This window comes from Gymnoscopelus microlampas, assembly GCF_963454915.1.
Source record: "Gymnoscopelus microlampas genome assembly, chromosome: 3".
Classification (NCBI taxonomy): Eukaryota; Metazoa; Chordata; class Actinopteri; order Myctophiformes; family Myctophidae; genus Gymnoscopelus; species Gymnoscopelus microlampas.
Window position 1 is genome coordinate 40,819,855 of NC_139940.1, and position 67,752 is coordinate 40,887,606.

At 41.9% G+C, this 67,752-nt stretch overlaps 2 protein-coding genes across 4 annotated transcripts; one reads left to right on the top strand and one right to left on the bottom strand.

Annotated features, from left to right (window-relative positions):
• Positions 1 to 11,360: 11,360 nt before the first annotated feature.
• Positions 11,361 to 43,811, bottom strand: ibtk (inhibitor of Bruton agammaglobulinemia tyrosine kinase). Of its 3 annotated transcripts, none has more exons than XM_084053334.1 (29): positions 43,630 to 43,811; positions 40,694 to 41,608; positions 40,289 to 40,385; positions 39,331 to 39,455; positions 36,040 to 36,150; positions 35,202 to 35,372; positions 34,692 to 34,809; positions 34,053 to 34,233; positions 33,199 to 33,322; positions 32,892 to 33,069; positions 32,536 to 32,689; positions 29,953 to 30,331; positions 28,894 to 29,156; positions 28,706 to 28,792; positions 28,510 to 28,592; positions 28,207 to 28,244; positions 26,094 to 26,190; positions 25,852 to 25,953; positions 25,515 to 25,632; positions 24,845 to 24,905; positions 22,218 to 22,345; positions 21,705 to 21,817; positions 20,594 to 20,739; positions 20,193 to 20,311; positions 19,661 to 19,759; positions 18,863 to 18,988; positions 18,151 to 18,351; positions 13,260 to 13,392; positions 11,361 to 12,721 (listed from the first exon to the last, which is right to left on the bottom strand). In XM_084053334.1, exons 2-29 carry the CDS (start codon positions 41,015 to 41,017, stop codon positions 12,596 to 12,598), a joined length of 4,002 nt encoding a protein of 1,333 aa, XP_083909460.1. In that variant the 5' UTR covers positions 41,018 to 41,608; positions 43,630 to 43,811; the 3' UTR covers positions 11,361 to 12,595. The 3 variants fall into 3 exon arrangements, with proteins under 3 accessions (XP_083909460.1, XP_083909459.1, XP_083909458.1); XM_084053333.1 differs by having other exon boundaries at positions 18,863 to 18,985; positions 32,536 to 32,695; XM_084053332.1 differs by having other exon boundaries at positions 32,536 to 32,695.
• A 6,934-nt stretch (positions 43,812 to 50,745) lies between these two features.
• On the top strand, positions 50,746 to 54,214 carry tpbg (trophoblast glycoprotein). The gene has a single exon (XM_084052131.1). It carries the CDS (start codon positions 51,245 to 51,247, stop codon positions 52,406 to 52,408), a length of 1,164 nt encoding a protein of 387 aa, XP_083908257.1. The 5' UTR covers positions 50,746 to 51,244; the 3' UTR covers positions 52,409 to 54,214.
• Positions 54,215 to 67,752: the final 13,538 nt, after the last annotated feature.

A 67,752-nucleotide genomic window follows, 5' to 3' on the forward strand; every position in this document is an offset into this window, starting at 1 on the left:
CCAAAAATGACTTATTTTCTATCAATTGCACACCCCATGAAGCCTTGAATTCATTGATCATTTTTTGCTTTTGTCGCATTACTAAGCCAATAATTTGATTACCGCTGGAAAGATGCTCTACTTTGTGTCTCCTACCGGATGGTACCCTACCGGATGGTAGGAGACACAAATATAGACTCTACTACCGGAAACACCCAGTCATCACATTTTTGGCTTAGGAATGTGAAAAAATAATAAATCCATGAATTCAAGGCTTCATGGAGTGTGTAATTGATAGAAAATAAGTCATTTTTTGGGGTGAACTACTTCTTTAAGGTGACCCTGGTCACCTTAAGTGTATATAGGGTTTATTTACTTGCCTCTTCAACAAATACTATGAGTATTTAGGCTGCAGAATACATTCTAACACTTCTAACAATGCAAATATTGACCCATATATATATATATATATATATATATATATATATATATATATATATATATATATATATATATATATATATATATATATATATATATATATATATATATATGTTTGATATATATGATATATGATCATATTATATCATTTAGAACCCCTTCCAACCCCCTGTGGGAGTGTGCTCCCAGCTGAGTGTGAGAAAGCAGACACAAATGCACGCCGTCAGCCTGTGATGACAGCAGTGCAGAGGCAGTGTAATGGATGGGCAAACTGTAATGCCATTCATTCAGCATCTCAGACAGAGAGCCGATGCTCAGACACTTATCTCATTCCTTTGGGCTACACTGTAAAGTCCTGGGCGTTAATGTAACTCTGAGTGTACAAATGGACCCTGGTCTAATTTGGTTCCATTTGTACACTCAAGAGTTACATTCACTCTCAGGATTTTACTGTGGAGTAAAGGGATATAGAAATGACATGACAATGTCATTTTTTTAACACCTCCAGGCAGAGAAACCATCTTTACATTTAATATCCCCAAACATCTTAATTAACATTATCTTTATCCCAGGCTGTCACCAAGGTGGATTGTAATAGAGAAATGAAGAGTGCATGCATGTGTCAATGTTAGAAAGATAACACAACCTACACAGATCTATGGTGGAAAGTAAAATATCTGCCAATTCTCTAGATCAATTCGAGACTAGAACTGTTTCTCAAAGATTCATTTGTGCTGATTAATCTGATTAAGTGAAATGGGGCAATAATCTTATATTAGCATTCATAGCCTACTTCCAACAGCTTGATCAGCACCGAAGATCGAGAGGCTAAAGAGAGGATGTAAAAAGCCAGGGGTCACTTGGAAGCGGAATCTAAGGGGTGGAGGGTCAGTACAGCCAGGTTGGGACAGCTGTCATGGAGGATCCATCAAGCAACGTAAAGCCCTGCGTCACTGCAGCTGCCCCAGCTCTGTAAACCCAGATTATCCCATTTGGTCTGTGGCACAGTCTTATAGCTCTGAGAGAGCCTGTGCTCTCTGCCTGTGCACTGTGCACTCCCTCTACAGGAGAGCCTACAGAAGCATATTCTTTGCCTGTTGTTTCAATATCATCATCACAGTCGGGCGGGAAACTTGTATCTCCCTATTGCGTCGTGATGCGACATGCTGTGCTGTCGCATCACGTGTGCTTTGTAGAGCTGCTATTTTTGAACATTTCTGCCTATAATGACATGCACAGGGACACAAGGTTCAAAGTGGTTAAAGGAGTAGTTCACCTAAAAATCTTATTTTCTATCAATTACACACCCCATGAAGCATTGAATTCATGGAGATTTTTTAGTTTTTGTTGCATTCCTAAGCCAATAATTTCATGACTGGTGGACTCTCTGGTAGGAGATTCCTACCAGATACATTAGCATCGTTCAATGCTTCATGGGGTGTGTAATTCATAGAAAATAAGTATTTGTTTGGGTGAACTACTCCTTGAAGTCTGTCTGTGGTTTTTAGTTTTATCAAATGAAAAGTGTTGCAATAAAACAAAAAACAATGCACTAAACAATGTGACTAAATAATAACTGGGCTGGGCCTAAATTGGATCCATTGGAACACAAGTTCTTTTTTCTATTTCCTGTAAAGTAACGGTTTGGACATACAAGATTTCCGGCCGACAATGACATACTTATAATAAGTATATCTACATCCAAAGTCACATGGAGTACAATTGCACACTATTTGATTTGGTGCCATTTCATTTGAAATGACAACGCTATTCAGTGTGATGCTACAGATGCTACAGTGATGATACAATATGATTCAAGTTAAATTCAAAGCAGTTGCTATGGCCCATCGCTCATAAGTACAATATGAAGTTCTTGTAGATGCCTAAGATGTTACATAATTCCATGTGTAAAACAATACAACAGCAGCATGAACAAGTGGTTCTTATGTTATGTTATGTTATGTTAGGCTGCATTATGGTCATGTAGTAATTTCAGATAATTTCGCTCCGATTACAGCAGTGCTTATCAACCCTTTCACGCCGCCCCCCCCCCCCCCCCCCCCCAAATAAACGTACTTGATCTGGGGACCCCCCCCCCCCATTCTGTTTGACTCCGTTCCACAAGTACATATTGTGAAAATAGCCGATCTACAAGCTCAAAACGCCTCACGTTGAGAGGCTTTGTAAGCTTGTAGATCGGCTATTTTCTACATGATTGCCTCTTTCTTACATTCTTTGACAATGTGGCCCATGTTTTCATAGTATAGTTTGTTGACTACTTTTGTTGCAGAAATGCTCATTTCCTTTACTTTCCTTTTTTTATTGTCTCCGCCAGGCCGAAAGGCATGGCGCAAGACTATGTTTCACCCCCTGTCCGTCCGTCTGTGATAGCTAATCTCTCACATCGTTGACTTGATCGCAGCAAAATAACAGCCCGATGAGTCAGTGAGAGCTGGATAAACGAGGTAAAATGTGTCAAAAGGAGTCTGTACGGCTGTCGATAAATGAACACATGACGTCGGTGGGAGAGGAGATATTGTGTCTTTTGGACAAACAGCAGCGTCGTGCTGATGTTTGTTGTGTGAAGCAGCTTAATGTCAGAGTGTTTGTGTTGGAGCGCCTCAGTGCGGCTGCAGAGTTCATGTGCAACCTCTTCCAGAGAGAGACAGAGACACTAGAAACTCTGCTGGGGAAAAAAAACACTGCTGGGCATTGACTTTCATATGGACATTGATCTACACACTGCAGGTATATCTGCTACACACACAACATCAAACTACACACTGCAGGTATGATGCAGCGTTTGCATTACAGCCAGCATGCCAGCGTAGTTCCCATATGGTTTCAAGGTGGGCTAAACCATATGGACCCCATGTCAGCAATGTCAGCGGCATCCACTTCAGTCCCAACTGCAATGCCCATGCAGGCTATAAGTAGCTTCTACCTGGCCCTTAGGTGGGCCCCAACTACCCATGTTTATGTGGGACCAAGGCGGGTCCTACCTGGGTTTGCCCATGCAGGCTTTAACTGGGTTCTACCTGGGCCCTAGGTGTACCCTAACGAACCACAGTGCAGTGCCCATCGCTCCAATTGTTGTGACGTCAGGGCTCTCAATACTGCACATTGGTGGAGGAGGGGGGGCCGCAGGGCGACCGCACACATCGCTGAACCAATGGTAGCCCACGGATGTTTCCTCTGGGGATTTACAATCTGCCCCTCTATGCCACATATCATCCGCACTACAGGGTCTTCACTGACCGAGCCACGGCCCCACTGACCCTCATGACGCTACGCCACTTATATGAGTTGCCAAGTGGCCGCGGGCGCTACGTGGGCGTGGCCGCGGGCTAGACGCGAGCCCCCGCGTAGCGGGGGCGAGCTTCTAGTTTGAAAACAATTAGTATTTGCTGCCTTTCCAAAAGCTTTAGAGCTGCATTTCCTTGTTCAGGAGGTTGGAGAGCTTAGCTGCATGGGGAAAAGGACGGACTCTTGCCATCACCTACTCATAAACTCATCTTTTACAATCAGGCAGTTTGCTTCTGGGGTTACTGAACACTCTTCTGGACAGTTCAGCCCAATAAATTGAAACAGCAGACCTGTGGGACTTATTATCTTCAGTGCCAGTCAACTAACAGCATGAGATGAATTCATCTGCCATGAAGCGTACACCCCCCCACCCCCACCCCAAGCAGAGAGTCTCTGTCTAGTTTGCAGATACTGTACCTTCAGGTAAGACGATCAAACCTTGGGATGCCCCGGAGGCTCAGCGAGCAAGAATGCATACCACATTCCTCTTGCAGCTGACCTAGGTTTGAATCCGACCGAGGCCTGTAGTATGTTATCCCTTCTCTCTCCTCACCTTCTGTCTCTCTGTTCACTGTCATAACCCCCACCTGTCATAAAGGCAGTGGTGGAAAAAGTACTATTTTTTTTTTACTTAAGTAAAAGTATCACTACTGCAATGTAGAAGTACTCTGTTATAAGTAAAAGTCCGGAATTCCAAACGTACTTGAGTAAAAGTACAACACTATTGGTATCAAAATGTACTTAAATACCAAAAGTAGAAAGTACTCATTATGCAGAATGTCACATTTCTCAAGTTATCAAATGTCTAAAATGTCTAAAAATCTTTTGAAAATAGTAGATCTACAAGCTCACAATGTGTCGCATCGTGTGAACTTGTAGATTGGCTATTTTCAAATGGCCGAAATATACTGAGGACTGAAGTGGTTAATGCATGTTTTGTAATAATAATCAAAATCTACAAAGTAACTAGTAACTAAAGCTTTCAAATCATTGTAGTGGAGAAAAAGTACAAAAAAGTACAAGTAAAATTGGAAATACTCCAGTAAAGTAAAAGTTCCTCAAAATTGTACTTAAGTACAGTACTTAAGTAAATGTACATAGTTACTTTACACCAGTGCATAAAGGACAGTCAAATCATGACTCATTTACTCGTCTGAATGTGCATTGACCAGTAACAACAATCACGCTGATTGAAATCACTTTTGATTTTGGCTCAACATTAGAGCCAATTTCTCCCATGGCAATGACACATTTTATGCCGGCCAGCTAATGACGTGACGGGGACAAGAATCTGAAAGCAGCATTGGACCACTCAATCTCCCTCTCTGCTTTCTAATTACAACTGTGTTAATGTCTGGGATGAGATGCATGGGCTTTTGTCTCTCTCCCTGCCCTGAATGGCATTACCCACGGGAGATGTCGGGGTCCAGGGTGCTCCAGAGCCATGATTAGAATTACTATTTCATTAGGAGCAATCCAGCGAGCCTGACCTTTCTCTTGTGACCTCACTTAAACAGGAGAGCATGACGTCATTCAGTCATTATTATGCTCCAAAACAAGAGGATGAGTTATTGTCATGAGCTGGGTAGAGTAAAGCGGAGCAAGTGGGGGAAAAAAACAACAAAATACTGCTGTTAATAAATATAATGTAGGCAAAACTGTAGTATAATTGTGATGGGAGAAGACTTCAAGGCAGTAGCCAGTTGATGACAAACAACTGACAATCCTCAGCTTAGTGTGAAGCAACACTGAATCAGACGAGCAGACGTGATTGTCAAACTCCTAAGCTCATCCTTTTCTTTTGGCTGAGTGATCTCAAGAAGTAAATAAGATGAACTATCTAGACGACACATTGAGTATTGGGCTGGGACACTAAAATGTGGGCTGTAACAATAATGGTGCCTGTATCCAAACGACCTCAGAGATCCATCACCGCTCGCCCTGGTAATGACCTTGAATGTACTGTTTTTAATGGGTTAAATAATGTCTCTCAAGGTGATATTGCTCCTGCAACTTTGATCGATGACAAAACCTGAATATAAAGAACATATCACCCCCTCCATTCCTCTCCTTCACTGTCCAACTCTTCCATCGGGCTTTTTCTCCCCACCGCCCTCCTCCTCCTCCTCTCTTCACTGAGATAACTGGATTTCCAGGTGGGTTGGATTAGTTTGTCCTGTCGGAGTGATATTCCCAGTGCTGACGGCATAGTTAGTTTTGGTGGTGGATCAGAAGCTCCAGGAAAAGAATGGGATTTCCAGTCATTTTCAGTCAATTGGTTCTGACCCCCAGTCACAAAAATATGTGGAATCGCTCTAGCATGAAGGAAATGTAAAGTGGGGCTATATAGGGTCACTGCTGGAGAGGAAAGAAGCAGAAGGAGAAGCGACTTGAATGCGGACGGTTGTTTTCTCAACTTTTATATTACAATGACTGCAGTTGTGTGCTTGCATGTTTGAGGTGACTTGGTCCAAAGCCGTTGTTGCTGGTTAACGCTCAGGGCTACAGTGGGGGTTCTGTTTCACTGGGAGATAGAGAAGCCCCATCTCATGCCCTGTAATCCCTCATCTTCCTTTATTATGGGGTGTTTGTGATCTGCCTGACAGCCCGTGGGCCCGGTGACACCAAAGGAGGAAAGTGCTGCTGAAACACTTTGGGTAGTAATAGGTGCAGCAGACCTTCTCGGCAGCACCGTATGTGCTGTTCCAGAGATAATTGCCACACCCTGAATCCAACCTAATAGAATCATAGTCTCTCATCCACATGGACCTCTGCCCTATTAAGGTCACTATGGCAAACATCCATAGGTGTGGCATTCAAACAGATTCATCCCCAGTGGCTCCAAAGTAACTGTATTTGAGCTCCTACGTAATTCTATTCAGAGATTTATTGCGTTCAAAGTATGAGTGGAGTCATGGGAAAACTAGAGATTTGTTATATCTTATCTGAACTGGCTTGAAGGAGATGAAAATATGAAAAATATGAAAAATATGAAATGAAATTGTGTGTTGTGTGCTTGCAGGAAGTTGCAGTCCGCTGATTGCCTTCCTGCAAATGAATATTACAGATAAGCAGAACGTGGGAGTCATGGTCTCGCATTACATTAAGTATTGAAAGAATACTTTATTTCTTACTTCAGAAATGCAAATCACAACCCGCACAAATGTCCAAAGCTGTCATCACACCCTTGGGTTTGGCACCTGCTCAGACAGAGACACAAAGCTCTATTCTCAATAATATGGTTCCTTGCCAAGAGCCCAAAGGGCCAGATCCTTGCAGAGAAACACATGGCCCTTAGCCTGTCAGATCAACAGCACAGCACAGAGAAGACAAGAAGACTTCAGCAGACATCTGCAAAGACAACAGGCGGGCACGTTCCGGGCACACTCGTAGAGTAAAGCCTTTTCTTGTGGACCTAATGGTCTTTGTACAGTAGCCAACTGAGTGACGGTTGTGGAGCAGTCAGGTAATCCTTGGCTAACTGGCTCCATGTCTACTAAGTGGGATTGAGAGGGCTAGTCTGTACTCTACACCTCTCTGACTATGGCTACGAAGAGAAACTAAGCTGCCGGAAGGGGCTTTGAGCCACAGGAGAGGGTTCAGGGCTAGGAAGTGTATGAATAACTCTTAAGTATGGACTTATGAGTGCTGCTCTTTGGGTCAATCTGTGATGCTCTCTAGTGAGTAAAAGTGAGGGGTTAGTCAAACCGTAGTCTCGTGTAGCCAGACATCTATTCCACAATCTCCGAAAGCTATATAGTCTGGAACTACACCTCCCGAAATCCGAGTCATCTGCTTGTCATTTCCGTTCACGAAAATATATTTTAAACTGTGGACTGATTTGCTTGATTTGTGGACAGAATCTGTAGGAGTAATATAAACAAATGTGTTTTACACAAATCAGCCTCCTAGTGGTGCTCCAAAAGGCAGATGTGAAAAATGCAGGGCAAAGGTTTTTCCTTGCCCTCTAGGGAGTGTGCGTGCAAAGTTTCACGCAGATCGGTGCAGTTATAGGTAAAAACACAAAATAGCCTGTTATAGCGCCACCATGAGGCTGATTTGAAAATTTGGTTTGGACAAATAAAGAAAAACATCACATGGATTCTGGCGTGATGGTTCCTTGGGTCGATACCACTAGATTGGGCCGTCTAATGGTATTAGCTCCACTTGCGGTTAGCTGGAATGGCCCTCCTAAAGGCCTCACCGTGGGTTTGTTGGGCTTCTTCCTCACGGAAGACACAGCCTGGGGCGCTAACCCATACTGCTCCCGGGATGCCGTCTACATTCCGGCTGTCACCAGTCTCTCCTGTGGTCACCAAACTATTCCTGGTTGTCACATAGTCTATTCCTATGAGCCACTATAAATAGAATAACTAATAAAGAAAAACATCACATGGATGCAACTGGGACGTATCATCAGTGTTGTAGCCTGGGGTCATCGGGTGTTTCGTGTCTCGCAACATACAACATACACCCTCGCCCAGGTGACCCAGCCAGGGTTGATCAAGCCCCGACTTACGTCCCAGTAGCTACCCACGGTCAGTCCTATAGGGCAAGACAGGGCAGTCCGCTTCTCCGGAAGTACTCTGCCGGGACTCGGGGAGGCTCTGGCACGTGGAGGGACTAGGCTCTGTGGGTTGTCTCCTGGCCGGGCTCCTCCTTCGTCTCACCAGGTCCAGGACCTGAGCGCTGCGCCAGATCAGGTGCACCGCCCCGATCCAAACATTTCCTTCTGGCGTGATGGTTCCTTCTGTAGGAGTGATATCCAAAAATGTGTTTTGCACAAATTGGCGCTATTCAAGAACCCCAACGGAAACAAGTCTGCAGGGACTTTTTTGGTCGGACCTTTTAGACAAAAGTATTATAAATGTAACTGTGTTGTTTTACATTCTTTTGCCAAATAAAAATGTCAATCAATCAATCAATCACAAGCCAATCTGAAACATTTGGGGCAGAGGTTTGACTTTGGCCAGGGAGTGTGTGTGCACAGTTTCACAGCGGCCGGAACAACGGTGCCGGAGATTAGCTGTTCACAGACAGACACACGGACGGACAGACGGACGGACGGACGGACGGGGTGCAAAACATACTCTCTCGACATGCCTTTCGGCCTGGCGGAGACAAATATCTTTACATTTAATTTTTTTAATTTCCATTTCTGCTCAGCAGCAAGCTGTATATGCTTAGATGATTTTGATTTATATTAGGATACATTTGCACGACTGTAAAGACGAAACGTAAGCGGGGAGAAGGCTTCACATCCGCTTTCCCCTTTAATCATCAAAAAAGCTTCCGTGCTCCAGACTGTATGACCCGAAGCATTTGAAAATTGTGGGAGGCAACAGTCTGGCCACGCGAGACTAGTTAAACAGTGAAAACATTTGTTGCCTCAGGAAGTTATTCAAACTCAAATGTGGCAAATGTTTCTTTCCTATTAAGGAACCAAATTGTTTCCATCACAAAAATGTACAGTCATTCTGTGTATGCCATGTATTGCCATTGGTAAGACATGACATATTCATCATCATTATGGCTTGTGTTCCACTATCATTGACTTCTTCTAATTTGCAACTTAATTTGGATAACAAATTAGAACTAGAAAAAGTGCTCCTCGGAGCACAAGTCTCCGCCAGCAGACTTGTGTTGTGTCCTATCCGTCCTGTCTGTATAAGTGTCCTATCTATGTAAGTGTCCTATCCGTCCTGTCTGTGTAAGTGTCCTATCTGTCCTGTCTGTGTAAGTGTCCTATCCAATTGTTACAGTATCCGCCATTTCTCAGCCATTTCGTGATTATTCCTGTCTTACCTCACTTTGAAAGAGGCTAAGACTCTTTCAAAGTACACATTTATTTATAGGCCGCTATACGTCACTAGCCAATCAGATCACACTATTTCACCGTATTGTCACGTGTCACGTGAGGCTTGACCAATGTTAGCTTGACATGTGGAAAGTGAAAACAATGTCTCCTGGCGGAGACAATGACTAAGAAGTTAATTGAATGAAGGTTGTGATAAGCATGGCCAAGCATGATAAAAACAAACACATAGATGTTAATTACTAGCCAAGCTGTGAAGCGTGACATTTTCATGTACAATATTTAATAACAATCCTAAGACTTAAGAGGTGTTGCCTGTCCTTCTCCCTCTCTCTGTCCTCAGTTTCCTGTCAATCTACTATGAGGAAAAAGAAAACTAAGACTTAATGTTGGTTAGATATGCTGTAATCTAATTAAAAGTTTCCCCATTTTAGCTTTTCCCCACACACACACTTTTTCATAGTTCTTTGGTCAAGTTAAACTGCTCAAAACTGATATCGCTATAATGACTGTGGGATAAGTACTGGCATAATAAAAAACATGGCAAAGGCATAGCGTTCTGAAACTGAACAGAGAAAGAGCATCACATTTCCATTCTGAAGGAGGTTCTCCCCTGGTGAGCATGCCTGATCTGACCTCAGCCATAACATTTTATGACAGAAGGATTACTGATTTAAAATACATTTATTTCCTAGATGACAGTGAATGATATTGTCAAGTGAACCTGCTGAGTGAGTGAACAACTAAGCCTGTCTTCTGCTTTGAAAGGCTGGACAAATGCCGATTTAGACTGGCATGTCTTGGTTTTGCCTGGCAAGGCTGCTTCCAGTCAAAGCAGGTTGGGAAAGAGGTATTCCATAGAGTGCCTAACGTGTCCTTTTTCTCCATAAACAAATTAATCCTGAGGTATCTTCACTGTCTGGACAACAGCCCTATGACTTTCCCATCTGCCTGGCAGTAAGGCAGGGGGCCAGGCATCTATCTTCCACTCTCTCCACAGGAAGAGTGTACCTTCCTTAAATGTGCCTCTGCTCCATCACGTCCATTACTGGCTACGGTGTGCCTCAGTGAAAGCACACTGCAGCCATTCAAAATTGCCATTGTTCCTCCTTATGCAGCAAGTATCCCAAAAATAATTTGCCTACAGTATGCTGTAATACTCAAAGTAGCATCGAATGAAATTAAGTGCAACATTCTGTTTGCCTCTTCACATTGATTGACTGATTGAATACTTCATTAGCAAGTTTGGGAAATAGTACGGCAAGATGGCATTAAACTACTGTACATTTACACAATATTGTGAAGTTACATTTATAGAGATGCAGGAGAATACATGGGCCTGTTGTAGTTTTCTGCTATTGTTTTTTGCCGGTGTGCTTCATTACCATTAGATGTAAAGCAGCAAACGCGTGGTGACTCTCTCCTCACTGGTTAATGGAGCCTAATGGCTTACTAATATTTCCCCCATGGCCTGCTTCTCTCTGACTCTTGATGTGATGCTCTACCTGTAATTACAGCCAATAAAAAGCCTAAATCACTACGCTCTCTCTTCAGAGCAGGGTCATTGTAGTTAATCAGAGGTTAAGACTCGATAATGGCTGCTTGCTCATGCAAGGCAGATAAAGTGAGAAGGGGAGATGAAGTTATGTTAAGTAGATGCAACAAGACTCTCTTTTTTCAAAGTGACACTGAGCTACAGACACGAGATATTAGTACAATAACTAAAAAAAAGTTTTTTTAAATTTGCCTTTCCTTCTTCCCCCTAATTCCATCCATTGTTGTAATCTAGAACAGACTAATAAAATAGAAATGAGCCAGGTTCATTGCACAGGTCAGTTCTTTTTATTGCATGCCATTCTGTCTTTGCTACCCAAAGTTCAACGCATTCACACAGCAAAAACAGAATTTAATGGACTGTGTAAAATGTGATCCACAAGGATCGATTTTTACACTCTTGACTTAAGCCAACACTTGCCGTGTGCATGAAGGGCACTGGAGAGAGAAAATGTTAATTTACATGGTCCAGAACTGAGGTACCAAAATAATACATCTGCTAGAATAAGAGAACCTAAATAACAGTAAAATAATGAAAATGATGCGATAAGAGCTCATTTAAATATGTAGCAACATGATGTAGGGGTTTCTTGTTGGATAAAAGGCACATAACCTTTTCAATCGCTTTCAACATTTTGACAGCAGATAGAAAACCATCAATCATTGGGTATTGGTTTGTGCTACTGTTACTACAGCTTGTGTCAAATAATTCATTTTTTTTTAATCTAAACTGCATTTCATAGAAAGCTTTGTGAAGTCTCTGGCTTTCTACCTGAAATACTGTCCCCAGACTCCCCATACAAATGAGCTTAAGTGAAGTGATCAGTCAAAAAATAATTCAGCCAATTGGTTATTTATCAAGTGCAGATGGCCATATTTATCACGCAGCAGAAGTAATACTCTGTAACGGTTTGAAAATTGGCACAAATCTTACCTCAATAGCTAACAATCCTGCACCCGACTCAACTGCTTTCTAGATGTGGAAGTTTGGACCCAATTCATGGTTTGGACCTCTTCCTCTTTGGCAACTTGATATCACTAAACTTGGGTCACAGAGTTTATATAATTTTTTGGGACAATGTATTCTTTTCATGTCATTCTTGTTATCCAAAGCAGACACTTAAAAAAAAAAGAAAATAAATGATAAATCATCATAATCATCATGCACACATAAATCAATTTCCAACATTGTAGGTCGAGTCAATAGCTTTCCACCAATGGCAGCACAATCATTCATTTGATTAACACAATAAAGAAAATAAACAAACCTCAATCATTAAAATATGATGAAGCAGCGATGAAGTCAAAATCTAACTTTACACTGGGGCAGGATAAGCATCAGACCGGCATCAGACTGGGCCAAGTCTGAGGTGCACCTTAACACTCGCTGAAGTAACACGATAATGATGACGACTATTCAGTTGCAGTGGGGATACGTCAGGTATGGAGTTGCCTAGAACCCTGACAGCATGCGGCGTGGCGGTGTGTTGATGAATTGTGTTAGTGTTTGTTCCAGGTGGGCGTGGCGATGGGGCCCTGCGAAGACCTCTCGACCACAATGAGCTCTTCAGGGTTGTTGCACGCATTATAGTGGAGCAAGAGGTCCTGGATGGCCCTCTCCTCGATCTAGAAAGACAAAGAGGCAGAGAAAGAGCGAGAGAAGACAGAACGGGAAGAGAGGACAGAGGGGGAAGGAAAAGTCAGTCAGCCGGGAACCCTGGCAGAATTATGATCGATTAAAATACCATAATTCATTGGTGGGCAAAATAAAAAGGCTGACATTGAAGGCATAATGATAATCAGAGCCTTTATTTTTATATAATGGTATATAATAATATAATGGTAACCAGAAACCCACAGTAAATCACAGCTGAGTGTTTTATGAAGGCTCTGACAGTGGCCTGGCATAAGCTGGAATAGGGCTGACTTTTCAAAGCAAACTGACAGCTGTAAAACGACAAATTTGGAGGGAAATCATTTATAGCTGTCATGATATATTATGTGATATGCTACACAAAGAAAAGAGAATGCAGACAGTGCAGACAAAGCTCGTCTTTTCAGTTGAGTACACGACACCCAGGGTCATGGCAGGGGCATCCAAGTTTACACACACACACACACACACACACACACACACACACACACACACACACACACACGTTACCTGGATGAGTGCCAATGGTTTATCTCGGCTGCGGATCAACGCAGCCTCTTGCTGTTTTTCTTCCTCCACGATGGAGGCAAAGGGTACCATGGAGACCTTAGGAGGACTGCCCACAGCTCCCAGCACCCAGGGCCTGGGGGGAGGGGAGGAGGTGAGTGGTTGCACGTGCACAGTGATAACCAGGGGTGATAAGAGTCTACGTCAGAAGATAAAGGGTTGAGAGGTAGAAGTACTACTGTGTTTCTGTCCATGTGTCTTGAGACAAACAAAAGGAGCCTTGGACATTTGAATAAAACTAACTTACTATTATCAACACGATAATGGCTTAATTCACAGTTCCTATGAATTAAGCTGCTGCTGTACATTGGAATAATAAAAACATCAGGTATATTTGACAAGGGCACTTCACACTAATTATTTGTCTGTAAAGCACTTGTGCTTTTTTCTTATAATTAGACGGGTGCAAAATCTTTAAATCAATTTGAAAGACGTATATTTGATTAAAGTTTCTATTTGCTGTAAGAAAATTTCACTTTATTTTATTTAACCACTTAAGCTCTTCTTAAAATCAATAGAAGCTCACAACGCGTGACGGATGACGCAGGGATCTTCAACAGCGGATCCGGGACCCCTAGGGGGTCCTCAGATTTACTACAGGGGGGCTGCCAAGTGTAGGAACCTTTTCTTTTCTTTATCCAACTATTTTGGTCTACATGTCTGAAAATGTACATAACTCCAACATATTATTAGCAAAGATAATTTGTAAACAAACAAACACATTTTTAATTTACACAACACAGATGATAGTGCTGTCAAACACATCTAGTCATCAAAGCTGCAGCATCACTTGCAGGCAATCAGTCACTTAAAATAATATGTGGAATATTTCCAAGCTAGTCTCAAATCTCTCAACGGTCAACAGACATTAAAGGCCCGTTCAAAGTCCCTAGATGGGTCTTTAACGTGCGTCAGGCGGTGAGGGATTCCGTCCGTTCTTTACGGACACATGCATGGTCGTTCAGGAGAGAGAGATTGCGCGTACCCAATGTTGCCATGTCTGCTTATTATAAGCGACTTTGGGCTTATTTTCTGTATAGTTGCTTGTAAACAAACAAGCAATTCTTTATTGGTGGTTGCGGTTTTATTTGGGCTTGTTTCTAAAGTGTAGTTGCTTATTTGGGCCAATTATTATTTAAACCAGTGATTCTCTAATATATATTGTAGATCTGCTATTTTCATATGCAGTGGTGTAAAGTAACTAAGTACATTTACTTAAGTACTGTACTTAAGTAAATGTTGAGGTAATTGTACTTTACTTGAGTATTTCCAATTTCCAATACTTTTACTTTTACTCCACTACATCTCAGAGGCAAATATTGTACTTTTACTCCACTACAATTATTTGAAAACTTTAGTTACTAGTTACTTTTTCAGATATAAATGATGATATTATGAAACATACATTAACCACTTTAGCCCTATTTTATACATAGGCTATTTGAAAATAGCCGATCTACAAGCTCGTAGCTTGTAGATCTGCTATTTTCAAACATTTTTGTACTTTTACTTTTGATACTTTAAATCAAATCAAATCAAATCAAATAAAATCAAGCTTTATTTATATAGCACATTTACAAACAGGCAAGCTGAACCAAAGTGCTGTACAGGGAAATTCAATACATTCTGATACCAATACTTTTGTACTTTTACTCAAGTACATTTTTAATTCCAAACTTTTACTTGTAACAGAGTACTTCTGCATTGGAGTAGTGATACTTTTACTTAAGTAAAACATTTGAGTACTTTTTTCCATCACTGTTCATATGTGGCCAAGTCAATTCTTTTGGGCTTGTTTTCATAGACCTGGTTACTTATTTCTCTCACAAAGTCTGGCAACAGGCTACAATGCTATGAAACTAGCATTGTAGCCCAGTGGTACAACAGGCAAAACGCAGTGAACGTGCGTCGGCCTGACGGTGAATGTCGACTGAACGGACGAAAAAACGGGACCCGTAAGTGACGGAGGGGGAGTAAAAAACGACAACGCAAGGAGCGCTGGCGCTCGTTACGTATCCTTACGTCCGACTATGAATGATACTTAACCCTTTAAGACCAGGAATGCATCTGTGTCATTTTAAGAATTCTTTGGCTATTAAAAAATAGCAGCTCTACAAGCTCATAGCGTGGCACCGAGTGCACGCTATGAGCGCGGCATGAGTGCCGCGCTACTCGGCTAGCAATTACTACAATTATTTGAAAAATGTAGTTACAAGTTACTTTACAGATTTAGATTATTATTACCAAACATGCATGAACCACTTCAGCCCTATAAACATTTCGGCCATTTGAAAATAGACGATCTACAAGCTCACAATGCGTCGCGATTCGACGCAACGCATTGTGAGCTTGTAGATCGACTATTTTCAAAAGATCTTTATACATGTTGAACATGTGAAATGGGACATTCTACATTACTTTTGGTACTTTAAGTATATTTTAATGCCAATACTTTTGTACTTTTACTCAAGTAAATGTTGATTTTGATACTTGTAACAGAGTATTTCTACACTGCAGAATTGATACTTTTACTTAAGAATGTGAGTATTTTTTCCACCACTGCTTGTTCGGAATATTTATGTAGACTGACTTATATTGTGATTCAAAGATTCACAGTTGACTAGTTGCCGATACCGTTATCTGTGTGCCAACTTACTATGTCAATTCCATTGACCGATTTGTTCTGTCTGCCAGTGAGAAGTCCCTATCTGATCCATCTGGGCTCTGCATTTGGGTCCCCTTTTTTCCAGATCCATATCAACGCGTTGCAATAGCTATTTATAAGGTGGTTTTCCACCTTATAAACATTATACTAGGTGGAAAACCTTCGTCTATAATGACATGCTTAAAATAGGCATGCCAGGTTGAAAGTACTTAAAATTTGGGACACATTGGCTGCATATTTGCCGATACTGATGTCGTCAAAAAAGTCAAATAATGGCCAATATATCAGTCTGGCTCTACTTTCTGAGCCTTGACTTCTTTCTCCACAAACGGAAGGAGAGTATTCTGGAACCGGCTACCTGTCCTGAATGATCCCTTTTGACGTGAGGGTCTGCCCTTATCAACTCTGATTAACATCAAAAGCTGCGACCTCTAATCAATTCACACAGCTGGCTGATATTCGGCAGGCTATTCTAAAGAACGTAGCACACAGTGCGGGAATGTCCAGCAGATGGACAATGGAAGAAGTGCACCGTTTCAAATCAGATAAAAGTTCTGCGCTGACAAGAGCCCAGAAACACTGAAGGCTCAAGACCTCAAATGCCCCTGAAGGAGGAAGCAGATGCACATTTCTGCAAAAATGTAAGATGACCTAGCAAAATTAGAAATCCTCTAGGGCACACACACACCTCTGAGAGGCATGTCAAGCATCACAGCACTTCTTATTCCATTACATTATGTATGACCTTGTACTTATTCCATTACATATGACTTATTCCATTATGCATGTTGTTCTTTAGGGGTGTAACAGCTATGACACCTTTGAGCGACTAAGTATAAAATACCACTCAAGTGGTTAATCGTTTTTTAAATATTTAAAAAACACTTTTAATGCTTTTTTCTATTAATCGAAAAAGTAATCGATAGCATAATCGCTAAGAAAATAATTGATAGTTACAGACCTATATCACACCTGCAATCAAATAAAAATAAGCTTCCATTATAGGGCTGTCACGGTTACGCATTTAAGTGGACGATTAATAGTCACTCAAATAATTACGATTGACGATTTAATTGTGTGTTTGGCATTGAACATTGGAACATATGAATACATTTTATTTATTTATTTTTGCCATTTAGGCTTCGTAATAAAAAAATCCACAGGGCAGATATGGGCAGAAATTACTTAAATATACAAAGAAATTATTGACATATTTAATGATTTTATACATGTAAAAATAGCAGAAATAGCTGATCTACAAGCTTACAACGCGTCACAAAGCTTTTTGTATATTTGAAAATGTGTGAACATTTTTCAACATGGAGACAATTATGACGATTATGCAAAAAATATTGCGATTATCTCAAATGTTTGCGATTAGACGATTATGTAATAATTGTGACAGGCCTAGCTTCCATGCAATAAGTCAAAGGGTATGTGAGATTAGAGGAAAAACAACAAAATAGGAGCTGTGTTTTTCTCCACCCACACGGACAACTGTCATTTCCAGTTCAACGGAGGGATAACCATTCCGGGACTTGAGCTCAATCTCAGTTGTATGTGCCTGTTAGTCAAGCTGACTGGTGCTTTGTAAAAGGTCAGGGTGACTGGGAGCTTCAGTGGGCATCTCGACCCCGCTGCGGGTCATTGACCCTGCGGAAGAGCACACACTAAACTTGGCCTCAGTCTACTCTAACCAGATACTGTAACACTGAAAGCCTCTCTCTGCACCTGTCTGGGTCCTGAGACCCTGTGTCTGATGAGGGGGGGTTGGGGTCCTTAAGAAACCACTGGGTTTCTACCTTATCATTGCCAGTTGAATTGAACTTTTTATTTTTTATTATTATTATTTTAATCTACACTACCGTATTATTCCTAACAATCAAAAACCACCAACAGTGCTGGGGACCATCTCAATATTTCATGAGGTTAAGCTTGTCTTTTATATTAGGGGTTACATTTGTGCCATGGTTATGAGTTAACAGTTTCCTCTTTAAGTGTGTGCTTAGTCCTGAGTCCTGATGGTCCATGAGCACTGACCTGACGCTTCAACAGTGCCATCAAGTGGAGACAAGTTGAACTGAACATAAAAAACAGCAGGTGTATGTATACATGTGCCCATAAACGTGTTTGAGTGTGTGTAACGCAAGTTTGGATGTGTACACTTACCCGGCTTGTCTCTCTGGCTCTCTGGGTTCAGCACTCTTAAAGGAGACCCTCCTAGGAGGAGTGGCCGCAGGGACTGGGGAGCTGTGAGTAGCCGGGGTAAATGGAGCTCCTGTCAGCCCTGCTTTCACCATCCGACTCTCTTCCTCAGCCAGGAGTTCCCGAAATGATACAGAGGAGGGTGGTGACTGCACCGCTGTGGCCCTGGGCGAAGAGGACGAAGAAATGGAAGACAGTGATGATATATGACAAACGAGAGGGCAGGAACGAGAACTTGGACAACAGTTCTCTACTAACTCTACGAACACAACGTTAACAGGTGCAAAAATTTCACAAACGTGACATCAATGACGTAGTGCTGGAGACCACTTGAAAGTAGATTTTGAAAATCTACGTTTGACAGCCTGGACATTTTACATTTAATTTGGTAAAAATATCATATTTGATTATGTCCATATTGCCCAGCCCTAGCTTTCAGTTATAACTGCCTACTTCTGGAAAAGGCAGCGGCGGGGATAAAACAGTGCATGACAAAAAAAACAGGGATATGAACTTCAGTAGTAGTTGCTTAACCACTTATGTAGTACTTTATTGGACATTAAATAACCAATTTACAAGCTCACCATCTGCTATTTTCGCCAAATGTTTATCTATTATGACATACCAAGAATAAGGATGCTAGAGTTCATGTAGTTAATGGCTAAGGCCCACTCACCAGGCCCTTCCGCTGCTTTTGGGTGGGGTGACAATAGGGATGGATTTGGACACTGGGGACTCCACGCTGGCCATCGCCTTCCTCTGCTTCTGGGCCGTCCTGCTGGGGAAGACCGAGTGTTTGCTGCTGAAATGACAGAGAGGAGGTAGTGACATGTACACATCTTGCATTTAGATTAAGTCAACAACTGTAAAGAGTCATTACATGTCATAACTGACCACACAGTACTCCTTCAGAGGAGCAAGCAGTGGTTCTCATGCCAAGAACCCCTAAATTGATATGTATTTGGCTGCGGACTCCCATCTGAAATGAGTTTGTGCCATGACTGAAGATTTGTCAAGATGTCTGGAAAATAGCTGATCTACAAGCTCAGCTCACAAGGTATTGCGTTGCGATGTGTTGTCAGCTTGTAGATTAGCAATTTTCTAATCGGCCAAAAAAAAAGGGCTTCAACTCTTGTTTAAACTGTTCCTCATTTTGCTGGGTACCCCTTAGAACCTCCCAATGACACCTGGGGGTCCCCACAGACCCCACTTTGAGATACCAGTGCAATAAAGCATTACATTAAAATGAGTTTCAGGATTACACAATTATTAAGGGGATTGCATTATAAACGAGAAAAATAAATAATATCATAATAAATAATAAATCATTAATGGAGCTCAACTCAGTTTTGGTATTTTTTTAAATGTATTATGCATTCATGTTTCAGTCTACCAAATGTGTGCCCGTAGTGGTAACAAGAATAGAGAGTTGACCACCCCAGTTTAAGAGATAAAAATGAAAGCGTTCTCCCACCTGCCAGGGCTTTTAGAGATGGCTCCGCGGCTCTGAAGGGAGTTGGCTTCCATGTCCATGATGGCCCTCAGGTCCAGGACAGGGGGCGGTGCAGCGGGACTAGAATACAATGGCACAAAAATCACACAAACTGCAAAGGAAAAAGAGCTCAACTTTTACCTTCGTCCGTGTCAATTTGAAGCATATGGAACAATAAAGAAAATCATTTTGCTTTCATTTCTGAGTGCAACCCTCCTCTTTTTGAATTGTTTAACAGTTTTGGGGGACAATGCACCAGAGTGGTCAGAGTGCGGTGGTAATAGAAACAAGTTTATCCTCTACATTCGACTCATCCCAACAACTTAAGAGCAGTGAGCAGCCAGCATGCAGGTAAAACTGTCGAGGGAACTGGCAGGAGTATGTACCTAAAATGCAGGAGTATGTACCTAAAATGCATGTCTTGGTGTGGAAGGAAACCAGAGGGAGAACATGCAAACTCAGCTCTTTCAAAAGTAAGGAGAATAAGGGTTGTTCAAGATGCCATTTACCATACCTGCCAGGGACATTGGGGATGGGCTGCGGAGCAGAGCTCCATGGAGGGGTGGGGAGGCCGTTCCTCTGAGAGGTTGGAGTGCTGGGTGGTGTCTTAAGCTTCTGGCTCACATTCTCATCCTACAGAGGATCAACACAATTGTGTGAGAAAACCTTAAGAAATAGTTCTATCCAAGATTACGTCCAGCTCACGTTTAAAATGTCTACTGCAACAGCAGGTCAAGACCTAAATCACATACTAAATATTCAAGAAGAATTAACATCTACTATTTGTTATTTGCAATGATGTGCTGCTCTAGAGGTGTCCAGTGTCCACCAGCGCAATATGACTGCAGTGTAATAATCACACTACACTAATAATAGTGTAGTGTTGTGTGAATGCCTGCTGTGGTTACTTCTTACCTCAGCCTTGTCATGGCAGACAGGTGACTGCAGGTCTCTGGGGCTGCCCACACCCACGTGACTGCCCTCTGAGTCTGATGTCATCAGCTCCTGCAGGGACTCAAAGGAGTTGTTCTTCCCCGACTTCACCAGTGATGGAGAAACCACTGAGAGATAAAGAGGAACATTGGTGAAATGATCACAACATTTCGATGGGAATGCTTGGCACGACAAGCTGAAAGGGGACATAGACCTTGTTCCCCCTATATTCGGCACAGACATGGGGAAAAATGCATTCTACTATACTGCCACCAACATGTGTGGACAGACACCACGAAACTGCTCCATTCCCCATCCACATTTAAAACTGACCTAAAACATGGCTGTCCTCAAATTATAAATGGACTTAGAATTCTATCCCCTACTAGCTTGTCCCCAGAGAGTCCACCAACACACTCCCTCAGCGAGCTCCACGGAAGGAGCCCCGTGGGAGTGTATTCTCTGCCCCCACCCCTCTTTTTTTTGTAAAAATATCTTTTGCTGCTATTGGTGATTGATGATGAATTGAGTAATGGACCACAATGGAAACCTTTTTTGCATTATCCTTTTAGCATAGATTTTCTTTACTGTACTGCCGTACAGTTATCAAACATGTTAATAAAGTATTCAATCGATCAGAAAACAGAATGATTATGTGGCTTTAGATGTAGTGAAACTGAACTAAATATACTTGCCAAGGACAATGACACAGGTCACTTTTACTTTTTTCATATACGCACACAGACACAGACATACATGTAAATAGATGTTTATTATCTACGAGTAAGAACCTGCACACAGCACCTTCACTCTAGGACCAATGGATATACTGTACTGTTCTTTTTTCTAAAAACAAACCGTGTATATTATTTAATATTCTGTCTATTCCTTTTTATTATTTCCTTGTTTTTGTTGTTGTATATTATTATATTATTGCTGCTACAATGTCTGTAGAACCAGAACAAAATAAATGTATTCTTATGTACTGTACACAAGATGTGACAAAGAGACCTTGAAGCTTGACTTGTAATGATCATATTTAGAAAAGGTACATCATAATTAGATTAGCGTGTGTGTGTGCGTGTGTGCGTACCTGCAGGAGGGGGGCTCTGAATGATCTCAGACAGTTTGTATCCTCCTGAACTGTCGGAGCGCCGCCGGGGTTTCTTTTTAGCTTTGATCTTAGCCCTCTTCCACAGAGTTTCTCTGGATCCGCAAAATGAATAGGAAGAAACAACAACATGATTTTCTGATTATTAATCTGGAGTTGTGTGTGTGAGAACATTAACATGTCCATTTTCAGATTCAATTAACACCCAGGACTATGCAATATTAAGGTCACTTTCATTGCGGGCTAAGACACAGTGGTGTATGGAGTTAGCTCTGGATTTGACAACAGCAGTATAATGTTTTAATCAGCCCGAGTCTCAGTTTGGAGGACTAAATGTCTCTGTGCCTGAAGCCGAAAACGATATTAGTTCATTCATCACAAGTATATGAAAAAAGTTAAGATTGCATTTCACATAAAAGCCCAGTCAATACGAACATGATGTGAATCATCATTGAAAAAAAGAAGTAATTGACAGTGTAAATCCCATTGGTGTACCTGGCAGAGTTTTCCAATTCCGTTTCAGTTTTAGGGCTGAAGACAGAGTCCAAATCTTCCTCCTTGTAGATGCTAAGGTCTGGGGCATCAGGATACGGGGTAATCATTCTCTTCTGCATGGCTGGGATCTGATAAACAGAACAACAAACAGCATTGATATGCATTCCTTTAAGCCTGAATTATGTGGAGCCAATGTGCATGTTTAACATAAATATTTGTTTCTGTATTCAAGTGCATACACTATCATTCATTCTTTTGTAAAGTGTGTAAGTGATATTCTTTTGTTAAAATAAGTGTTAAATAGCTCTATATTCCCCATAGTAATCATTCCTACAGTATAGTGTTTGTTCAGTAAGCAGGGTCTCCCCATCTCTCCAGCTCTTTAGTAAACAGAAAATAAATGTTCATGTAGGGATACCAATTTCATCCAATCAGAGAGAGAGAACTCAAACAGATTACAGCATGAACGTGTGAAAATGGAAGTGATTAAACAAAGAAATTAGCAGACACAATTGGAATTGGAACAATATAAATTTTAAACTGATAAATGGGTTCTCTTTTCTGATTGGGTGAAATTGGCAACCCACCTGAAAATGTATCTTTCATTTATTAAAGGTCTTGAGAGATGGGGAGACCTGTATTACTGAACAAACATTAGAGAAACAAATACTATTAGAGCTTTAACTTTAAACTAAAATCTTTGTTCTACCCAAAACGTATTATTTCTGTTCTTATAATGAAGCACTAACCACAAGAGCTCAACAGGGTTCAAATCTGGTGATTGTGCAGGCCAGTCCATCAAAGACCGGCTTCCAGTTTCTTTACCAAATAGGGTTTTACATCAGATTTTTTATAGGGGGTCTTTTTCAATTACACGTGTTGCCTCTAGGCCAATGATTACAGATGACACTGGTATCTGGCATGTATTGTTTAAGGAAGCCGAGGACCTGTAAGGTGCCCGTTTCTCAAACTACAGACTCTGATATACTTTGAGCAGTTGATGCACTTTGAGCATCTGGGCCTTCAGCTTCCTTTTCCTGCATTTTATAAATGACTTGACTGAAATTAACCTCCTGCACAGTTACAGTACATCGGCTAACCACAAGACATTCTGTCCCTCCCTTCCCTATGCCGCCATGGCCAACACTCCAAGAGTTCTAGAATCGTCTCCCTCTTGGCTCGCAAGCTGTGGAATGACCTCCCCACCTCAGTCAGGACTGCAGACTCACTCCCCATTATCCACCACAATCTGCCTCATCACCTCTTCATAATATACCTCACCCCCTAGCACTTCTCATTGTATCAGCTGCGGTGCCAAGATTTTAATTTTGGATGGGCCAAATTCATTTTAGCTGGGCCAGAACTGTTTGCACACCTAATACCTTTTATGTCTCTGTTGTGCCAAATATTACGTTTTCCATTCAATATTGTGGAGGGATGTGCATATTTTTTTATGAGCTGCTGCTTTTTACAGCTTTATAACACTTATGATGTACAGTTTTTGTAAGGGAAAAACAAATCTGCGATTTTTTATGTATGTAACAACTGCAGTGCAGTGTTATATTTAATCATCAAATAAATTCATTCATTCATTCACAAGGAGGACCTGAAAGTGTTTATCATTAGGGCACTTAACTCAATGGCTGCTGAAAATGGGGCTTTGCAGTTTTTTGTGACTAATTCATTATAAAATCAGTCCTTTCGAGCAGTAAGAGCCATTTGCAACATCATTATTGTTGTGGCTATAAATACACTTAATGCTACCATAAAACTATACATTTCTGTCAAATACATGAACATTTCTGGGTGATCCCAAAAATGTCTATGCTATTATATAAGACCGTTCTTTAACGCTTTAACAACGTTCACCATATGATTGGTGAAAAACATCAATTGATTAATTGAACAGTGTTATAGGTGGATATATCAGCTATAAGATAAACAACATGTTTGTTTGTTTAGTTTTCTCTTGCTCACTTCCGACAAATGGGATTCTTTCAGTTCATAGCGGAGTCGGGTGCCGGCAGATGATGACACCGGAAATTGGCCACTATGCATGATTCTTACTTTTTTCCGCACATCGTATCCAAAAAGTAAAGGTCAGCCCCCCTGCTCTCAGATGTTTTAACTTTTAGCGGCAAAGGAAGTTTTACCGATGGGTTGAAACAAGCGTTTAAACCGCCTTTTTAGTCAGCCTGTGGCCAGTCAGCCTGTGGCCAGTCAACCCCCGTCCGCAACTCCGCATGCGCTGTACTGCTCCTGTAAGATTGCATTGGGAAAACATGGCACAGGCTGACTAAAAAAGCGATTTAAACGCTTGCTTCAACCCGTCGGTGAAATCTTCTTGGCCAGTGGCCACTAAAATTTTAAACATCTGAGAGCAGGGGGAATACATTTACATTTTGGATACGGTGAGCGGAAAAAGGTAAGAATCATGCATAGTGGCCAATTTTCACCATCATCACCTGCCGGCACCCGACGCTGTGGGACCTCATCTCGGAGCTATACAGCGGGGGGAGAGGTTAGCTAGGTTAGCTAGGCTGGGCTTTGGGGTGGTGCGTCTCTGAAGTGAAGATAAGCAACGGTAACTTGGCTGCATGCTTTTCCTGTGTGAGAAAATGACTCACCATTCTCCTGTAGGCTGCAGAGAGCTCCAGCAGCACCTCATCACTGAGAATACTCAACGCTCTGAGGGCACAGGCACACACAGACACATACAGAATTGAAATCTAAAGCAGAAAAGAAAATAGCAAAGGCTAGACCTACTTTATTCCTTGTGTGCGTCTCCATATGCATATGTATGCATGTACTGTATATGTGTGCACGCATGGTTATTGGTATACTGTATGTGATAAGCAAATTATCTGCCGACACTTGTCGTTGCAGTTTATCTACCCAACGGTACGACATTACCATTGCCTTCTATTCTATTCATTCAATAAAGGTATTCATCAAATGCTATTTTCTCATTCTCTTTGGAACTGTGCAAGGTTCAAACATCGTATTTGGTAAGCTGTTGCACCATGCTTTCATCTCCTCCTCACCATTACACAAGAGTTGTAGAACAGTGTACAAAGTTTCCCCATCTATCAGTCTCACAAAAGCACAATAACATCACAAAGATATGCCATCTATCAAAAAATAAAATAATAATAATACTGAGAATATATTATATAATATATAATAATTATTTATTTTACTACAAAAAACACATTTTTAATAATCGTGATTATATTATTACGCGAAACAGTGGAAAATAAATCTTTATGACTCAACTAAACATCCGAGTCCACTCACTTTGACTCCAAAAGAGCGGCCATGTTGAGCACAATGAACTGAAGACAGGAGAGTTTGAGCTGCTCAGCATTATACATAGCAGAAAACTCCAGCAGCTCTGCAGCATTCTTCAGAGTCACTGAGGAAGCGAAAGCAGTTTGAATGTAATATCGGGGTAAATGCATTACTTTATAGTTGTTACCGAATAATATGTTGCTCTTCAATCTGTCATTTTGAGATAATTTCATGAACATAATAATAATAATAATCAGACTTATATAGCGCTTCTCTTAGTACCCAAAGTCGCTTTACAAAACAGCTTAAAAACAATTTTAACATGGAGAACATGGAGACTTACAGTTCTCAGTAATGGCAACCTCGCACATCTCCTTAAGTCGTGTGATGAGCAGCTGGTCAGCCACTACCAGGACGTTGCAAATAAATTCCACATTCAGCGACCCTGGGAGAAAGCGAGGCAGAGCGACAGTCTTAACAAAAGCATAGTATTATCAGATAGACATCAATGTTACTATGATACATTGACAATGTATCATAGCATTTGGCTTTCAAAGTTTCAGTAAACCTAAAGCTTGAATTTACCTTTGATAGTGGGTGACTCATCAGTGTAAATATACTCAAGAATGACCTGTAAGATCTCTGAGCTGGTGGGCAGCTCAAGTGCAGCACATGATGTGGCCTATGGGGGAACCAAGATAATATTGTTAAAGCCCCAAGGAACCTTTACAGGTTTCCCACACATTTTTAACAATGAATTTTCAAAACTTTTCAAACTTATTTTACCCAATTTCCAGCCCTAGAGCAATCATATGGTGCAATAATGAGGCTCTTACACCAGTGTGCTATCAATGCCCCAAGACTGACTCGAGCGAAGGTGTCACGTGTCAAAAATAACAGATCTACAAGCTAACAATGTATCACGGTGCACCATGTTAGCAAGTAGATCTATTATTTTTGTCAAGTGACATACATTAGGCCGCACTCACACAGCTCGTGCAGCAAAGCACTGCATTTTAACATGTTACATATTTCACGTAGTGTTATGTTTTGGGACATGTTTTTTTATGAACAAAATCAATAGCCAAAAGCCATGTATATCCAATCATTTCCCCAAAACATTTGATTAATTCCCAACCTTTTCCAGGCCTGGAAAACAGTTTGTCTAACTTGAAAATATTTCCAGGAATTTCATGACCTTGAGAACCCTGCCTTTATGTGTGATTTCCTTCTAATTCAATTATTAGTCTTGTGGACATACAACATGCATGCACAAAGTATAAGATGTTAGTTACTTTTCAGTGTCCAGAACTCCAGATCCACGAATACTACTTTTTTTTTGATTAATTGAATACTTTATTAGTCAGAAATGTAAACAGTATGTGGTACAGTAAGACATTAAAGTTTAAAGGATAACAAAAAACAAGTACTTTGTGGTCCTACAGTATGTAGCTGACTACCAATCACATGGCTTACGTCACTGGTTTGTGGCATTATTTGGGATTCTGCACACAGAGAAAAAACTTTTAATATTGTCCAAAAGCTTTCTAGAGACCCCACATCTAAATTCGGCAGGTGGATTATGTCAGCAGATTAATGCTGGTATTTTAGAGCACTGTACCGGAATAGCCTACGGTTTGCCAAATTCTGTGTGCATGTGCAGGAAGTACAACCCTGATTCTCCCCATTTGTGCCCAAGTACCGTATGCTCATTAGCAATATTCAGTCAGTCTTCAGAAATAGTCTAATCTGACACTTCAGCTGTTTTTGGGCGGTGTAACCGCCCCTATATGTGAGGTTTAGACATCGACATTCGCTGCACTGTGATTGGCCACCATTGTACCCCACTAACCCTGCACCGTGATTGGCCACCATTGTACACGCCTAACCCCTACACATTCAATGCAAATCTATAATTTTCTTTAAGTGAGCTTCCATCACTGTGATGACCACTAGCTGTAATATGATTGGCTGACTCTATTGGCTGACTCTATTCAGCACTGTGATTGGCTAGCGAGACACATGACACATGTGCATAGTCCTATAAATAGGACTATGCACTTAAAAAAAAGCATTTACCGGTATGTTTTTTTTGGGGCGGTGTAGCCGCCCCCTATAAGTGAGTTTTGGACACCGACCAAAAAATGTGTGTACCCCCCAACCCTTCCATTGTTAATGCAAATCGATACTTTTTTCATATCAGCCAATCACATTACAGCTAGTGTCATCACCACTAACTGCAATGTGATTGGCTGACTTTGCAAATTCAGGACTGTGATTGGCTAGCGAAACACATGACACATGTGCAGCCCTATGAATAGCAGTATGGACTTTAAAAAAAGTCATTTATCCTTTTTTTAAAGTGAGTCATGTTGTGATGACCACACACCGCCCACTTCACACTGGGTGTGATTTTTTAAGTGAGTCATGGGTCTGTGATGACCACTGTGACCACACCGCCCACTTCACACTGGGTGTGATTTTTTTTAGTTTGTTGCGGTTTTACCATATATATAAACCAGGTATATAAACATGTATCATCATACATGATGACACAAGTACAGTATGACCCTGCTCTGTAAGGTGCAACACAGCCTCAACGCAGGCAAAAATACCAACACGTGCCATTCCAACACACAATACACAAACAATACATCCTTTGTTGAAGAGTATTTCAACATAGAGAAACATATCGTACCTCAATCCAGGGGTTCCCAAGCATACTGTGGAAGTATTCTGTGGATACATACAACAGGTTCAAAGATTCAAATGCAGCCACTCACACCTCAACTACACAGACCTTCGCAGCCACTACAGCAGTTGTTAGTGTTGCCCATTATGAAGTTATTCCAAATGGATATGCAATACGTTCACACCCTTGCGGACATGTGTTGTTGAGATACCACAGTCTAATTTGCTGGTCCTACATGAATAATGTAAATCCTGAGTGGATCAGTACTTTCGTAGTTGTGGAGATGGAGAAAAAAAAAGTGGTCCTTACCGAGTCTGGCACACAGCACACTTTTGTGGCAGGGAAATTCCTTCCCATCGTCAGACTTTAGAGTAACATCACAAAGGTAGGAGCTGTGGAGAAACACAAATAGATCCACAGCAGAGAGGAAATAGAGAGATTATGTACAGTTATTCATATATATATATATATTTTTTTTAAAGCTAAAGGACGTATTAACACTAACCACTTTTTCTCGTTGAATTTAGGTTTGTTGCCGTTTTTCTTGTGTATAACGTTGACCTTTCCCTTTTCATACTTGACTCCATCCAGACTGTCAAAGAAGAGAAAGTAAATGATGATGATCTAAATAATCTCAAATTGCATGCTTCCTCCAGGTTAAAGTATCGAATAAAAGCCGCTTTGCCTCCTCACCGTGCAGACAGACTGCCCAGGCCAAGCTTCTTTGCGATGCCCTGTAAAGTCTTAATGGGGTCAGCTCCTCCCTCACTGGCTCCGGTCTTGTCACCTTTGCCTCCCTTTCCCTTCTTCCCAGGCTTGGTGCCCTTGTTCTTTACCTTATCCCCATCGCCCTTGGCTGTGGGTGGCAGGGAGCGATAGACGTCAAAGGCAGATCGGTCTCTCAGGTCGAGGTCCTGCAGGCTGCTAATGAGTTTTCCCTGTATGGGATCCTGGGCCTGGGAAAATACAACGACACAGTGTGAGGGAATATTTGGATGCCAATACTGGCATCCTGAATAGCATTGCTTGAGCCCTTTGGCTACGGCAGTGGTTCTCAATACTTTTTCATGTCAAGGACGCCCAAATTAATGTATTTGGCCACGGATCCCCATCTGAAAAAATGTTGTGCTAGGGATCCCCCATGCAATGATTTGTTGTTAAAATATTCCAAAGATATTCTAACTGTTTCATAATGTTTTCAGATATTTTGAAAATAGCCACTCACTCTATATAGGTTTATGGTTTGATGCTATATTAACTAATTTCACTGGAGACCCCCTGGAACACTCAATGACCCCTGGGGTCCTTGAGAACCACTGGGCAAAGGTATTGCTTGTCCTTATACCCCTAACATTATTGAGGGAGTGTTTTATAAACATTTGCATGTCCAGCCCAGGCCGTAGGTTTTACTACCATTTAATGAGATTTGATTTCTGTGCAAAGATTGTTATCATGGTAGCTGTGGATGGGCATTCGTTCTGTCATATCAAGCAATGCCACAAGATCTGAAGCTCACAGCTGGAGGCCTGGCTGTCCGTGGGTGTGGTATGATAAAGGAGAAAGAGTGAGGGAGAAGTGCTTCTTTGGGGAGGCAGTGAGTGGTCGAACACAGAATTGACCATCCTGTATTCATTGTGTATTTCTTCTATAAATAAAGCTAATTTTTTCACCTTGTGCAAAAAATATACATTTTCTACAAGAATACATTATGAAAAAAAGCTTCTCTCAACAACATGGATAAATGTTCTTCACCTGGTTCTGACTCTGTGGGGTCCCAGGTAATTTGGGCCGGACCCCGTCCACCAGCAGCTCACAGGAGTCAGTGTAAATGAAGTACAGAGCATACTCCAGCATCTCTGGGGGTATTTTTTCCAAGATGAGCAGGTCACAGCCCACCGCGTCCTCACTCCGTCTCACCTCGCCATCCACTTCCTGCTCACTATTCTCGAGTGCAAACTGTTTCCGGAAGAACTCGGACCTCATGGAAAGGATGTACTTGTGGGCGGGGAAGGTGCGGTTTCCTGCCTGTAGCGTCACGTCGTGGATGTTGTCCGTCTCGTCCACCTCCTCCAGGAGGCTTCGGAAGTGTTGAAAGAAGGCGGACGGGGAGGTGATGGGGATCTCAAACAAGCTGAGTGACAGAAAAGTGGTGTCAAAACAATAATGATTTTTAAGCTTTTGTCTTGTTCTGCAGGACTATGCGATGCAATAATATACAATAAGTACATTGTTGGTAGTATTGTGTGAATAATTCTGTGTTGGGATGTCATTGTATGAAATGCCAAGGTAAATTTCCCGTATGAACCTCCTGTTCTGTAATAAACTACTTTGAAATGTTGAGTTTTTGTTGAAGCCCCATATGAAGAGTGAAATCATTTCTCTCAAAATCACATAAATGTCATTTCACACAGCTCCATTACTTTTTATTACAACAGCTTATAAAAATAAATGAAGTGAGTTAACGGCTTGCAAGTGATGTCGAGGCGAATGGCGTCATTCCTCATTGACTTTCACTACCATTGCTAACGAATGCCCATGGCAGGCTGGTGGCAGCCTTTCCGAAACAAAATGGAAGTTGGGATGATTTTTGAATAGCCAGTATGGCGCTTGATGGGTTTCAGGGTTTTCTAAGCGTGAGGCACGGCACGTCCTCCCTGGTGAGGTGCCAGAGCATTTCAGAGGTGGCACGGAGAGATGTGAGGTGAAAGGGATAAACAACCTACAAGTTACTGTAGTTATTATGCCTGCAGATTCACACACGGTTGCAACGTTTTGTATCATCTACAGCAGTGGTTTTAAACCTTTTTCATATCAAGGTCCATTATTTATTTGCCATTTGAGCTACAAACCACCATTTGATGAGATTAAGCCTCTCAGACCCAAGACTTTAGAATGTTTTGTTATCGTTGGATATACGGTTTTGACCACAATTCCATGCTGTATTGATGTTGGTACCATAGGAGAGATAACAGGCAAACGTTGATCAAAATAACAATTCTTTAATTAAGTAATGCAGATGTTTAACAATAATTGAACTCTTGAGAGTGTAAAATGAAACGTAAGGGTTCATTTGGTTTCATTTTACACTCTCAACCAGGTGGTCCCCATCATTTAGCTGGGGACCACCTGGAACCTCCTCAAGGACCACTGGTGGTCCCCGGACTACTGGTTGAGAACCACTGATCTACAGTAACTGTAAAATCAATGAAAACAAGGAGCACTTCTTACTTTTGATTTCTATTTACCGCCCTCCTACTCCATGCTCTCGTGCTCATTCATTTGTAATGTCATGCGTGCGTGCGTGTGTAAACTTAAGCTTGGCAGTGGCACAACTAGCGGCGTGCTTCAATTAGGGAGTTGAAAGTGATGCATTGTCTGTTCACAAGGAAGAGCCTCAGTGGACCTGACTCTTTCTTTTGTCTCTCTTTCTCTCATAAATTGGCTGGTGCAGATAGTAGGCCTTTCAAGCGTGAAGGGGGACTCAGGAAATGGGTGGCATTAATTGTTGTCTGCATTTCAGTGTGATAATTAATCATTTTGATAACGGATGTTGAGTCAATGCTGAATTGTAGCATTTTAGTAGTTACATTTATAACATTTTGCAAGGTAGAAATTATTTTGGCATGTAGCCCATTTAAACACATTTACTCTTCATAAATTAGTAAACAGAGTCATTACTAGCCTAGGGGAGCCACTATTCCGAGGCCCTTGTATGAAGGGAGGCTACTGTCTCAGACTTTGAAAACCTCTGCTTTAAATTATATCGCCCAAATTCTTTTCAATTCTCTGTTGTGAAACGTGCCATAGAGGGAAGTTACAGGTGTGGAAAAACAAATACATGGAGTTGATACTGAAGCATGTCTACTTTAATGCAGTGCCATTTTTGTCTTTTGAGCCATTATAAAGTGGTGTTTTTAACCCATTTTGGGCGGGAACCCCTATTTGTAACTATACCTTTCAGAACGGGAAACCCTTTTGGGGTTCTTGTTGCTATGTACAGTATATAGTAACATACATTTGTTGTAATTTTTTAATAAATATTTGAAGTTTTTCAGAAAACTTAGGTCAGGATTTAGAAGACGTTTTTAGAATCGGCCTCAGGTCTAAATGGGTTAATGTAACCACATTTTCACATACATGTGGAACCAAATGTGAAAAAATCCAACAACAAAAAAAAATAACTACAACGTATCCATTAACCATATACGGTACTTTCTTGACCAGGATCCCCAAGGGGTCTACTGTTTTCCTTTTTTTCCTCTTTGATTGTAATTATTATGACATGCCCACAATAGGGACGCTAGGATTCATGTGGTCAAGGGGGACAGTACCTACCTGGTTTTAGGGTCAGACTGAAGGACTCCGAAATTGCGACCCTTGGAGTCCACGGTGATGCTGACTGCTCGGTGGACATTGGTGAGCTTTTCCAGGCGAATACGCTCATACCCCTTTCCAGCATCTGAGTGGCCACACACCTCCACACCACCATCTGTAACTTCAAGAGAGGCGAGCATTCAAATCGAGCAGTAGTATTACGCAATATGTAACACTTTGAGATTTGGTTCAAATATAAAGTGTGTTAGAAATACAATTTATTATTATTATTAATTCATCCACAACTATAAATTCCACGACATCTTGTAACAGTTTGATTACTTAAAGATTAGGTGATATACTGTCTATTCCCTCACCTTTCTTCTCCTCATACTTCTTGTACTCCCCAGCCCACACGCCGCTGAAGCCCTCGCCTTCCTGGGTCACAAACATCATGTTGTTCTTGCTGAGAGCGATGTCCGACATGAACACCTGTCGCCTGTATGCCCACCTGCACTGTCTCACTGAGCTGCCCGAGGAACGCCAGCAGAACACCTTCACGACAGGGAAGGTGAGAGACAGAGAAACAAGGGCAGTGAGTCAAAAGAGAGATGATTATAATACATTTATTTCAGTGCACATCAAAAGCTGTTTTCTCCTCTTATGCCAAGTGTCAATACTCACTCTGCCAGCTTCATCCAGGGCCAAGAGGGACACCTTTTCTCCTCCTCCCTCGTTCAAAAGCTGGGGGTCCACACGGTGATCCAGGGTTCCTCCAGTTACTAGGACCTTCTTGATGTTCAGTTGTCTGCCAATTACAAGACAAAAAAAGAAAGTTTAAAGCTGAAATAAGCAATCTTTTGGTAATAACAAATGAAATGACCCCATGTAATATTCAGGCATGCAAACAGCCCCGAGGTGAAAAAGGTGACAACATGTTGTTTTCTTTCGGGTCAGGTGTCACACAATTGCCCTATTTGGGTTCAAAAAGGTGACTGTAGCTGAAAAGTGACACTTTTGCATGCCTGAATATTGATGTATTGAGATTGACATTCCCAACAAGTTTCAGCACCCTCATTCTACTGCTGTATCCAGCTTACTGTTGACGGTCAGCAGGTATAGTGGCTGGCTAGTTGATAATCTATGCTCTTTGATCAAATAAAATTGTATGTCATAGTTGCATTTATTATTATAGGTATAGCATTTTTTGAAGATCGCCATTTCCATTTGATCAAAGGAGATACACTGTCTCCACAGTAGTCGACACAACCTCGACCTAGTTTGTTAATGTGGTTACGATGCCATCCAGATTTTCCCTGTATAGAGGGCCTTTGCCACTGAGAACGGAATACTTATTTATGCAGCTTTAGTTCACAAACTGCGCAACTAATTAACATAATTAAGAAATGCTGCTAGTCATAAGCAGAACAATATTTAACTATAGTATATAAAATAAATCCTGATTTCAACACAATTATATACAGCACTAACCGAAATGTCATACCAACAACGTATAACAGTCCTATAGTCCGTTTCACCTTGAGGCCAGCTTCTTGCATTGGTAGTCAGTCAGCAGGTAGACGTCACCCTTCTCTGTCACAACCACTGTTGCCCCATTACTGGCAGCTGCCATGGCGATTGTGACATCCTTGTGGTGCAGGGCTGACACCTGCCGGGGGGCTGTCACACATTTCTCCCCGTTGGGGTCCAGCAGGTACCCTGGTGGTGGGGAATGGGATAACAGATGACAGAGGGTACGGATCACCCAAGTAAAACTGGAACAATGTCATAACATGGATTAATAGTACATCTACAGAAAGAAACGTGCAACCTGTGCTGCTGCTTCTACCATGAACGTAGACCAGAAAACGGTATTATTATTAAGTGAGTCTGACCTACGTGTAGCTTAAATGAAATGAATGAAGATAAAATGCATTCAAATAAGAATGAAACGCTAGGCCCAGACCGGGGCACCTAGGCTCTAAGTAGCCTGACGGCGCATCGCGGGTTTCAGTCCCGATCCCGACGGCCTTTGCTGAATGTCACTCCACATCTCTCTGCCCGTTTCCTGTCAAACTACTATGCTATCAATAAAGGCATGAAAAAGCCCAAAAAGAAATTGAAAACAAGGAAAAAAGAAACGCTAAATGTGTTGCCGTTTTAAAGCTGCAGCTTACCCAGCTGTCCTCCATTGAGTCCCATGGTGTAGACTGCCTCCCTGGTCCACAGCACTGTGTGGAACCTCCCAGCTGCCACTCCAATCACGGTCCTCCCCTTCAGGGTCTTACAGGACACCTGCACATCGTTTTATACAGTTAATACAATAATATATATGTCTTTGTTATGTCAAAAAAGCTGAATTCACCAAAAAGACAGTTGTTTGCACTTAATGTCCGTGAAGACATAACAACTGAAACATATCTCCAGGCTACGTTTCCCAGGGGAATGGCCTCTCAAATGCAAAGCATATGATTTTCCTTTTCTTTGTAAAATACACCTCGACTCGGATACACAGTAAAATCCTCCGTGGAAATGTATCAATTTGTAACTCTGAGAGTATACAAATGTGACCAAATCAACTCTTACAGGTCCATTTTGGATACATTTGTTTACTCTGAGTGAAATTAACTGAGGATTTTACTGTGTAGTCTAGCTCCAGCACAGGTTATTCTTCCTTCTTGCCTTACCTGTCGAGGGACGTGTGCAGAGGCGGGTGGAGGAGATAGGCCGAGCTGATGAAACGTGTTGAGGCCAAAGGTGTAGACGTAGCCCCCCTCTGTTAGCACAACTGTGTGGTCCTTGGCTGCAGCTATCTGAGAACAGAGGTGGGACTGCAGGCCCTCCAACATACGAGGAACCTGTGCAGGAGAACACATAAGGAGATTAGGCGTGCAACAGTTAATTAAACTAATCATTCTAATCGATTGTAAAAAAACAAAATGAAAATGAAAATAGCGTAAATAGTATAGATAAACAAGCTCACGACTTTTTTCACTATATTTTGCTGACACTTGTATGACAAAGTCTAATAGGGGGGGCAGTAGCTTAGGGGTAGAGTGGCCGGGTAGAGTGAACTGGAAACCACAAGGTTCCCAGTTCGATCCCGGGCTGGGGCGCTCCCCCAGAGTTAGTGTCGAAGTGTCCTTGAGCAAGACGCTGAACCCTAATTGCTCCCGATGAGCAGGTTGGTGCCTTGCATGGTTTCCTTCCGCCATCGGTGTATGAATGTGTGTGTGAATGGGTTAATGGCACAATCAATGTAAAGCGCGTTTGGATAAAAGCGCTATATAAATGCACCATTTACCATTTTACCATTTAATAGGGCTTAAGTAGTCTCAAACTAATCGATCGTTGATATATAAACAATAAATGTAAAAATCAATAGCTGCAGCCCTAATGGAGACGGGAATGAAAAGGAGAACAATACATTTGGAAGAAAGCAATAGTGAATACTGATAGATCAAAAGCTCATTTTACTTCTAAAATAATCATCTCGTAATCATTTACATCCAACAGATAACTTACCAGGTAAGTCTGTTCATCCCCATGGCCGAGTCGCCCTCCCAGTCCATGTCCACAGGTAAACACCTGGCCCTTCTGAGATAGGAACACAGAGTGGAACTTACACAGGACCACCTAAAAGGAGAAGACAAAATAAAACATTGGTATTATATGATATTTACAAACCTTTTTTGGTCGGGGCGTGATCTTTTTAGTTGAACCTCTTTCAACCTGGTATCCCAATTTTGGGCATGTCATAATTATAGGCGAAAATGTACAAACATTTTATTTTTGCCATGTGACACCATCGTATAACAAAATATAAAATTGGGCTAATGTGGTTAAATCCATATTGTTCTATGTACTGTAGGCTATGTGGTTAGCTAGTTTTGTTGGGATTGGTAAATAATCATAGAAGACATATTCGGCTATTTTCTTGTCATACTTTCTTGTGCTGAATAAGTGGCCCGACATCATAATCCGGTCCTCAAATTGGAGGCAGTGATGCATGTCTTTCCATTTTCCTGGCCAAGCCCTCATGTAGTAATAGTAAAACAGTGTGCACCAATAAAGGCCGTGGTACAAGTGGAAAAGCAAACATCATTACTAATACATTGATCCCTTCAAGGCCACAAAAGACCACAGGGATGCATCCTGGAGTATCACATTGATGGAGACACACACACACACAAATGTGGTTCATTTAATTAAAACATGCCATTCTGGGATTAATATTTAACCCCCCAGCACCTGCAGGACTGAGTAGGCAAGACAAAGGCTGCAAAGGCTGTGCCCATGTGTGTACAGCCCCACCGGGGTCGTACTCTGGTCGTGAAAGGGGATCTATCTGCCCCCCACTTTGCATTATGAAATTACTCTGCATCATAAGCCCCCAGGTCAGCAGAGGGACCAAAGCATTGGGTTTCTTACTTCAATAGCCAGACTACGGTAAAACACTATTTTGGTAAATTGTTCCCAACAACAACAAAAAAATAAACCTGGTTGTGAAAAACCTGTATGCAAAACCAGAAGAAATCTTTCATAGTAAATACCTTCAATAAATTCATTTCGTTTTAGATCACCTGGCTGGTACACATAGCATCTGGTGCATGTCTAGCACTGGGGGCAGTGGCATTGGTGCCAACAGCCATAATAATCACATTAAGAGCAGCACCAAAATGTGGCATGAAATGAAACTATAGCCTGGCTGGCTCACAGAGCCAGTGTGTGTTTAACCATGCAGAGCCACAAATGACCCTATGCAAGGATACAGTCCAAGCACAGTCCAAGCGTTTAACACCTGTTGCCCTGTACTCCCATGTGCTCAATTGAATTGAGATTAACAACACCTTACAGAACCAATCTACTGTATAGCACAATGAGGATGACTAAACCTACAGTGGTCTCGCTCTCACATTACTGTGGCCGAGTCACCAATAAATGCCTCATTTGTTTGGACTCGGTGTATCTCTCAGGTAAAATATGACTCATTAATCAAAGCAATGGCGCTGTTTGTAGAATAAAATTATTATTACTTTTTCATAAGCTGATTTACTTTAGAGAAGTGTTCTCAACACTGTTCTCTTTTGGGGTCCAGCACTCCCATATCCATTACGTAGGTAGGTCCCTTACTGTCTTCCCTGAATATTAATATAGTTGTTATTCTGTGTTATATCATACAAATACTAATAAAACATGTTACTGAATGCCAAATAACTGTGGTTGCTGCCGGACAGTTGGAATATCATTTCCCAGGAAGCTAAAAGGTCGTGTGAATAGAAAATATATTTATGAGTGTTAGCAACAGTTACAAATATGACATTCAAGCTTTTATTAGGTCACAAACAGCAGCCAATCGAAAATATGAAACAATAAGCATTCTAATTAATTGCAGCCTACCAAGGAAAAGTCTACAAAAGGCCACTGGAAAAATAACTTACGGATATGTAGGTTATATATGCCTATTTATTTCAACTTTCAAAAGGATATAAGCTCATTTGCTTTGACATTTTGTAGTTCTTTGACAATTTCTTCTCTTCACTGCAGGTTGCAGAGAAGTTAGTTTCAGACTTATTGCACCTGAGGCCATCAAGTCCAAGTGATTGCGGGACTTGGATTGAATGTGGATGACCAGGCTAAATTCCTGCTAAATGAGATATGTTGTTGGGAAAGCAAGAAACAGCTCCCAGAAGACTGTCAATACATGAGTCTTAGCAATAGGTTTGTGAATGTGAATTTGTTCCTTGTTGATGATGTCAGTAAGGGTCACTATTATTTTGATTAAGAAGCATGGAATTCCCATCTCTGTGTTTTTACTGTATCTTCATCTTTGAGCTAGTATGTGTCTTGAGGCATTGTTGGCAAACACTATTTTGCAAACAACAGTTCTGTTAGTGAAGAGTATATTCAGAGTAGGTGCACTGAATGATTATTTAGCAGGAGGCAGGCAGAAACCAGCTATCTTCATTTTACAACTTTTCTTTTTTTAATAAATCAGTTGTATTGCGGGTTTTACAAATATTGAAAGTATTAAAAAGTGCTTCCTCCCAACTCCATTGGATCCTCAAGCTGTCAGTCAAACCACCTAACTCAAACTTTGGAGATGTTCTTTCCATCATTGATTAGAATGACAGAGTCAGACGGAAAAAAACCCTACCTCCACATTAATGGTCAAAAACCTCCTAACTCCACTTGAGCTGTATTTGGGTAAAGTAATGATAATGTAAGGACACATTCAAGTATCTGACAATGTATAAAGTCACCATACCAACTTTGATGAGGCAGTATTGTGTTGTTCTAAAAACATGTTGGACATAATATTTTGGACATAGCTGGTTTCTGCCCGACAGCAGAGATGCTACATCTTAATGGTATGAATGTTTATCAGTTCTAATGGCAATGTATTCTTATTTCTCAGTTTTAACTAACTCCAACTGGCTTCAGTAAAGACAGAGTGAACATGAAACATCTTGTGGTATTTTGGGTTAATCTAACTATGGACTACAGCAAGGCGCTGGAGGTAGAGGACAGGACACCTTTCAACCTTCACCTTTCACAAATATTTCTTCCAGCACCCACAACGTTCTCTGAACAACCCCCTAAGGCGCGTTAGCGCCCCGCTGAGAAACACCACCCTAGAGAGGTTCAGACTCGGGGAGGTCTTTGGGGAGGCAATGTTTTGCAGGGTGACCCAGGTAACATGCTGGATCAAGAACAAGATGTTTTTTTTTAATGCAACACTTCCGTACATAACAGTGACAAACACCTACTTGCCCTCATGAGAGCTGAGACAAAAACAAATTATTATTGGCTTACTTGCTTGATGTAGACTCCCGTCCTGGCAAAGACGTCGACAAGCTCAGGGTGCTGTCTGCTCTCCTGGTTCCCATGCCCAAGAGTGAAATTTGTATTGTTGCCCCAAGTGTACACCTCAGTTGGGTCTGGGAATATAACAAAACAAAAAAACAAGAGAACACCATTTACAACAATAACAGCAGAGACAACATCTCCGCTAGTAACTTGAGAAAAGTGTTTTGGGACAGGAATGTTCCTATTCAGTGTGAGTCTGCAGCCCAGCCTTTTTCCCCCATTAAGTAGTAGCTCCGGGGTGAAGTTGCCTTTAGATATCAACTGGAGGCTGGCCAGCCTGCTAGGCTGTGCAATTTTGAAACTGATTCGCCAAAAGTCTGATTCAAACTCAGCCTCCACGTCTCTCCCAAGGCAACTTGACCCTACAATGAAGAAGCCCAGGATAGACTTCTGCTGCTGAGGTCACTGAGGTCAACTGCAGAGGTACTTTTTGTGGAGGTCCGCCTTCTTGTGTGCAGCCAGGTCATGTTGGCCTATTTAGATAGATGCTAGTTATGTTATTTAGACAGACATTGGTATGCGTTTACTTTTTCACAGATGCTATGTATGTTATTTAGATAGCATCTGTGAATAAGTCAACAACATACATCTAACTCTAAGTACGTTATTTAGATCGATGCTAGGTTCTATATCCACCTGCTATACTTTGTATTGTAGCACATACTTGTTTTCTTAGCACTGTAATTACTCAACCACTTAGCCTGCTGTTGGTTGACTAGGGTTCGTGAATCCTATGTGACCCTGTTGTGCTTTCTAAGTCACTCTGGATGAGAGTGTCTGCTAAATGGCTAAATTGCACATTGTCATGCCAGTACAACCAGTCTAGTAAAAGCCAGAATAACTGAGGCACAACAATGTAAATCTAGTTCCAGAGAATGTCTTTTCATAGCTTTTCTTTTCTTACCAGTGTGTTTAAATGCAACATGTGCTGGCCTGTCCTTCATTGTCAAGTCCAGGACAGAGTGACCCTCCTTGTCCTGGGTAGAGAGTAGTCCACCATGCTAAAATAAGAGAAAAAAAAGAGGATGAAACTACAGGACACACTCCCTATATTGCCTTACTGTGTAGTTGTGGAGGCCATTCTAGCCGCCATTATTCAAGTTTCAAATTACAAATAATAATTACATTGTAGAATCTATATCTATAGTATAACTTAACTGATAATGTATCAATATGCCTTACTTCAGTTGAAACATTGCATCTACAAGCATACTAATTGGAGTGTGTGGATAGCATTGCTTTCTAATGATCTATAATCTAAATCTCTAACACCTCTAACTCTCTAACACCCAATCCACCAGCCACCCACCTTAACCAGTGCCATGAGGCAGTGGATATGTCCATAGAAGGCGCTGCGGTGCTGAGCAGTCCAGCCAGACTCCTTGTCTTTCACCGTCAGGTCAGCATTCTTGCACTCAAGGAGCCACTCGAGCAGGGCCTTCTTGCCCAGCGAGGCAGCCAGGTGCAGGGCGGTGCGACCAAAGGCATCCCTCAAAGTGGCTGCATTGTGGCAGTGTGCAGTGAGGAACGCTCGCAGCTGCCCCTCAGAACCACCTGTTATTGCCGCAACCACCTCGTCTGCATGGCGAGGTGAGCTGCATTTTGGTGTGCAGTCAGGTGTAGCTAGGCCCATCCTCTGTCCAGTCCTAACCCTAACCCTGTTCTCCTAAAGACCCACCACCTACAACCAATAGCTAAATAACTACATAAAACAACACAAACAAATACAAAACAAACAAAGAAACAAAAAATCCAGAGAATACCCCTCCAGGCAAGCACAGCTTACCAAATGAATAGTTCCCAAAAAAGAGCTGCACTCAAAGTAAGTGATATATTTATATATGATGATATGGTCGAGATAGTTGGGGTGCTAGAATTGTGCTTGTGTTGAGGTTCCACTGCACCCTAGCAACCCCAGAGCCTTACTTTGACTCGTTTCAATCTACCATTTCGACCGGCAGTACAATACAATCTAAGGTGCTTTCAGTATACAATGGCATCAAGACAATAACAATTAACAACAACAGTTCTATATCTTTTATACAAAATTGTACAAATATTCCAAAAATAGTTTCTCACTTTTAAATAATTTACAAAAAGGCAACCATATTAACAACCCTCTGACATTATCCAGCAGTCCAACCAGCCAACTTGAGGGGAAAGGTTCCCTTTCCCCCCAAAACACTCCGCTGTGCTTTCAAAACTCCATAATTGTATGATGCACCTGGAGAAAGAAAAAGTGAATACATTTACTCAAAATATTAAACCACATGATCCTACATTAAAAACATTAAACATAAGTGAAATCCGTTTTCTTGATTTAGGCATGTGTTAAAGAGCTAAATGAACAAAAAAGATTGTCAGGTCTCCGTGTTGACCTGCAAAACACAGTTGAAAGCTATGAAGACCTGAAAATGCAAAGGTCACACGTTTTGCCTCCTCTGTGATTGATCTGCATTGGTAGCTGAGCTGACTAATGCAGAATATTGCTGACATTACAATTCAGAATCAATGTAATCATAACGCTCTCTCTCCCTCAACTCAATTTCACCTTAGCACCCTGAGCTTGTCGACGTCTTTGCCAGGACGAGAGTCTACATCAAGCAAGTAAGCCATTCCATTTAATATCTTTCTCGGCATGGGAAACATACGTTTACAATTGCCAAAGCAAGGAAAATGCAACAGTCACACTTGCAGTCTTGCACTGCACGCCAGTTTTGCCTCTATGGTCGATCTGCATTGATAGCAGACCAATGCAAATGATTGTTGACATTACTGTGCTTCTTGACAGTTAGCAGCACTATTTCGCTGAACTAGACAAATAGCATGTGACATATTTTGTGGAATCGGGTGCAAATTTGCACAAGGTACTTTAGTTTAGAAGTTTAGTTACTTTAGTTTAGAAGTTAACAACCGTCCTTGAGGCGCTCAGGTAGCGCAGTGGTAAAGTCCCTGCCCACCACCACAGACAGAGGTTGTGGGTTAGAATCCACCGTGGTGCATCCGGCTTTGTCAGGCGTCTATACGAACACAATTGGCTCGTGTTCGGGGGAGGGAAGCCGGGCGGGGAGGGTGATATTGGTCATTGCATCGATTGGATGTGTATTGCACTCTGATATATTACAAAAAAGAAAAAAAGAAAATGGCCACCGATCGGATTAAAATGCTTTTTATTGAACAATATGGAAGATACAGGTACTTAGAGCGGTGCGCCTCAACTTGTTACATCCGTGGCTTGGGGGTAAGCACTTTATATTAGAAATCTGAACGTTCATGTAGATGTGACAGTTGTAAATGTAAAATAAAATCGCAAACCAGGAACAAGTGGTTCCATGACTGTCATGGTATGACAGTCATGTTTCAGGGCTAGGGCGGCACCTGTCAGCAGGGAGTGTTGGGCGGGAGGAGTAGGACGAAGGCCCTACGTCCTCCCGGTGGGGGCTCCTCACTGGCAGTCGAGTCAGTAGGATATGACAGCAGTGATAATAACACAGAAATGTGTGTAGGGAGTAATTAATTGGCATAATGACTAAATTGGGGAGAAAAGGGGGTAAAAACGTTATTACTTTTTTAAAAAGAAGTTAACAACCTTTATCTGGGTTGTATAGGCTTTTAGGCTCTCAGCAATGAGTTGCTGGTTGCAAGGCAAGCATTATTATGCAACAAGGGTGCAGAGCTAGCTTGGCTGGTAAGCCAAACCCTGCCCACTGGACTGCTATAATAACAATGCAATGCATTATTATTTCCTTGCAAGAGCATCAGATTTTAAGGTCCACTTTGACTCTCTAAATAAAACCTTACCAAATGATATAGATACACGTTAATAACATTATGTAATAGCGCAACTAGAGACACCAGAGACACCCAAAAAGCCATATACTCGATTAGATTATCTAACTAGCCTTTAGTTGCAATATTAGCATCGATTAAAGACACTGCAGAAAACAGGGGAACTATTACGTGTCACAACTGCTATTATAACTGCTTAATAAGCCACGTTATTTAACATGCTAACGTCAACAAGCAGCTAACGTTCACACTGACACATCAGCGCTAGGCTACAGTAGCTCCTTGGCTAGGTGCCGGCGCGCGCCGCCGAAAAGAGCGGATCTACAAGCTCACAACGCGTCACGGATGTGACGCCTTGTGAGCTTGTAGATCGGCTATTTTCAGGCTACGGCTGCAGCAGCGAAAGCTAGCAGCGACGTTATTACAGCGGCCGTTTGCGTCGCTTGTTGTTCTCACCTTCCGCTAGATGAAGAGAACAGACGTCATGGAGCGTGCATCAACAACAGTACACATCCACTGTGTCATTATACTGTGAATAAATACAAAACAGCTATGATTGTGCTTTAACACTACAGTCAATAGGGAAACCCTGGTGCTGCAGAACCAGATGCTGTTGATGAGTGCTGCTGCTGCTGACAGACGGGAGGCGTCGACAGTGTTGCCAGACTTTCTGAGAGAAATAAGCAACCACATATGTCTAGGAAACAAGCCCAAAAGAACTATAGGGCGGGGTTCTCAATATGTAGGTCGGGACCCCCAGGGGGGTCCCCACATGAGAGGGGGCGGGGGGGGGGGGGGGGGGGGGGGTCCCCAGATGATAGTGAAGTGACAATTTTAATACTTAAAAAGAAAGAAAAGAAATAGACCATTAGGCTACTCCATCAAAAGTAATCAACAAACTGTACTATAAAGACTGGTCAAACATTGGCCAATTTGTCAAATAATATAGAGGCAACATTTTTGAAAATAGCCAATCTACAAGCTCACAACAATGCCTCGCTATTTTCAATATTTATATGTGGAACCGAGTCAAATTAAATTGAATGCCTCATCTCCTACAATTCCAAGTGCTTGTCAGAGTGGGGGGTCCCCAGTTCAAATATGATCATTTTAGGGGGGTCCCCAGTTCAAATATGACTGTTTTGGGGGGTCACGGCCTGAAAAGGTTGACACTAGGCCATTATGAGCACTTTAAACCTGATATATATTGAAAATAGCAGATCTACAAGCTCATGCGACGCGGTGTGAGCTTGTAGATCTGCTATTTTCAAAAAATCTTGAAATAAAATGTGGAATATTTGGAAAAAATAATTAAAGTTATAACAACACAAATCTGGTGTCAAAAAACCTTTTCAGAAATAACACTTTAGAAACAGGCCTAAATAAGAACTACACTTTAGAAAGAAGCACAAATAAGCAACTACACTTTAGAAACAAGCACAAATAAGCAACTACACTTTAGAAACAAGCACAAATAAGCAACTAACACTTTAGAAACAAGCCCAAATAAACAACTACACTTTAGAAACAAGCCCAAATAAACAACTACAGTTTAGCAACAAGCACAAATAAGAAACTAACACTTTAGAAACAAGCCCAACTAAACAAAGCAAGCCCAAAATAAGCAACTACACTTTTGATTGAATACTTTATAAGCAGTTCGCAAAAAAAGGTACAGGAAAGTACAGTTCAATACACTAAGAGGATTTAAAACCCAAGAAAGACTATGGCTTGTTTCCATTGGGGTCCTTTGTACTCAATTCATAGACATTTTAATGACAGACAGACATACACTTTAGAAACAAGCCCAAATAAACAACTACACTTTAGAAAAAAGCCCTTGTGCTATCCAGACCTTATGTGCTGGTTAAGCACATAAGGTCTTCACTAGACTGCACGCTGTCTGTCTTCTGCCTAATCAATGCTGCACTTGGCCCCAGATCCACCCAGCTCTTTCATTTCTTTCTCCACAGATCTTCTCTATGTCTCTTATTTGAGTCTGCCTCGTTTTCTTTTTCCTGGTGGTGTCCATCTCATGGCTAGCCTTGGGATGGCACTTGGGTCCATTCGGCAAACAGTCAAATCCACATCCACCTTCTGAACATCCACTGTCACATTTGACAGTGGGGTCAGGCCTGTTCTCCTGTAAAATATTCACTCTTGATTGAATACTTTATTAGCAGCTTGCAAGAAAAGGTACAGGAAAGTACAGTTCAATACAAGGTCTGCTAAGAGGATTTAAAACCCAAGAAAGCCTATGGCTTGTTTCCATTGGGGTCCTTTGTATTCAATTCATAGAGACATTTAATGACAGACAGATATACACTTTAGAAACAAGCCCAAATAAACAACTAGGCCTGCACTTTAGAAACAAGCCCAAATAAACAACTAAAATTTAGAAACAAGCCCAAATAAACAACTACACTTTAGAAACGAGCCCAAATAAGCAACTACACTTTAGAAACAATTAAGCCCAAATAAACAACTACACTTTAGAAACAATTAAGCCCAAATAAACAACTAAACTTTAGAAACAAGCCCATAGCAACTACACTTTAGAAACAAGCCCAAATAAGCAACTACACCTTAGAAACAAGCACCAAATAAGCAACTGCACTTTAGAAATAACCAACTGCCCTTTAGAAACAAGCCCAAATAAGCAACTGCACTTTAGAAACAAGCCCAAATAAGCAACTGCACTTTAGAAACAAGCCCCCAAAACCGCAACCCGTCACAACTACCAATATGTAGCCTACAAACTTTACAAAAAAGAACAAGCCCAAAGTCGCTTATAATAAGCAGACCTGGCAACACTGAGCAGCAGCAGAGGCTTTGGTAATACTGTGACTTCTGATTGGCTCAGAGCGGTAAAACATTCCGGTTCCCTATTGGCTGCTACGGTCACGCCGGTCCCCCGCCCCGCCCCCCCAGGCCCCGCCCATTAATGTAACGCTAGACCTAGACGTCATTGGAATGTCAGAATGTGCGTAATCATTAAAGATGCTCAACAACAGTGGTGGAAAAAGTACTCTTTTTTTTATAACTTAAGTTAAAGTATCAATACTGCAGTGTAGAAATAGTCTGTTACAAGTAAAAGTCCGGTAATCAAAATTTACTTGAGTAAAAGTACAAAAGTATTGGCATCAAAATGTACTTAAAGTAGGCTACCAAAAATAAAAGCATTGTGCAGAATGTCCCATTTCACAAGTTCAAAATGTATACCGGTACAAATCTTTTGAAAATAGCAGATCTACAATGCATCGCATTGCGAGACATTGTGAGCTTGTACGCTAGTTCGATGTGTGTGTGTGTGTGTGTGTGTGTGTGTGTGTGTGTGTGTGTGTGTGCGTGTGTGTCTGTCTGTCTGTCTGTCTGTCTGTCTGTCTGTCTGTCTGTCTGTCTGTCTGTCTGTCTGTCTGTCTGTCTGTCTCTCTCTCTCTCTCTCTCTCTCTCTCTCTCTCTCTCCCTTCAGTTCAATTCAGTTCTGTTCAATAATATTCAATTCAATTCAAAGGGACAAACATACATAATTACATTGCCAAAGCAATTGTGAAATAAATGTAGCCTAATATGTGAGTAAAAAATGTGAATAGCCAACAGAAAATGAGTGTAAACAGTCACATTGCAAAATTGCAATGCAAAACAAACACAAATTGTGCTTGTGCTTTAGAAAACATACAGGCCTTTACAGAAGAGTAAAGATAACTTAAAAAATAGCAACACTTTACCAAATCATTTAAATCACTGCTGTGGTCATTTTAATGCCAGGGTTAGTGTGCACCCCAGACAGTTTTTAAGTTGCTTGACTCAATATTTACTTATTTACTTACTTAATCCTCTTGGTGCTGAATAGCACATAAGGTCTTCACTAACAAACTCCAATGCTGTCTGTCTTCTGCCCAATGCTGCACTTGGCCCCAGATCCACCCAAGCTCTTTCATATATTTCTCCACAGATCTTCTCCATGTCTCTTTGAGTCTGCCTCGTTTTCTTTTTCCAGGTGGTGTCCATCTCATGGCTACCCTTGGGATGGCACTTGGGTCCATTCTGCAAACAGTCCAATCCACATCCACATTCTGTACACATTTGACAGTGGGGTCAGGCCTGTTCTCCTGTAAAATATTTAGATATTTTATATTCATTTGATCAGACACACCCCCTTCCTAACCCATTGTAACTTCAAACTCCATTTTTAGAAAACACACATCCTTGGTTATGATATTGTCCTATGCATGCAGGTTTTTTATTTAAGTTAAACAAAAAAAATCATGGCTCCCATATTCATTAGAAGGACAAAAGCAGTCAAGGACAGGGGTATAGGGTAAAGTATATAAGTACTGGAGTTGAGTAGGCTACTTTGTCCACCACTGCACATGATTGACAGTCTTAATGGTGTTATGATTCCATTGGATGTCATTTTCCTGTCACCACCAGTGCCACTCACAAATCTTGCTGCTGTTTGCACATTGCTGTATGCATACTTCACCCAGAAGACATGGAAGTTTTTTTGTTCTCAAACTCTTTTTGGATGTTTAATCTGTGGGTTGTGTCTCGGGTGTAGTTGCCACTTGGCAGGTAGTTATATATATGCAGCTCGGTGCACAGTCTGTCTGCTCTTTGGAGCCAGGTCTGCCTGTGGCAGCCTCTCCCAGTGATCAGGCTGTGCTCACTAAGTCTGTACATATAAAGGATTAGTTTAGTATCAGTCACAGACTAGTGTGTTCTGCCAATGTGTATTCACTATTTAGGGCCAAATAACATTCCAATCGACTCTGTGCATAACTGTGTCTCCCTCTTTTCAGAGGGTCTCGCCTCGGATGGGTGTGGTTTTGAGGTTAGGTTTAGGCAGGGTTGCATTGCTCATGGGACGGCCTTGCACGCCGTGCAGGAACCTATTTGACCAGGAGCACGCGCAGGCACACGCATAGATTTAAAACTACTTTAAATTCACACCTCAACAAAGTTTACAAAGGCTCCCGACTCACACCAGGTGGTGGATTAACATAGGCATGAGCCTAGATGCATATCAATTGTCCATTGTGTGCCCTGTAGTGTAGGTGTTAAGCGATGTGCGCGTCACATCATTAAAATAGAGTGCAACCACGTTCCAATGCAGCATTGCAACACTGGGTTTTTAGGCATAGTTTCTGTGAGGTTAAGGTTAGGTTTAGGCATAGTTTCTGTAAGGTTAAGTTTAGGTTTAGGCATAGTCTATCTCTCTCTCTCTCTCTCTCTCTCTCTCACACGCACACACACACACACACACACACACACACACACACACACACACACACACACACACACACACACACACACACACACACACCCTCTCTCCCCTGCATGCAGTGGTGTAAGTAACTAAGTAGGCTATATTTACTCAAGTACTGTACTTAAGTACAATTTGTATGTACAATCCAATTTGCAGTAGCCTACTTTTACTTTCTCAGAGGCAAATATTGTACTTTTATTCCACTACAATTATTTGACAACTTTAGTTAGGCCTACTAATTACTTTAACAATTTTGATTATTACAACAAAACATAGGCTACATTAACCACTTCAGCTCTGTATACATTTTGGCCATTTGAAAATAGCCGATCTACATTGTGAGCTTGTAGATCCGCTATTTTCCAAATATTTGTATACATTTGAAAACCTGTGAAATGGAACATTCTGCATAATGAGTACTTTCTACTTTTGGTACTTTAAATACTTTTAATACCAATACTTTTGTCGCATGGCAATGCATTGTGAGCTTGTATCAGCTATTTTCAAAAGAGTACTTTTGATACCAATACTTTTGTACTTGTACTCAAGTACATTATGATTACCTGACTTTTACTTGTAACAGAATATGTCTACGTTGCCGTATTGATACTTTTACCTAAGTAAAAAAATATGAGTACTTTTTCCACCACTGCACGTCCATGTGTCGTGCATGTGCACCAGCAGCAGCGAAGGGGGGGCTTGGGTGAACTGACACCATCACAGACAGCAGATAAGCACAAGTCAACATGGGTTAAATTTCCCATTTTGGTGGTGTCTGTGCACTGGGGTGACCTAGAAGAGTCTTCTGTCTTGTTTCTGGCCATGTAAATGGAAGCATTTTTTGTTGTTGTTCATAAAACAATTGTGCTTTTTTTCAGCTATGATGAAATATGGCAGCACCTTTTCAGGCCTTGATCCCCAAAATGATCATATTTGAAATGGGTACCCGGGACCCACCCTGACAAGCACTTGGAATGTGGAGTTGAGGCATTCAATTTTATTTGGTTCCACAGATAAATATTGTGAACATAGCTTTTTTTTGTGCCTCTTTCTTATATTATTTTACAATTTCATCAATGTTTGACCAGTTTTTATAGTTTGTTGATTACTTTTGATGCAGTATAATGGTCTTTTTCTTTTCTTTCTTTTTTGTTTTGTTAAAAAAAAGTATTTAAAGCTTGCATTGTCACTTCGCTGTCATCTGGGACCCCCCCCCCCCCCCCCAAAAAAAAATCATGTGAGGACCCCCGACCCACAGGTTGAGAACCACTGAAATATGGCACATATGGAGTATAGGCTGTATCTCCCACCACTATCAGATAGAAACGTATCAAATGCCATGTGTGTGCACACTATGTAGATTAAAGGATCCGATGTGTAATATCACAATAGAGCTATTAGATCTGTTTAAACCGAATGACCAATAGTCTTATATTAAATCCCAAGTAGTGAAATTAGTGCGTACCAAAATAGTTCCATAGTATAAACTGCAAGTTTCTAATTGTATGGGTGTTTTTTTAAAGAATCATGATCATAATATGAATTAAATAGAGACAAATAACACAAAGATTGAACCTTCAAATTTGCGGACCAATTGCAATCTACGAAAAGTTTCATCGTTCGCCCCTTTTACAGAAGAAGTGGTATGTTCCCGTTCCCCGAGACTCCGGTGGTCTGCACCGTGGCACTAGTATAAGTGTTGCCATGTCTGCTTATTATAAGCGACTTTGGGCTTGTTTTTCTGTAAAGTTGCTAATTGATTGCGGGTTGCAGTTTTTTGGGTCTTGTTTCTAAAGTGTAGTTGCTTATTTGGGCTTGTTTCTAAAGTGTAGTTGCTTATTTGGGGCTTGTTTCTAAAGTGTAGTTGCTTATCTTGGGGCTTGTTTCTAAAGTGTAGTTGCTTATTTAGGCTTGCTTCCAAATGTTTTAATTATTTAAACCAGTGGTTCTCAAATATTTTCATGTCAAGGACCCCCAAATTAAAATGTCTTTGTCCATACCCCCCATCTGAATATGTTTTGTGCCAGGGAGCCCCGATATCGTACCAGATTTGTGTTGGTTAGAATGTTCCACAAAAAAAAAACTTCCACATTTTATTTCAAGATAGCAGAGAGTGAGTCATGTGATTTCAAGATAGCTTGTGAGCTTGTAGATTGGCATTTTCAAATAGCCAATAAAGAGCTCATGTGGCTTCTTTTGTGCTTGTTTTCATAGACCTGGTTCCTTGATTCTTTCGCAAAATCTGGCAACACTGACTAGTATTTTGGAGCGTTCATCTCTTCTCCTGACTTGGAGATCGGCGAGGTTAGTGCGCGTGTCGGATGGATGTCGCCACCTTGGGAGAGACACAGATTAGTTGTCTGTTTCAGAGACACTAAATAAGTTGTTTAGCCGTCTTTAAGAAGGCCATTCGAACCGACAGCCAGGAGGACAAGAGGGAATTACTACTACTCATCATAGCTCTGCTCTGGATGTGAAAAAAACAAATATGATCACGAAGAGGATATAATAACTTAGCGAGCGTGTCTGGCGCACGGCAAAACCGACCCCCCTGAACCCTCATGGACATGTAAGCCCCCACAAACATCACCAGAACGGTTTGTGGGGTTATGATGATTTGGGTCGTTTCCAACAGACTTGCGTCGGAGGTGGGACTACTAGATCCAAGGGGATAAAGTGGGGGAGAAACGTCTGAAAAGTTTCCATTTCCCACCCAGAGGAAACAACAAAGTCGTGACGAGGTAGTATTTATCTTTTCCACGGGTATTCTAAGTTCGACGAAAACCCCAATTGAGTTAAAAAATGTGCGTGGCGAGTTTGTTGTCTGGGCGTTTACGCGGAGGAGAAATCCTCCCAAACAGGACAAAGAAGTTGGGTGGACTTGCACGTGTATTATTTTTCTTCTTAGCTTTCGTTTTGTTGTCATGTTGTGAATGCTGCCCGGAGAAATGCCTGTGCTCCACGCAAACTGTGAAATGCCAAAACCAGGATTTAAAGGATATCCCGCATCCATTGCCGGCCAACACGAGACAACTGTTCGTGACGGGGAACAACATACCCCGCATCAGCGTTGAGTCCTTCCAGAGCCGTCTGGACCTCTTGACGGAGCTGTATCTCAACGGGAACGAGCTGGAGTACGTGGATTCAGGGGTGTTCCACAACCTGCCCAACCTGGAGCGCCTGGACTTGAGCAACAACAAGATTCTGAACATCAGTGCAGACTCTTTCCCTGATGACAATAGAGTACAGGTCTTGAACCTCAGCAGGGCTTTCCACAAGTACTCCTCCATGGACGTGGTCCTGAGTGTGCTGCAGAAAGGGAATTTCGTCCAGCTTACAAACTTGGACATGTCGAACAATCACCTTGTGGTTTTGCCAGATGGAATGTTCACGGACCTCCCCAAGCTCACCAACCTCAGCCTGCAGAACAGCTCCATCATCTCTCTTCAGAACGGAACGCTGCGGGTTCCTCCGCTGCAGGAACTGGACCTGAGGGACAACAGCCTGAGGGAGCTGCCCAACGCCACCCTGGCAGACTTAAGCCTCAAGGATGATCTCCAGGTGCGCCTGGCAGGGAACCCCTGGCGCTGTGACTGCTTAATCGAGGACCTCGTGGTCTGGCTGAAAAGCTCGGATCAGGTCACCGACGCACAGAACCTGACCTGTGCGGACCCAGATGGCCTGAGAAACCTGTCTCTGTTGGAGCTGGAGCCGTCTCAGTTGGAGTGCAACTATTCCGGCGACATGAAAGGAGTGCTGGAGACCTCGTATGTCTTCCTTGGGATGGTGTTGGCCCTGATCGGTGTCATATTCCTGCTGGTGCTTTACCTGAACAGGAAGGGGATCAAGCGTTGGATATACAACATCCGTGATGCGTGCAGGGACCACATGGAGGGGTACCATTATAGGTATGAGATTAACACTGACCCGCGGATGGCCAACCTCAGCATCAACTCGGATGTTTGAGTGAGGACAGGACACTGTTGGTCCTGCCAGGAGACATTACGTGACTTTATTACAATATCGATATGCATGAGCGTCTTCCTCTGCCACTTCTTCCTAGAGATGGTACTCTTCAGATAATACATTGATCTTGACTTAGTCCCTTTCGTGATGTCACGACCTCCATTCAGCCACTTGTGCATGCTCCTGTCCACATAACAGCCCTTGTGATAACGATGTCAAATTCTCTTTGTTTCATGCACTCAATCGTTGCATGGACAATGAATCATGGCACAGGGTTTTATGGACAGTGTTGTGATTTTTGTCCTGTGTTTATTTTTTCTCTAAAGGATAAACGAAATGGAGTTCATTTGACTTTTAAATAAGAAGGCAAAATTATCCGGCAAGTCTGCTACTGACTTCCAGCATTCTCACCATGCCTCTACTGCACATTGTTATGCTGCTTAAACAGTCTATTCTTTTTAACATGTGATTTAGTGATGTAGGACTTTGAATATTTATAGTGCTCACTTTATAGTTTTTGCATCTAGTAGGTGGATGTTATTTCTAGTTGTTTTTCCATGAAGATCGTCAGCTAAATAAAATGCCTTGAATTGCTGACTTCTCTTGACTGAGGTCCTTTCATCTTGAGTCTGAGGAATGTAAAGCAATGGCTTGCAGAAGAATTTAGGGCCACACACATGCACACACTTTAAGCACACACTCACTTCTACTTTCACACAGCACTAACGCCTGAGGTAATGCCACTACCACAGAGGTAGCACTTATAGCTCACATTACTCACATCAAAACAATGCAATATCGTTGTAGTTTTCAAAGCGCCACTTTCAGCTTTTCAGCTTCATATTAGAATGTTTAGTAGGGAAGGTGGAAAAGAAGATGTGGGCTTGGGTGCAGGATACAGAGAGTGAGTCAAGTTGAAGAGAGGACACTAGAATCCAAATTTGAAGTAGCTTCCGGCAGCGGATCTATAGGTGAAGAGACTGCCTCGCCGTTATCTTCCATTCAATTTACTTACTGCGTGAATCTGGTTGAAAAACAAATCATTTGTTTCATAGTGAAATCAAAACGACATTTGAGGAGCAAATGAAAGCTGTTGCATTGCAAATACAAATCAGAGCAAATTGAACAGAAGATTATCATGGGACACACTGAGGTATTATGGAAATAAGCTTAGACGGCTGTGCTTTTCATGTGACCCTGTTTGAACTCCTCCCGTCCTTATACATGGGTCATTTTTTCACCATGCTGTGGTAATAAGTAGGGTATTCCTTTGAAGAATGTGCCATGCTTAAATACTGTAGCATGGCTCTTTAGTGTGTTTTTGGTTGTTCCTATGCAGAAAGGACTGAACTGTGTCAGCATTTTGAAGACCACCTAGGGATAACATACTGTACTTCCTTCTGCTGCTCTCTCTCTCTCTCTCTCTCTCACACACACACACACACACACACACACACACACACACACACACACACACACACACACACACACACACACACACACACACACACACACACACACACACACACACACACACACACACACACACACACACACAGCATCTCTAACAACTGACTGCCTGCAGCTATATGTATGTACCATAACAAAAACAATCCTCAGCCACACATTTCCTTCAGTTTGTCAGGCCTGTATTTAGCAGTGAAATGGTATATGTTTTATTATGTTATGTCTTATTTTTTATTTATACTTTTTGAAAGAACAATGGATTCATTTTGTGGGGAAATATGTTTGTCTTCCCTCAGCATATTTTAATTATGTAAAAATAAAGAATTGTATTCATCCATGCCACCGTTAGCCCTGGCTGTAATCTTGATAATTTCTCGACGCTCTTATTTTATTTTTTTGGAACACTATCTGTCTGATCTGGTGCTCTGGGTGGTGTTAATGCCCTGTGCATCTCCTGCCAACAGCCGCCAGCAGAGAAGACTGTCTCTGTGGACCGAAGATGTGCCGTCACGGCTGTAGTTTCACAAGTCAGTGCTTCCCGGAGCGCGCATCCCTGGAGTCATGTGCCTGGAAACAGACCGAGATATTGTAAGGAGGGTGTCCCATTTGCCCGTAATCCACCAGATGTTATTTGAGTGAAATGAAATTGTCTTGACATGTTGCTGTGGACATGTTGCTGTTTTCTGATGATGGAAGCTTTATTTAGCAGGTGATCGGTCTAGTAAACCAGCTCAAACCAGAAGCTATTAATGAGCACGTGTTTCCATAATGGACAGCCCTTAGTGTATTGAGGGTCACTGTACAATCTGCAGTGTTTGTCTTTTTTGTAATAACGTTTTTGGTGTTTTCTGATGATGAAAGCTTTATTTCTGATCACTTTGCAGGTGATTGGTCCGGTAAACCAGCTCAAGCCAGAGGCAGTTAATGAGTTTCCATAATGGACATTCATTAGTGTATTGCGGGTCACAGTCAATCCCCTGTGTTCATTTAACTCATTGTTTTACACTCTCTGAGTTAAAACAACACTGAGGAGTTTACCAAGTAATGTAAAAGAATAATCCCCTAGAAGATGTATTGTGCGTATGCTCATAGAGAGACACACACACACTTCCTCAAATGTGAGGTCTTTTTTGACTTTTCTGTCCCAGGAGAGGTGCTGTGCTTACACACTCATGTTTCCACGGAGACCATGGGAGACAGTCCTCCTCACACACTTGGCATGCTGTGAACCGACTCTGCAGATTTATATTAACGAGTACTGTAAGTTCCACACACCTCCAGTCACGCTTGGGAGAGCAGGTGTAATTAAAGGGGAGAAAATGCAATGTGAAGTAGCAAATGGTAGAGGGGGAGGAGAGCGCTCTGTGTTCTAACCCCAGCACCCTGTCTGATCCACACAGTGGGCCCTTTGTGCTTGTTAAAACCAGTCTCCTAACAGCTCTGACATCTAAAGAGCTTTCGGTTGACTTGTGGTTTGGTTTCAACTTTAGGCCTAGAAGACAGACGTCTGTCTCGGGACAGGTTCCTAGGCTGTGTGGAGCTGTCTGTCTGGGCATGCTGGGAAAGGGCCATTTATAATTCAGAGAAAGAAAGGCTGATATTTCTTCTTGCTGTGTTGTCCCTAACCGTCCCTCATACCAATATTGCCGCTGATCCTACTCCGTTGTCGTTTTGGGCTGATGGCGACCCCCCCCACTCATGATCATTGATTATGTATGTATGCACAGCAGTAGTTCTCAACCGGTGGGTCAAACTAAATGTAATGCCTCAACTCCTACAATTCCAAGTGCTTGTCAGGGTGGGGGGTCCCTAGTTCAAATATGATTATTTTGGGGCCCCAGTTCAAATATCATTATTTTGGGGGGTCCCCAGTTCAAATATTATGACTATAGTTCGAAAAGCCTGTTCAAACCCCGACGTCAGAAGGAGTATGTATTGCGCTTTACTGCTGTTGATGTTTCACCGCCGATAGCTTGTATAGTGCTCACTATATTCATTGTAGATTGATTACATATTGATCCATATGACTGTTGATACACTGCACATTGGGGGCAGGAATAGCTGAAGGAGCAGAGAGGCCGCCTGGGAGACGGAAGGTCCCAGGTTCGATTCCTTTCCCAGTTGCCCTGCCTATGTCTAGGTGTCCATGTGGGCGAGACATTTATCCCCTATTGCTCCCCCCGAGCACTCAATATGAACTCAATATGCTACTGTTTGCCCATTTTACTGGTGATACATGATACTTATCCCTATATTCATATCTTTTGGGTCATACATTATGCAAACCTGGTCAGACCAAGTGCCAGATGGCCAGGTCAGACTAAGTCTTTTAATATTTTTATCTTATTAAAAAGAAAATAGCTAGTTATTCTGTATCTCTACTCTTAACCTGTATCTGTGTTTCATCCTTTCTGCAGTGCTGCTTTGACAACTGACAACAATTCCCTCAGGATCTATCTATCTGTCTGTCTGTATCTATCTATCATTCGTTCGTTTGTTGCAGACAACCATAATTTTACTTGTTTTCGTAACCCACATCAGAGCAGTCCCCTGCCTCCTCAAACCGGGAAAGTGTAATTTTAGATTTTAACCACTTTAACCATTTTTTTTTAATACTTTGGCTATTCAAAAATAGCAGATATACAAGCTCATAGCGCTATGAGCTTTTAGATCTGCTATTTTTGAAAAATCATATATATTTTTTCTTTGAATATAATATGTTTTTTAAAGCGAACATTTTTAACTTAAATCTTTGCTTCTGGGGGTCTCTGGAACAAAATATCTTGAGATGGGGGGGGTCCACGGCCAAATACATATAATTTGGGGGTCCTTGACATGAAAAAGTTTGAGCCTAATATAGCAACATAAGTTTTTCAGAAAACTGTTAGGATTTAGAAGACATTTGTAGAATCTGCCTCAGGTCTTAATGGGTTAACTCACCCTGCGTGCGCTCACTGTGCTCTGCTGATGGCCATGTTTGTTGAGCCTGCATTTAATATGCCAGTCCTATTTGCCAGCGTTGAGAGACGGACTGGCAGGTTATCATATTGCCAGAGTGCCATAATTACATTCCCTGCACTGGTCTGCTCTGCTGCTGCTCCACAGACACCTGGCCAGCCACCGGCCGCTGACCTTTCACTGGAAAAACTGGCTCTGAAAATGGTGATCATGTGAATGCCCTTTGCAAGCTTGAATAATGGTAAAAATGTCCTCACTGGATGTAATAAGGAAGGTTATACAAATAACACTGAATCTCCCTGGTACAAGATACAATTCACACCGATGGAGGGATTATAATCAATGTCTGCTTTTGCCTGTTCTGCAAGCCATGTTCGTTAAAAGCCTCATTTATACTTGGTGGTCGCACAACCGTGACACTCAGCAAAAAAATATCCAATTTGTGGGTCACGTATCGGCGACGCAGCGGCCAAGTATAAATTGGCACGAGTGGCCTCACGTTCAGTTCAGTATCTCCCCTCTCTCCTCCCCTCTTAACACGAGATGCCTCCTCTTCTCTAATGTTGATTTATGATGCCGCACACATTAGTGTTCTGTGGCATGCCGCCTCCTGTTGAGCCATGTTGGCCTTTATGAACGAGCATCCTGCTAAACGAAGACAGATCTGGGCTGACAGCACCACGGCCTCTGTGTGCGCGCTGCTGCGTCTACCGCGCTGCTGCATCTGATCGGACACATGCAGAAACGCCGGACAGACACATGGAAACAAAACACGTGAGTGATGGAGTTATTACGGGCCAGTGCTAAGGGCAACGCAGGATATCTGGTGCCATTCACAAATATGAATACACTATACTGAACTTGGAATAAGTTACATATAAGCCTACATATATATATAATTTAAAAAAAAAAGTTAAACATGCTGACCATGCAAGATGACAAAAAACTGAGAATGACCTTTATGAGTCAGAGAGGGAGGGAAAAGGTGACAAGCACACAGTGAAATCCTCAGTGCAAATCTAACTCTGAGAGTGTACGAATGTAACCAAATGGACCTGTGAGGGTCTATTTGGTAACATTTGTACTCTCAAGAGTTAGAAATGGATAAATGAACACTGAAGATTTCATTGTGTAAGGTAGCTGGTGGCTTTTTACAAAATGTTGAATAAGTGCATGGTAGTTGAAGATGCAAAATGTTAATAACATACCAACCTTTAAGGCTTGACCTTTAGATCGCAGACGATAGCTTTGTCCACGCTTAAAACACGTACTGATTTTGCACACTTTAATAAGCCTCCCTGAAACTGATCCAAGGGCTGCTTCTTTAGAGAATGTTTACATAACATAATAGGGTACAAAATACCATGGGGCTAGAAGATGTAGTGCGATGTGTGAATCCTGGCAGATAAAACTACACATGTTCCATCCGATGCTCAAGTCATTAATCAAGTTATCACTCACTTGCAGCCTCCAACAGAGGATGCAGTGTTTTGACACCCAACTTGTTCCTTAAGCGAGTATATCATTGCAGCATTGCCAAGGAGATCATTGTCTAACTGTTGGCCCTCACCCTTGGCATTCGCTCTCGTCCACAGCATCACCCAAAACAGTTTTGTAATCCAAGTGGTCATGGGTTGTAATCAAAGCGGTCACTTCAGGAGCTGTTAAGAGTATTGGAAACAACAGAATCGATGGTTGCCAACTTGCCAGACATTCACACTGTCATTGAAGACTAAATGATCTCCTGTCGCTACAACTGGTATCATCACATGAGACTAAATAGTCTGGAAAGCATTATGATACCTATGATACCCATGAGCTCATGGAAACATCATCTTGCAGACTGTCTCCCGACTAGCCTGATACACCATCTGTCTGTCTGCTCCACCTTCTTAGAGATTCAGCACAGCTCTGGGTCATTAGACATCGCCATTTTGTTTCTGGTTACAATGCCAGGACACACAGCCTGTATTCATTCAAATGTAAACTAAACACAATTTAAATCTGTGTAATTATAAAGACTTCATAATTTCAATAAAATATGGATGAGTAATGCAATGCAGTTGCTATGGAAGAGGTATCTTCTGCCATAGCAACACATTCATTGTCATTGTAATAGAAGACTATTTTACATATAAGGATATAGTAGTAGTTCTGAACAACACCTCAACACATCCAGCCCTGAATGTTAACACAACACAACACAACACGATCTCTCTCTCTCTCTCTCTCTGTGTGTGTGTGTGTGTGTGTGTGTGTGTGTGTGTGTGTGTGTGTGTGTGTGTGTGTGTGTGTGTGTGTGTGTGTGTGTGTGTGTGTGTGTGTGTGTGTGTGTGTGTGTGTGTGTGTGTGTGTGTGTGTGTGTGTGTGTGTGTGTGTGTGTGTGCGCGCGCGCGCGTGCGTGCGTGCGTGCGTACACGTACATGCACGAGCATGTGCACACCCACACACACGCACGCACGCGCACATGCACACGCACACGGACACGCACACCAAGGTATATGACTACCTTTCTCAAACAATCCATTCAACAAGAGGCCAACAGCAAGGACAAAAGCAATCAGTATCCACATTTTTCTTACTTGTCCAAAAATGCCCTGACAGGTTTACCGTTTTAGAACTAGGTTACCAGATTCATACAAACTGAGGTGCAGAGGAAAGAGAAGAGAGACTGGAAGAGCTTTAGTGTGGAAAAAAATTGCCTGCTTTGTGAAAATAAAGATTATTTATTTTTGCTTTCTGTGCAGTTTTTGTACTTTTCAAAAATTGTTTTCCATCTGTTATAAAACAAGGACATAAGCCACAGGGAGTTAAAGTAGTGCCTTAACCAGGACTATTATGACGTGCTAGAGGGGATGAAAAGCACATTCAGCCACGGACTCATTGTCCCCGGGCACACAACAAAGTGACTTGGACAGTCCTTTGTGCCAGTAGCCATCAAGCTCCACAGCCAAGGCTGACCCCCATATGTTCTGTTCTGTTCTTGGATTACTGACTCCTGCTTGACTCTGGCACATTCACACGTGGACGAATGGGATGTACCCTAACAAAACCACGCCTGTTGAGGATAATGTTTCATTGTTGATAGACTAGATTTGGCAATTATATTCTCTGTTGATAGACTGCACATATATTATCCAAGATACCCACTGCTGTAGGCCAGCTGGCATTGCACATAATATCAGTCTCATACAGTATCAATTCATAATCAATATATGTATATTTATGTATGTATTCACTTGTGATAGATTGTAGCCTACATTATACTGTACTTATATTCATTAAAATAATATGCATTATGTTAACTCAGTGCAGAGTGCAGACCAAGTGCAGATGGCTAGGGTCTGTCTGTCTGTCTGTCTGTCTGTCTATCTAGAAGTAGAATTTATGCCGCACACAGAATAGTAACACATACCTGTAAATTGTTTACTGTAATATTGTCAAGTGAATTGAATTATAATTAAAGTGATTTGAATTATTAAAGTAAACTACTCCTCATTTGGTTGGGAGCCCTTGGAACCCCCTCGAGGAGCCACGAGAAAGAAAATAAAATAAAAAAAGAAGCAGGCTGGATTTCAACTAAATAATTAGCAAAACTGTACTTCAGAGAATGATCTATTAAAGTAATACTAGGTAACTTTTTCAATAAAACTAAAGTTAAATTGTATATCTTTTGAGAGTGGCAAATGTTTCACAACACCCACTCCATGAATTTCACCCCCGAAAGCCTTTTATTTATATATTTTCTATTGAACGCTGTCGGGGTTGACTTTCCCGCGAAAATGACGTCATCTGGCCAGAAAATGGAAGCGGAAATGCACCGGTTTCCTGTTTGGCCAGGAACTACCGTGCTATTAACAAAAAGGAAACTCACGCTGATTTTAAGAGATTGTATGATTTGAAGAACGAAAAACAACAGCAAAAGAAAACACAGCTCACGGTAACTAAAGCTCCACTGGCTAAGAGAAACGATCCACAGATCGTATAAAACAATTAAAAGAACGCTTTTTGAAACGCTTCCGTCTTCCGGTGAAAACGAATGGAATTCTGGGTAACGCAGTAATAAACGAACGGCCTGCAGTGACGGTAATGACCAGCAGAGGCTGCTAAAAATCGTTTTTTTGAAATTTGCACTGTACAACTTTAAATAGAAACAAACAATAAAGCAATAAAGGAAAGAAAAGCACACAGCAATTTATCCATTTGTAACCCAAATGGAACTGAATGCACCCTTTAGGGTCCATTTGTTGTACAACCCTCAGAGTTATATGAACACTGAGGATTTTACAGTGTAGGTGTTGTGGCTGTAATTATTATGGGATACATTTAGTAGACCAGGGTCCTCCTCCTAGCAGAGGTTTTGCAAGGCCGTGTGGTCGGCTGGTCGGCAGAGACTGATACAAAGCGGTTGGTAATGCGATGTAGATCAGTGGAGAGTGTCACAGTGAGTAATGACCTCTGCACCACGGCAGACCAAGGCATGCGAGATGCGCGGCCATGATGCTCAGCCATGCTTTTACAAGGCCAGAGGGAACCAATCTTATTGGAAAACATGGTGTTGCTTTTGTTTTCTGTTATCCGAATTAGAAAGCTTGGCAGCCCTTGAAGAGACATTGTAGCGAGGTGACGTCCCACCTGAAATTTAAAAACTATTCCCCTGCCATCCCATGGATCCTGGTTTCCAGGCTTGGTATTCAGCGAAAAATGTTTGTGCACATGTTTCTTTTGTTAATTTAAGATGGTCTAATGGTTCACAATTCCTTGGCAGCTTGTTGATCCGCTAATGGGCGTCTGGGTGGCACAGAGGTAAAGTTCCTGCCCACCACTACAGGAGAATGGGGTTTGAATCCTCCATGGTGCCTCCGGCTTGGCTGGACGCTCCAACGAACAGGTTTAGCCATGTTCATGGGTGGCCAAGTTCACTGTGCTAGTGACCCCTACAGGTTGGCCGGGGAGCCTGTTCAGCAGGAAGCTGGGTGAGCTGGGAGGGATAGCATTCCTCCACATGCGTTACTCCCTCCCGGTGAAAATCTGTGTGTAGACCTTATTAATCCCACGGGGGAAATTCTGTTTCAGCTTCACCCAGCTGATGGCTGCTCAGATTGTCATAATGAGCCTTCGGGGTGGAGCAGTTATAGGGTTAGGTCTTGCCTAACCCTATCTTGCTCATGGACACCTCGACAAATAGCCAGGGTCGCAAATCTAAACCTGGGACCTTCTGTTTCCCATTCAGCTATGGCCGCCCCGAAACCCCCAAGCCCCCAGAACCGAGAGGTTGCATTGAAGCGCATTGGACATGTTGGCCAAACATAGGTACTGCAGCTTATTACGGCCGGGGCGCGACACATGAACGAGCGAAAACAGTTTCGACCAATGGGTTCGACTCACGAGCTTGCGCACAGGGTTGCGCATGGAGGTGACGCAAAACGCGTCATCTCCGTGACGCAAAACGCGTCATCTCCGTGACGCAAAGCGTGTCACGTAGGCCCCAAATAGGTCCCACCCGTCACATTTACCCACCCGGGAGAAGGGGTGAAAAGGGAGTATGTGCTGGGTGAGCAACTCCATACAAGTGGATGGGCGGGGATTTCAGGTGCCCTCTCAATTATTTTAAACTCTATGGAAACCCCTCACTGTCAGGTGAAAAGAAGCAGCTGCCGTTGTCATTTTTATTACAGTAGACGTGGCTGGCTGCACCTTCCGCAAGACCAACAAGCAGAGGTTGGCAGTGACAGGGACTATAAGCTTGGGGGGAATTGGCATAATGACTTAATTGGGAGAACATTTTAAAACAATATGAAGCTACATGCACAGTCACTATGACTTAAAGGACGACTTCACCCAATTTCAAGACTTAATTAATAATGAATGAATGTGTGTGTGTGTGTGTGTGTGTGTGTGTGTGTGTGTGTGTGTGTGTGTGTGTGTGTGTGTGTGTGTGTGTGTGTGTGTGTGTGTGTGTGTGTGTGTGTGTGTGTGTGTGTGCGTGTGCGTGTGTGTAATATGTAAATATCAATGACCCTATCTGAAGGCCGACTGAAGAGGTTGTGGAAATACTTACAATCACAATGCTCTGGTTACAATCTCGGCCCCCAGGTTGTCAAGTGCATCGTTCCGCCCCTTGCTCTCCATCTTGTCATTCTCTATTCTCTCTATGAAATGAGATGAGCGCTCATGCCAGTAGTCTGGCAGCAGGGATGGAGAATAATGAAATAGGCTTCAAATACAAGCACCGACAGGCCCCCCCCTTCCCCATCCCCCATGCCTGACAGATGAAATGCAATATTCTTCAAGTGCTGTGTAACATGAGCTCCATATGCAGATATCAGATAGTACTTTACGATACCTCTATTACCATCCACAAGCCAACGCTTTGGGCAATTAGGCTCTCTCCAGTTACGCTGCTGTACATGAGCCCAGGGCAGATAATAAAGATAAAAGCTCATTTAGCTTTTGTAAGGAGTTGGCCACTCTGCATGCCCTCAGTCACATATATCGTATTTTAATGTCAAAGTGCGAGCAAAGTTCGTTATGTGTACACAATGCTGATTGATGAGACACTGGAATTTAATTGGAATTCATTCTGAGACATGCAAATTCCTGCAATTCACTGGAGCATAAATTAACTGCAGGCCAAGGAGGGTTAACTTAACATGGTCTCTCACAAATCCCTTTAACAATGTGGGAATAAACGTGAACAAAGACCTGATTCGACAGCTAGCTCTGTGGTTCAGGGGTCCTTGTTGCTCATGATGATCAACAAACATTTAATTGTCAACCTACAGGTCCTACTCATACTGATCCAAGACTCTGGTCATCGCACTGCTTGGTAGCTCAGAGCAGTGTTTCTCAAATGGGGGTACATGTACCCCTAGGGGTACTCGGAGGTACTATAGGGGTTACGTGAAAGAAAGTGGAAAATGAAAGAAAGAAAAAAAGATTATGTTTAACTATGAAACATGAAGAAACTTTGTGTGAACCTAATGATCTGTAAAGTTTTAAACCAAACAAAATCAAAAACTTTATAGTACAACTGTTACTGAGTAGAAAGTAATACTTATTTGCACCACATATTGACATCAAAATTTGATTTTTTGATGTCAATATTGTCTATGTATGCAGTAGTCTTATAAATGGGGTACTTGGATTCAGAAAGCAGGGAAAGGGGGTACAGAAGTCAAAAAAGTTTGAGAAACACTGGCTCAGAGCATAATATCATCCGAAGTAGATGTATAGTGCAGACTTGTATTCAGAATGATAGATTTCCCTATTATGTCACTTATCCTTTGTGAGCACCTGTGACCCTGCAGGCACTGTTATCAATGAAAGGTGTTACAATAACCGATGTGATACTCAACTCGTAAGCTACTGAGAAACTAGCTCTGGAGCGCTAGCGTCAGTACATTGGAGCTGCGGAACAACATTTGTAAGATATATATTCATAGGGACGTTAACACGCAAACGTGCTCCTCAGAACAAAGTGTTCCCCCTGAAGTAATTCTTTCAGCCTGACACTTCTACTTTTCCTTATTCCTAGCCTGATTTGTTACCTTATATTCCATCTACTCTTTCCCGTGTGACACAATTTATGCTGATTTCATATAAATTGTTATAGTCAGATAAGCTCTAGGCCTACTGTGCATCACGGCCACAGAAAACAAACTCCGCAATTGTGTCTGTGGGGCATTGTTACTAGTGCATGGCAGGACACATGCACCACAGTGCACTGGGAGAAAGTCTTAAAATGTATCTTTGTTCTGAGGGAAAACAACACGACTAAAAGGAAAAGAAAAATAGGACACTCACTCAAGTCCTCTGTTAATGTCCAACAAGATTAGATTCTAGGTGTCCTATGACAATGGGAATTATCTTTAAAACATTGCTGAGCGTACAAGCTCCGGAGACAACAACTTATATGCCAAGACCGAGAAATATGAACAAACCCTGTTTTTTGTACATACGTGTGTGTGTGTGTGTGTGTGTGTGTGTGTGTGTGTGTGTGTGTGTGTGTGTGTGTGTGTGTGTGTGTGTGTGTGTGTGTGTGTGTGTGTGTGCGTGCGTGCGTGCGTGCGTACGTGCGTGCGTGCGTGCGTGCGTGCGTGCATGCGTGTGCGTGTGCCAGAGAGAGAAAGAAACAAGAGAGCAAGAAATGTGACTAAGTCGGTACAAAGACAAGCTGACATCTGCAGCGGAAAGTGGCTGTTTCCTCTATGTGGTGCCCATGAGCCAAACATTCAGATACAGTAGCTCATCATCACCAATGATCCTGAACAATGCTGGGGGACAGAGACACAAGGCACATTACATTATAGTGGCCAGTGACAGCCTCTCCATTTCAAGAGGAGGGAAAAACAAAAGAGAAAAGACAAATCAGGGATTCAAGTTGGTTTGCATCCATAACAGTGGTGTAAAGTAACTAAGTACATTTACTCAATTACTGTACTTAAGTACAAGTTTGAGGTACTTTTACTTCACCGGAGTATTTCCAATTGTCTATACTTTGATTTTCTACTCCACTACATCTCAGAGGCAAATATTGTACTTTTACGCCACTACAATTATTTGAAAAATTGAGTTACTAGTTACTTTGCAGATATAAATATATTACATTATAAAACATACATTAACCACTTTAGCCCTATCTTATATCCAGGCTATTTGAAAATAGCCGATCTACAAGCTCACAACACGTCGCATCGCGACGCGTTGTGAGCTTGTAGATCTGCTATTTTCAAACATTTTAGTACTTTTACTTTTGATACTTTAAGTACATTTTGATACCAATACTTTTGTACTTTTACTGAAGTAAATTTTGAATTCCGGACTTTTACTTGTAACAGAGTACTTACATTGCAGCTACTTTCACTTAAGTAAAACATTTGAGAACTTTTTCCACCACTGATCCATAATAGCATATTTTCGGACTTGAACTTAAATGCGTTGTGCACTCTCAGCACCATGGACAGCTCAGATTGTAAGGTCCCAGAGTGCCCTGCCTACAAGTACCTCCCAGCATACTTTGAGAGACTGTTAACTCTAGCCCTTATTATCTTTCTTGTTTATCATGCACTGTTGGACTGGTCGGAGTGTTTAAATAATTGCTTGTGTATTCTCTTTAGACTGAGAATTTACCACTTTGCATTAGCTGACACTGTTGGCAGTGTTTGCAGTGAAATAAATGACCTGCCTACCGTTTCGCTGGGAATGTTGAGTTACTTACCGGTTATAATTGCATTTTAAAGCTTGCTGTTAGCTTTGAAGCGGCGTCTTTGAATGAAATAACCATACAGTATAGCGGGCCAAAGTGGGTGAGTTATTCAATTCTTAGTCGGAGGCCCTCTGGGAGGGTGCATGGGCCCGTTTCAATTGAAACAGCTGATGCCACCAATGATAGTGGTATAGTGATATTACAAAGGGGAAATTAAAATGAATTCCCATTGACTGTACACACTCGTGCTCGCACACACATGCCAGTGAAATATTAATCTCTTTGTCGAGATCAGCTGTGACCTCTTAGCAGTATGTGTGTGAAGTGTCTTCATCTGAGAGTAGATAATGTGTCCTTCGTAGCCGTTGGCAGCAGTAAGCTCTCTGACATGACACAGAGTAATGTTTCAGCCCCAGTCTCGGGGGTTGCTGTAACTCTGTATGTGATGACTGTTGAAGACGACACTGGCAGCATGCCGAGACAGAGATAAGTTGAACCCTCCCCAGTTTAATAATTCTGTTGGAGACGCAGGTAGCCAAATGAAGTGTAAGTGAAGAGGCCTGGAGATGACAGGCAGCCACAAAGTGACAGCCAAAAGCTTCAGTATGGTAATGAGCTAAAAAACCATCAGCAGTGAAAATCTTCTCAGCCCCCTGTGGACGATGACAACTGAATGGAGAAATAATAATTGCATATCGTGGCACATGATTCATGCTCCTCATCCTGTACGGCACATATAATCTTTGTCAATTCGGGAGTGAATCATTTCCTTACTACGTTGCAGACACCATTAGAGAAGACAAAATGTAAGTGTCAAGATCCAGCAGCAGCAGCATGGGAATACCTTGAGTATACACTCTGTGCTGCTTGAACTGCCTCGTTTAGCATCAGACAGCCATAATAATAATAATAACTTTATTTATATAACGCCTTTCAAAAACAAGTTACAAAGTGCTTTACAATAACAACAGTTCAAATGTACAAATCAGACATTAAATTGCATAAATAGTACAACAGTTCAAACTCTAAGAAAAAGCTGTGCAATAGAGGTGAGTTTTTAGAAGAGATATAAAAGAGAACACTGAGTTTGCCTGCCTGAGGTTCCCAGGCAGTGAGTCCCACAGCCGAGGGGCCCGAACGGCAAGAGCCCGGTCGCCCTTTGTGAAAAGACAAGACTTTGGTACCATCAACAAGGCCCTGCTGGATGATCAGCCATGCGATCAAAACTAAAAACACCACAACAGCAACAAAGAAAATAAATTCCAGCACAGACAGGGCATGCTGACAGAGCAGTGCAAGAGCTCTCTGATAAGAACGGAAATAAGACAATGACCTCGACTTCAAGGAAACGGCCTCTGCTCATTGCAGTGGGAGAGAGTGATGGTCTTTGTTGTGTCCCAGCGATGATTCCATCACAGAATAAATGTTTTATGCCTCCGAGAATGAGAGTAATGTGAAGAGCACTGGGAACATTCCGAAAAACCAGACAGTGGTGTGGTGTGGTGGTGGGCACGTCTAGACAAAAGGCACAAGACAAAAGCAAAAGTGTGCATGCATACTGTAACACACTGAATGTTTGCATGCACGCACGTCCACACACGGCAGGGCAGGGCAGAGCCATTGGGAATATCTCTTGTCTTTAATCTTCTTTGGGATTCTGGTCTCCATATTTCTTGAGCTAATTATATGAAGGATATATTGCCATGGTGTC

Coding starts and splice junctions, on each gene's coding strand:
- ibtk (XM_084053332.1), bottom strand. CDS start 41,017: ATGGGCCTAGCTACACCTGACTGCACACCAAAATGCAGCTCACCTCGC. Junction 34,234..34,691: donor ACTCAATGGAGGACAGCTGG/GTAAGCTGCAGC, acceptor CCCCACCACCAG/GGTACCTGCTGGACCCCAAC. Junction 32,696..32,891: donor GAAGTATGAGGAGAAGAAAG/GTGAGGGAATAG, acceptor CCTCTCTTGAAG/TTACAGATGGTGGTGTGGAG.
- tpbg (XM_084052131.1), top strand. CDS start 51,245: ATGTGCGTGGCGAGTTTGTTGTCTGGGCGTTTACGCGGAGGAGAAATC.